The sequence below is a fragment of the Dromaius novaehollandiae genome, chromosome 17, assembly GCF_036370855.1.
Source record: "Dromaius novaehollandiae isolate bDroNov1 chromosome 17, bDroNov1.hap1, whole genome shotgun sequence".
Taxonomy (NCBI): Eukaryota; Metazoa; Chordata; class Aves; order Casuariiformes; family Dromaiidae; genus Dromaius; species Dromaius novaehollandiae.
The window spans coordinates 1,195,550-1,261,615 of NC_088114.1; the positions used below are offsets into that span (position 1 = coordinate 1,195,550).

Below are 66,066 nucleotides of genomic sequence, written 5' to 3' on the forward strand. Positions count from 1 at the left end.
GGATCACATTATAGCTGTCTAGAAGAAGCCAGATCTTCTGTACAAGGAAGCTACTGAAATGCAAAGAGGAAAAAAAGTGAGAATGAGGAAAAGGCTGGGAGCGGATTCCCAGCCAGTTTCTCGCACTCGTGGCAGAGAGCAGCCTGGAGCGAGCGGATGGACCAGAAGGGAGAGGCAGCAGATTTACACAGGGTCAGCGTAGCTGCCTTGTTTTCATTTGGAGGATCCAGTCTTCTGAGGTTTCGCGCCCTAGAAACCAACATGATAAGCAGGAGTAAAGCACTGAGAGGGACTGAAGAGGTGATTTTTTTTTTCTTTTACTTAATGTTGTTGTTTTTCTGGCTCTGGCTGGCTTTTCTCAGAGATAGCAAGCGGTGGGGACTAGAAAGCTCCAGGAGAGGTTTTCCTTTCCAAGCAGGCTGTAGCCTTTGCAACAGTCAGACTAGGGTATGAACTCATGGCAGGCAACCCACCAGGTCTTTGTGGTAAATCCTTGTTATATGCATGATGGACTCCGCTTGCTCCTCATTTGTCTGATATCCATAGGCTGCTGTAAGAGTCACTTCCACTGCACTGCCTTTTCCACCTCTTCCTAACTGCTGGTGACCGGCTCTGGACTCAGACTCCGGACCTGGGGTGCAGGGGAGGGAGTGAGCCGATGTCCATGTTCACAGCTGCACTGCTGCTGCCCAAGCCCCTCCGCTGCTTGGTGCATTTCTGGCAGCACAAACCAGGAAGAAGCACGGCTTTGCCTGCCCCAAAATGGGAAAATTACAGCGCAGGGTCCATATCCTTTAAGGGCAAAGGACACACTGTGTGTGAGTTACGGTTCTGGAGATTTCTCAGCATGGAGTAATTTTGTTTTTCTTAATTAGAGGCATCATGACTATAAAGTGAGAATTTGGGAAGAAAGTTCAAACATCGCTGCCCTTAGATGGTCTCTGCTGAGTAGCGTCTGGACGGTCCGTGTGAATCTACCACACTTCGCTGGTCCTGTTGACTTCTATGTGGCAGGGCCCTCCATATGGAAAAGGTTTGAGGTGTCTCATGTTTAATGAGAAACAGGAAAGATTAGGCTGTAGCACGGTATTTAATTATTAGGATATTTTTGCTCTGGCTGCATCCTTTGTCTCTCCATGCGGGAAGTGCCAAATTACATGTCACCTTGGAGGGCATATTTTCTGTAGTTTTCAGAGCTCCTACAATGGCAGCCTCATGAATATTTACTGAACTGCTCAGATATGCAGCAGTGGGAACAAATAAAAAAAAGCTCGTATTTGCATCTCCCACAGACACTAACAAACCATGTGGCTCTGGTAGGGAGAAGATGGGAGATTGCTGTTGCCTTTCCAGAGGGATAGAGAAAACAGCTTCTCGTATAATGAGATTGACTTTTAAATTGAAAGTGTTACTGGTTGTGCTGCAGTTCGTACTTCCATGCTGTGCATTTACTCCCTAGGCTCTAACATTAAGACATCTTATGTACAAGCTGGGAGGATTCAATTAGAGTTTCTGTTATTAATCAATCAATTAAGCCACAATCTTTGGTATATACATTTTCACTCTTAAAGAGGTGAGACGCTGGCAGCACGAGCTGAAGTTCTAGGGCCATCCTTTCGTTTAGGTGCGGACACAGGTATCGCCAACACCGCTCCAGGCACCAGCGTGACGCCAGGCCCGTCCGGAGCTCGTTAGGCGTTGAGCTGGGCGAGGAGAGCAGCAGATCCAGAAAGGGACAGCCGAGACCTGGCACACAGCTGCAGAAGTCACACCTAGCACCAGGAACCGCCAGTCTACAACTGGCATCGACTCATTCGTGAGACGTTCAACTGCGTTTGCTTTGGTGCCAAGCGGAAAATGCTCTGCCTGGGCAGTTGCACGAAGAGGGGACGAGAGCGGCAGCTCACCTCCCCAGGGGTTTTGGGCGGCTGCTCTGGCAGAGGGTCTCCTGCTCGTGGTGGAGAAGAGCCCGAAACCCTCCTCACCTGGAAACCCCCGCGTGCGTGTGAGCTGCGAGAGCCGAGAGGAAGGCGTGGGACGTGTTCCTAGAGGAACGCTTGGGACGTTCACTGATTAACCCATCCCACAGGGCTGCATCCAGCTTTCAGGAAGGACGTGGCTGGCCTGGAATGAGCATGAGAAATCGAGGACTCGCGCTGCCCTGACCCGACGGCCCCAAGTCTGTGCTGCCTGTGACAGCTGTGCACACACATCTCAGCAAAGCTCTCTGGAGAAAGCAGAACAGGAATGCATCCCTCAAACGAATTGTCCAGACACCCCAGGGTTTCATTTTTTTCCTTACAGAAACATTAAAGTGGTTGTGCACGATTTTTTCAAAGACCTCTCTTCTGTCGGTCCTTCTCCCCTGCTCCTCTTCCCTGCTTTCAGACCCCTCGCTACCCCTGCTTTGAGCTGGGTTAGGAACAGGTCGAGGCGATCTTACAAGCCCCGTGTTCGTTCTTGCTGTCCCAGATCTCCGGCAGGTCCCTCCGCACGAACAGGGGTTGAAGGCAACGCTGGTTCCCTGCATTGCACATGCAGACAGTAAGCGGTGACAAAAACTTGCCCTTGTTTTTTAGCACATTTCACAGGCCGTGTCAGAGGGAGACACGCACACGCATGAGACCAGCGCGAGCCAGAGTCATTTCTACTAACGAGTGCCCGGGACTTTGTGCAGAACCGCGCAGGCCTTGCTTGGCTTTCTTCCGAGCAGAGTTCCCGGCAGACGGCAGCGGGAGCAGGGCTGCACCCAGCGACACGCGGGCATGGGAGGGCCGAGCATGCAGGGCTGTCTTCAGATACGAGTGGACAAACGGAATTAACGTTTGATGGTGTGATAAGGCACCTGTTCTTCTCCGTCCGGGAGAATAATTCACTTCTTTACTGGTTCTAAGCATCTGCCCAGCAGCGGAAAATGTGTCAGAAAGGGAAGAGCAAGAGGAGAGAGAAGGCTCCATGCTGCTCGTGCCCCAGAGCTTGCGGGTGGCAGCGGGGGAAAGTGCCCTGCACAGGCAGGGACCGTCCCTTCGCCTGTCCAGACACTTCGCTGCCCTGGTATCGTCATCGCTCAGGGAAACCTCCTGGCCGTAACCAGCACCTCGTGTACAAATGCAGCATGTGGGATGGGGAAGGGCTTCCAAACCGGAGAGCATCTGCGAGAAGCTTGAGGCAGCACCACGGGAGCAGAGTTTGCAGGATGGGGCACCCTCAGCCCAGGACCTCACTGATTTAACTAAGGATTTTCAGAAACTCGCTGCATGATGTGGCTCAGGAACCACCACCCTGGAAGTGCTTATTTCTGCTTACACATAGTTTTCCATGTTTGTCTCAGCCAAGCTAATCCTTTTGTATTGCCACCCTTGTTCGCCTCTCTTCTTTCCAGTCCCTGAGGGATGGTTGGTGCTCCCTCTCTGCCCCCAGGCAAGCCAAAAGTCGTTCAGCACAACACGGGTATTTAGCAAATAGCTTTACGGGGATTCCGTCTCTCAGGCACGCAGAAAACAAGTGTCACTCTCTGCAGGCTGTTTTAATGGCGCTGAAAACCTGACGCTGTTTCTGTGGTTGGAGGAGGTGGGCAGCATTCGCCAGAAAGAAGTGCAAAACTGGCAGTTTGGGTCTGGGCAGGAACCCGCGATCTCAGGCGCTGCCAGACCGCTGCGATCCCTGGCGCAGCATCGTGCTCCGGGTCTGCGCTCGCGAAACGAGGACCATAACCCCGCCGTGCCCGGCCCGTCTGTTCAGATCCTGAGCTCTTCGGAGCCTGAAGCTGGTGCCTTATCAGCGCCAGGGCAGCGCCTGCCGCGCGCGGGCTCCTCGGCAAGACCTCGCGCGAGCTGTCCGCAGAAACGGCGGTGTGGCTGCTGGCGGGTTTGCGCTGCCCAGGGAGCACAGCCACAAAGAGGGCTTGAGAAGGAAATGATTATTTGCGTCCCGGTGCCTGGAATATTTAATTCAACCTGTAACCAGAACGTCTGTGAAGGCTTTAGAGAAAACGAACACTGTGGTTTTGAGCTGAAGTTTGAACACTTGCAGAGCAGTCAGTGTGTGAGTGCTGTCTGCAGGTAAGGAAAAAAATGAAAAGAGAGGATTAAATGGCAATGTTACCTTTACTCTTGTCAAATACCTAAGTAGAAACATTGGTTAATGCCCTTAAAAAAGGCCCATTACCACAGGGCAGAGAGTCAAAGAGCCTGGCTGCCCTAATACTCCGTTATCTCGTTCCCGGATAATGGAATGACCCCGCGCCTGCCCGGGCTGCGCGACGGTATAATAGCATGAGCCGCGCGAATAAAGAGGCTATTTTTGGAATCCAATTGAAGCAGGGCTGGAGCGCGTGTGACAGGGAAGGATTGAACAAGATGCAATGTTCCAGGGGAAGGGGAAAAAATTGAATTTTGGGGAAGGTGGCGCTGGCAGTGAACTGTGCGAGGAAAGCGGCCTCACGAGCGCGGAGCTGCCGGCAGCCGCACGGAGCCAGCAAGAGCCGAGACGGCGTGCGGGGCCGAGGGCAGCCGGTGCTCCGGCTTTTGCAAGCCTCCGTGGAGGCCCGGAGAAGGGGGGTCAGCGGCGGGTGAGCGGGGCCGCAGCAGGCGGGGGCCGAGGGGCTGCGGAGCCAGACCCGATCCTGGGGACGAAGGTGCAGACGCACCTGTGCCAGGGCCTGGGGCCGCGGTGGGACGAGCAGCAGGTCAAGCGATGGGCCGAACGACGGGCCAAGTGATGGGCTGAGCGATGGGCTGAGCAATGGGCCAAGCCACGGGCCAAGTGATGGGCCGAGCAATGGGCTGAGCAACAGGCTGAGTGATGGGCTGAGCAACGGGCCAAGCAGTGGGCTGAGCAGTGGGCCAGGTGATGGGCCGAGCAATAGGCCGAGTGACGGGCCAAGCAATAGGCCAAGTGACGGGCCAAGCAATAGGCCAAGTGATGGGCCAAGCAATAGGCCGAGTGACGGGCCAAGCAATAGGCCAAGTGACGGGCCAAGCAATAGGCCAAGTGATGGGCCAAGCGACAGGCCAAGCTGAGCAGCGGCGCGGGGAGCAGCGATACCGTGAAGCAGGCAGGGGTTTCAGGCCCTCGCCAGCTGCGAGGCAACCCTCACGGGAAGGAGAAATAAAGCGGGCAGGGGGAGAGGGGCGACCGGCCTGGGAGCAGCGCACAGCCGTTCTCATCCGGGCCGCCCGTGGCCGCGCGTCCCTCCGGGCTGGCGGCAGAGCAGCGGCTCCGCGGGACCAGCCATTAGCAGCCCCAGCGTATCCCTGACGTGGAGCAGCGTGAGCCGGCGGCTCGGAAAGGACCTCTGAAAACACTCGCTGTCAGAGCCGGCTCCTGGTCCTCAACGTGACAGCTAAAACTCTGCAGATTTCAGCCTGCACACTTTCAGCACATCTTTTTTCATGCTGTTTGAACACATATACAAAGTTAAAAACACAATATAATGCTAATTCTGGTGCCTGGTACAAAATACATGGGACCGCAATTCATCAAAGAGAGACAAGAAGCACAAGAGACTCCGCATAAACTTAGAGACTAAAATGAATATTAATTTACAAAGCAGCCTGAAGACAATGGGATCCAAGGAGATTGATATCACAAGCTCCCCTTATTCAATCAGATTAGGGTCTCATCTTCCCCAAGCACCAATTGCTAATCTCGATTTGAAAGACAAATCCTCCTGCAGAAGGGCTTTGCTTTTGTCCTGACCATCTGATGCAGCTACTTAAGATGTTACTACAATTTTTGGGGGTGAGGGGAGGAGGAAACCTTCTTCTATCGCAGTTAACCGTTTTGTCGCTGGAGCACCCTTAGGAAAGTGGTGGGTCTCTGCAAGCGGAGGGTCTCTGCGCTGCTCGCAGCAGCCGGCAGGGCTACAGCATCTGCTGCAGTAGTGCGAGGGCCGGGCTCGGCGGGGGCCAGGAGCTGCCGCCAGGCACCTGGAGCGGTGGGGACTGCTGCGGGTGGCACGGGGGCGGCCGGTCCTCGGGCAGGGCGTGAGCCAAGGAGCGACGGAGCAGGCTGAGCTCGGGGCTGCGGCTGCCACAAGCTCTGCATCGCCAGGCCTGCTTCCTGCCTGGCAGCTTTGTTGGCAGCTTGCAGGAAAAAAGTGAAATTCCCGAGAGCTCGACAACTCGAGGGAAGCCCGTAATGCAGAGACACCAGCCTACCTGTGCCCGTCTCCCGAGGAAGGAAGCAGAGGAGCACGGAGAGGGGACTGCTCCTCTCCCCTCGCATCTCCGGTGCTCCGTGACTGATGTGGAGGGAGAGGAAACGAAACCAGGAATCCTTTCTAGAGAAGCCAGGGTTGTTATCTGACACAGCAGACGGGTAAAAACAAAGTGTAACCCAGCTGGGGAAAAGAGAGCAAAAAGCCAGTTGAACTATTTTTCATTTATCTCCCGTGGGCTGTTCAGAGCTTTGCGAGAGGCCCTGCTGCCTCCCAGCAAAGGGGGCCTGGCTGGGTACCGTGCCGAGGCACCTGCTAACGGCGAGCTGCCGGAGCAGCTTGGTCGAGGTGTCACGTCTCCCAGCAGCGTGCACTTCCAGAGACGATCACATCTACCTCTCTCGGGCCACTATATCCATCAATACTTTTTTCTCCCCTTATTGCTTCTTACAGCCGCTTGTATACTCTTGTCTTAAGAAAAAACGTAAGCTGTCCAGGGCTTGCTCCGTGCTTGGGGACTGCCGGCCCCGCCGCAGCGGCAGCCCGTGACCGTTAGCAGGGCTGCTGGAATCGCTGCTGTCACCCGGCAATGCAGCGGCCGCTGACGAAACGTCTAGCAATCTTGTTGAAGTAGCAACTAATTTTCTCATGTCACTGTTTCTTCTGCCTCCTGTTAATCACGGATGAAAGTCTCTCGGTTCAGGACGTGCACCAGCGAGGCTGGCACGCGTCCGCTGACGACCGGAGGGCCAGAATTTGCTGCATCTCCCCTCAAAGCCGCGGCCGGGCCCCGGAGGCAGGCGCAGGGGCAGGGGCAGGGGCGCTCGCGGGAGCTGGGGGCAGAGGCCGGGATGCCTTCGGGAGCGGGGTTGCCACGTGCAGGAGGATATTGCATGGCGGCTGAGCCGGAGCGGCGGCTGCGAGGGCTGGACCCGTCCCGGGCGGCCCATGGGCTCTGCTGCCTGCTCATGGACGTGCGCCTAACTGAAAGATGAGGAAAACTTGAAAAGAGACTGTAATTACCAGTGGGGTTTAAATGCAGTTTGTGTTTTACTACTTAAAACTAATTTAATCGAAAAAGCAAAATTGCCTCAATTTGTATTAAGATGCATTATTAAAAACGCTTTGTAGTTAAACTCGCAAGCCACGGTCGTGGTCTTGCCGACGTTAGGATGAAGCAGAAGGTAGCCCTGACTTGCACACCGGTGAGGTCTACCAGCAAGGCTCCCGCGAGCCCCCTTCGCTCTCCTGAGACGTCTGAGAACGCAGGGTGCTGCGACAAAACTTGCAGGTTGCGAATGGTATCTGATAAAAAGTGCAATTTTTAAGATGCTAATTTATCTGTGCCTGTCTAGTAATTATGTATTTTATTTGTGTAGCACGTGCGGTACAGTAAATGTTACAGATTCAAAGCAATGTTATTTCTACTTTATATGTCAAGTGTTTCTGACACATACACGCATTTCAAGTAGAATTAATTTTTTTTCTATTTGATGCAAATGGCTCTGTATTCCACCGTGGCTGAGTAAACTGTGTACTCTCTCCCTGTCAGCGATCTCCTTGGAAATAGATGTCAGCCAATCAGTCTGGTAAAAAAAAAAAGCCACAACACGCCCAACAAAAACCCGGCAACCAAACAAACCAGCCTCTCCAATTTCCGCAGAGCCGCTGGGTGCGCAGACAAAGAGCAGGGCTGCGCGGCGCTGGGGCCGGGGCCGGCGCGGGCAGGGGCAGGCGCGGGTGCCGGGGAGGGAGCTCCTGCCCTCGCCGCCCGCCCACTCGCCCCGCGTTGCCTCCCGCGCGAGGCTCCCGCTGCTCGGGAAGAAAGAAAAGAACTTCTGGGCTGGAAACTTTGGGGATTTTCAACAATAAAACATGTTTTCTGTTGCGGTGGAGACTCTCGATTAAAAAATATGAACTTGATTTCATTAAAGCTTTATTTTTTGGTAAAAAAGGGCAACAAACAATATTCCTTCCCTCCAAAGGCAAAACACCATTGCAATTAGTCTGTGCATGACAGCTCTGCAACATTGCAACCGGAGCAAAATTATAGTGCTCTGGACACCCAAATCTCACCCCGGGGTCTCTCGGGAGCGGCCACGTGCCCAGCCCGGCGAGGTCCCACGGCGCGGTGCAGCACGGCATGGTGCAGCACAGCACGGTGCAGCACGATGCAGCACGGCCCTGTGCAGAGGAGCGGTGCAGAGGAGCGGTGCAGCCCCAGCGCAGTCAGGCTGTGCACGGAGCAGAGGCATCTCAGCACCTGTAGCCCAAGGCGCGCGAAGCCCCTCTGCACACGAAGCCCCTCTGCAGGGGCGGTGGAGGTGGCAGAGCTGGGTTTCCCACACTCACTGCTGGAAATGGCCCCTTCTCTCCGCGCTCGCCTGGGAGCGTTACAGGGCGCAATTAAAATGCACGGCTTACTTTGCCATGGAAATGCTCTGAAAGGGCACAGGGAAAAAAATTAATATCCAAGTGATCTGATTTCAGGAGGGTTTAAATAGCCTCCTCACTGTGATTCCCCTTTCAAGCTGATCAGAATCACGTCCTTTGCTATTAAGGCGATTTTTATCAGGTCTCGCTGTACTCTCCTTTTAAAGTGCTCATTTGCGCTAGGCTGGGGAGGGAGTGCTCACGCTACATGCTTTGCTTTCTATTGTTGTTCTTATTTTACTACACAGGGGAGAAGTAATCTTTTTTTTCTCCCCTTGGCCTAGAGCTATTGTACATATGCAAATGTGGCAATGGCAGCCAGCTATTTATAGCTCGAGTTCTTGCTACACTTATCACAACCACTGCAGACTTTTAAAAGCAGAACCCACACACACAGTATTTTTTCCCCAGGATATAAATTTCCCATCCCAATGCAGCCTGGCCCGTCGCATGCAACATTGATTGTCTGTTATATTACATTTATTAAGGAGTGATAACTTGTAATAATTGGATGTTAAATTAAAGAACTCTTTCCTAGTTATTGCCGTCTCAATTATAATTGTCATTTGCTGGCAGTTATGATGATATATGAGGGTTGTATTTTACTCAGCCGACCATGACCCGGTGAGTAATATTCCCTCAGCTATAGGGGCACTGATGCGCTCGCTGGCTCTTAATGCAGTAGCTCGGTAGCTGATTGGAATATTAAGTTTCCGAGCGAGCGCGAGACGCAGAAATCCACATGGATATACATTACCGCACAGCTGAGAGGCCCCTCCGGCTATTTCTTTTTCTCCTCACTGGTACATGTCCAACTCGTTTCAGCTTTGTTTTATGGTTATAGGAATCAGGTTTATATGGTGAGTTATAAAGTAATAAAACATGGGGAAAAGGGTGTTTGTGGTTTCATTTAAGAATAACCAGCTATAATTAACCTTTGTACCAAAATGTCAATATATGTGCGGGCACTCGGAGAGCAGCGGCAGCCGCTCGCTTCGGGTCCGGTCGCCGCGAGGTTTCTGGCTGCTTTTGTGTTTGCAAAGCGGGGGCGGGAGGCCGAGCCGGGGCGAGGATGAGGACGAGGGCGAGGATGAGGACGAGGGCGAGGATGAGGACGAGGGCTGCGAGGGCTGCTCGGGTGCCGGACCCGGCTCCGCGCGGTTTGCACGCCGGGGGCAGGTCCCGTCCCGCCGCCTGCCCGCAGCGCTGCCCGCCCTTCCCGTGGCGCTGGGATGCTGCAGCGCGACGCGATGCAACAACGGCGTTTCGCACGAACAGGGAGAGGCTGGAGCAGTCGTCAGGCATCCGAAGCCGTGGTGCATATTAATGGGCAAATGACATGTCTGAGCAAGGAAAAAATGTCTCCCCTGCAAATTACATTTTTAAAAGTTGATTCAAACTAAACGCCGTGCCATAAATCTGTTAATTTTGGCAAGCGTCTGGAATGAGCAGGGGCGACTCAAGACTTTCTTCAAGCAGCTTTTCAGAAACTGCCCACCCAGCGCAAGGCGAGACGCGGGGCAGGAGCAGGCAGGCAGGCAGCGAGCGCTCCCGGGCGCCGTCGGCCGCCCCTTCGTTCCTGCCGTCGGCTTTTGGAAATGGGCCCTTTCTGCAAGGTAACGGGGGAAAAAATCACAGAAATTCAATGCAGAAAAATAGGAAAAAAAGTCTTCATTTTCAAACGAAACCACTTCAGAAAACCATGGTCATGGGTCATCTAACCCCTCTGCTCGCTGTCCCCGCGACCCTCCCCTTGCGACGGGGCATTGTGGTGCCACCAGACTTGCAGGTGGTGTCAAAGGCAGGACACCGGCTTCCTCCACGTTTTCCCAAGCTGGTTTAATGGCTGATAACCGGAGGGATGAAGAATTTGTTTGGAAACAGAAAAGCAACCCCCCAAATCTAAAAAAACATGTGACTTCTGCTACAACCTTGTAAATAGGCCCATATGCGATAAGCAAATGATCTAAGATCCATCTATTTGCATGCATTTGCTCGGGCTGGATGGCAGCCAGCCGGCGAGCTGCAGCGCGGGCGCCGCGGGGACGCGGGGACGCCGGCGCACAAAGGAGCGGTGGCCGCGGCAGCGGTGCCCCAGCCCCGAGACCCTCCGGCCCGGGAGCCCGCGGCCGGCCCGGGGTGCAGCACGCCGGCTGCAGCAGGGAGGGAGGGGACGGGCTTCGGCTTGCTCCGTAATTTATCGCCCGTCGCTCTAGGTTACATCTGAAATCAGAAGCAGAACCCTTTGTTTGCTTATGAACAGCCCAAAATCACGGTTTTGGGAGGCGTCCTGCTATCCTGGGTGCTCAGGGCTGGTGACACTGTCAGCCCATCTTACCCTGTTCCTAAAATCTTCCGTGCTGCTTGGCGGGTTTAAGCCGTGAAAGCCGCCGGCGGGCGGAGGTGCGCGGAGGTGTGCGTGCAGCCGTGTGCCTCCGAGGCGGCTTCCCGAAACCGCGCCAGGCTTTCCGCAACACGGGACATTTTGTTCGTGATAAAATCAACAACCAGAGGTGCTCGCTCCCCGCCTGGCTCAGGACTTGCCTGTGGTGCCCCGGGCCAGAGCAGCCACGCGAGGCCCCAGAGGAAATACGGGAGTTCCGGGAAAGTGCCGAAAGCAAGGCTCGCACCTCACCGGATCTCCGCTCGACCCAAAAGTGTGCAGCGGGCAGGAGGGGAGGGAGAGAGGCCGCACGTGCGCTGCAGCCGCAGGCACCGGCTGCTCCGGGGAGCCCTGCACCCGGCTTGCTGAGCCTCTCGCGTTTGCCACGGGTTTTCCCGACAAGGTGCTCCACGAGTTGGATGTTCCCGCGTCCCTCCAAGCCCAGCTATGAGCTGTGCTTCTTTTATTGCAACATACTAATAGATTAACTTATTTACAATAATGAAGTTCCTATTTATGCTGGATGGATGCGGCTGCTTTTGTTAACCGTTTATCGCCTGGGGAGCTCTTCTCGGCGTGCTCCACACGGTTATTTCCAGCTCCGCCGCTGGGGGCCCGCGCGGCGGTGGAAGGACTGCTCCGCGCAGAGGTGACCTCCCGCGGTTAGACGGCGTGGCGTGTTTGAGGGTAAACGCGAGCTGGCGGGTAGGTTGCGAGCGTCGCCTGACCCCCATCCTTTCACGCTGCGAGAACCGCCCGGAAGGGCTTTGACATACAGTGCTTATAATCCCCATCAGAAGGAAGGGAAAGAATAACGGGGCCATCTCAGCAAAGAGGAGGCAGCCACTCGCCTCCCCGCTACAGTGGCCTTCAGCTCTTCTCCGAGCTGAGCATTGTAATCAGTAAAGAAACAGGTTGTAATTAAGTTAGGAGAGGAGAAGGCAGGAGCAAAGCCACGGCAGAGCGGGATCGCTGTGGCTGCGGCCCGACGGAAAGGCGCAGGCCGAGGCAGCGCGGCGGGGACGGCTCCGAGGGCTTCCCCGTGCCCCGGGTCCGCCCGTTCGGCGGGAGGAACCAGCCGGGGCTCGGTGGCAGCGGACGCGGCACCGGGACGGGCACCGGCCCAGGAGACAGCGCGTGCCCCTTGCAGCGCGCCCGGTTTGGGCAGCGCCGCTCCGGCACCAGCTCCCTGCGGAAAGCTGCGGCGTCCGGCTCGCGGGAACGGGGCGCGAGCAGGAGCTCTGCCCCACCGCCGGGGGAGCCGGGGAGGTCTCACCCCCATCACCGGTGCGGCCCGCTCCCTGATTTTGGGCCGAGGGAAGGCTCTTGGGGAAGGAACCATCCCCGGCACCGTTCCTGGAGGAAGCAGCGGCCTGTGGCTATTCCCCAGGACACGGGGCGGGGGGGCAGGTGCTTTTACCAGGAGAAAACAGCGTGCAGGCTTATAAAAACCATCGTTGGCATTCGCATCCCTTCCGACCCTCCCTGACGGCCACCCGGCTTTCCTGGAAGCCCGAAGCTATCCGTGGTCTGCTCCGCTGCGCCGGTGCACCTGCGGCCGGGGAACCGCCTCATCCCGGTTTCCGGAGGCCCTGGCACAGCGATGGCAGCTGCTGCATCAGCACCGCTTCCCCCGTGCCACGCACTCCTTCCCGAATGTGCCGCCGACGCCCGGGCTGCCCACGGACTCCCAGCGAAAGGCCTCGGTGACGGGGCGAGGGTGAGGCAGCTGGAGACGAGCTTTGGCCAATTCACCCCGTTTTACGGTTGCGCTAAGGTGTGTTTTGCAGAGCGAGACCCCTCATCGAGCCCCAGCACCCTGCCACCCCTCTGCCCTTTGCAGGAGCTCTCCGAGCGGAAACGAGCTCCGGGGGGGAGGTCCGAGCCTCCCCCCGGGGAGGGCCGAGGGGAAGGGGTGGTGGCAACGCGGAGGGTGCTGCTGGCTCCGATGCAGCAGTGCAGCGGAGACGCTCCGGCCGTGCAGATTTATTTCCTGGCTTTTCGCCAGCCTAGGGATGAAAATACTCTAGAGGGTGAAAGGCTCATAGTCAAGAGCTCTTCACCTCTTCCCTGGAAGGACCTCTCATCCTCATTCATTCAGGGTTTTATTACCACTCCACCGCCTGAGAACAGCTACTTGTAAAGGCAGAGCTTGGAAAAATAAGATGCCCAGGTGCCAAAATGTTTACACCTGTCAATTTTAGATTGAAAGCGTGTGAGGAAGTCAGTACCGGACTCTTCCTCCTTCTTCTGGTCTGATTCATGGCCACGGCTCCGACGGAGGCTCTTCCCTCGAGGGCGGCTGCGGAAGCGCGGCGTTCGCCGGGGCTGAGCCTCCAGCTCCCTGGGCAGGAGACCAGGACCGCTGGCGCGGCCGGGCGCCCGGTCGCAGCTCTCGCCTGCCTGCAGCCAGACCCGCGCGGAGCCGGTGCCGCGCGGCTGCGGGGACGGGGCGGAGGAATCGCTCCGCGCCTGGAGATACCGGTCTCGCTTGGAGCGGCACTGATGGGCCGAGCTCGGGGGACATCCCACCCCCGGGTGAAGGACACCTTCCCCGAGGGCCGGTCCCACCTGCTCTGCAGCAGCGCCCGGGGACCTTTCCTCCTCCGTGCTGGGGGCAGAGCCCGTGCCTTGCCATCCGCTCCCTCCCTCCCTGTTGCTGCCTTAAAGCCGGATCCCACCAAGTTATTGTTATTTTGCATTGCAAGCGGCGATGGCAACGCAGAGCACTGCGGGTGACGGCAGGGAGATCCCCCGGGGACGGTCATGCCGATCATGGGGAGATCCCCCGGGGACGGTCATGCCGATCATGGGGAGATCTCCCGGGGGCGGTCACACTGACCATGGGGAGATCTCCCAGGGATGGTCACGCTGATCATGGGGAGATCCCCCGGGGACGGTCACGCCGATCATGGGGAGATCTCCCAGGGATGGTCACGCCGATCATGGGGAGATCTCCTGGGGACGGTCACGCCGATCATGGGGAGATCTCCCGGGGACGGTCACACTGATCATGGGGAGATCTCCCGGGGGCGGTCACGCTGATCATGGGGAGATTTCCTGGGGACGGTCACGCCGACCGCACTTTTCCCCCGGCCGGGGAACATCGGCATGGAACCGCGAAAGGAGCAGCGGGAGCCTCCGACACCGGCAGCACCTCTGCGGGAGCCGGGACGCCCCGGTGACGGGCAGCTTCGGGACACCCTGGCGGCACTTTGCTCCTAAAACCGGGACCGCCCGGGCGGCCGAGGCGGGCGATGCCGGCGGGGCTGGGGGGGCCGGGCCGGGAGGGGCCCCGCGGGGCGGGAAGGAAGCGGCGTCTGCCACCCGGGCCGGCTCCCGCACGCCGCGCCGCGCATCCCGCTCGGCAGCCTGGCAGCACCGAAACAGGCAGCTAGAAAGTAAACAGTGTCTGAAACCTATTCTCATTAGGCTAATTTACGAATAAATTACCATATTCAATGGCCTTATTTTTACTGCTCGTTAACAGGCCCATGATAGGATGATAATTATGGGATTTTAAGTGGCTAATGGCAGCTGGGGCGTCAAAAGCAGTTTTTACGAATCTGTTTATGGCAGAGAAGGTGACAGGAGGGTGGGACACCGAGATGTTGGAATCGCATGTCGGGGAAAAAAAAGCTTTAATTGTTGAGTATTTATTAGAGAGGAGGGAAGACTGTAATTTAAAAATGAAACTCTGAAAAACAAAAAGGAAATTAATTAGGCTGCTCGTGCTCTGGTGGCTAGCGTTTAAGGAGGACCTCGCCGGATCGCACGTGGCCTCGAAAAGGCCCCGGGGCCGCCCGTCGGCGGGCGTCCGTCCGTCTGTCTGTCCATCCATCCCGGCGGTGCTGCCGAGGACCCGCGGGAGCGGCGATGCCCCCGCGCCGCGCTGCATCGGTGCCCGTACCCGTGCCAGCGCCGTGCCCCCGGCCCAGCGTAACCAGCATTTTCCGCAGGCGTCGCGTGGCCGCTCGTCGTCTCCCATCTCCAGCGCTGCCTCCCGCTCTCTCGGTTTAGTATGCAGCGCGCGGAAAACAAACACGCACCAGACTGACAGTGGGAATAAATATCGCGGAGATGTTGATTAGCATTTGATCCCAGCTGGGCCTCGGGAAGCTGCAGCACTGGAATGCCTTGGCAGTTTTTTAATGCTGAATAATTTGATTAGATCAGTGGCTGCGCCTGCTGCTCGCGGCGAGATAAAGCCTCTCCGCGCCGCGGCGGGAGGTGCAGCCCCTCCCCGCGCCCCTGCTCCGGGCCCGGGGGCATCGGGGCATCGCCGCCGCCGGCCGCAGCCGCGGGCTCGCCGAGGCCGGTCCCCGCACCGGGCGCTGCCCACCCGCGCACGGCACCGGCACCCGCGGGGACCCGCCCTGCCGCCGGCTGACACGGGGGGACCCAGGGCTCCGCTTTCAAAAGCACAGTAATAAAACAAACTGCATCTTGTTTTGTTCTTTCGAGACAGGGGAAGCAGGAGGACGTAGGGAGGGGAAACCGCAATGATCTAAGATCTCAGCAATCCTGATTCCAGAAATTTTCTTCTTCCTCCCTTAAGGAAAAAGAATATTGGGGCAGAGTCCTGCGGCATCCACAACAGCTTTGTCTTTAATCTGGTTTAAATAGCACTGTAGGCACCGCCTGTCCGACTGGGGAACGACCAGTCCAGCAAGCGGCCGGGAAGAGCGCGGTGAGGGGCGCGGAGCTGCCCGCTCTGCTGCAGGGCTTTGCGGTGACTCTGCTGGGGGCTATTTTCAAATCGTATTTTAAGTATTTTCTTATCAGCAGAATATCATTTAAAAACGACCAAGCTTTACCTGCATCACTGGAGTTGCATTTTTCTCCTTACGTCAAAAAAGGGAAAAATCATGAATTACAAAAGACCCTGTTTTCTTTCTGAAAAGGATTATTTAATCTAAAAAATCAAAACCATATATTTTCACCCATTGACCTAATCCAAGATAAACAAACAGTCGGAGACTGCTGATGTTTGCTTGCACTCATTAACATGCAGCAGAGGGTGGGAGGGTGATGCTATCTGACAACCACAGTTTCAAACTTTCCCTTTAGTTCAGCTGCTGCGGTTCCAAAACGCAGCAAACGCAGCGGCAAAGACAGCAGCAGGCAAGGCGGCGGCGCGGCTGGGCGTCACCAGCGCGTTGACAAAACCTGGTGTCACCGTCCTTTTCCACCGACAGCTGTTGCACCCGTGCGAGATGCCCGAGAGCCTCCGCCGAGCGCCCGCTTGGTGAGGACGTCCTCCCGGGCGGGAGAGCTCCCTGGCACCTCTGGAGGGTCCTGCCTCGTCAGGGAGGTTTTACGGGCTTTTCAAGAAGTTGACAAGAGGAGCCCACTTACGGAAGCAGTCTGTAAGGTGGAAGAGAGCAGCACGGCGTTAACGTATCCAGCAGAGGTTCAAACCGCTGCATTCAGCAGCAGCCAGCGCCGTGCAGCTGCTGCTCTGGACAAGGCGCAGGTTTCGGTGGCATTGCTTGTGCGACGGCCGTGCTGCTGGCCACCACCTTCTCCGGCTGCCACCACGGTCTTCCTCCGTATGTCCACGAACAGCAGCTAGTGCTGAAACATCACAAGATTTTGAGAAAGTCGGGGTTAAGATCATTCTTGAGGTCACTGAGATTTAAACCTGAGCAAATCAGAAGTCCAACGAAGTGGCATCTGAGGAGGGTTTCCAGGGAATGGCACATGGCAGGAGCTCACGTAGAGCTGGACGGGAGTCCCCGGGCTCGGAGCGGAGCCGGCGCGGGCGGCAAGCTCCAGCCACAAGCCTTTGGCCTCCTGGCAGCCCCGCGGCTGCCTTCGCGTCCGGGCGAGGTGGCAGCCCTGAGCAACGCGGCACCAGGCGCTTTTCTTGGGTTCGTCATTCCCTCCGGCAGATAAAACCCAGACCCCGCTGAAGCAAATGGGGGCTGAGCCACAGACCTCGAGGAGACCAAGAGAAACCACATCAAAAAAGACAGTTTGGTGTGTGCGGAGCATTAGGCACAACCTCAGCCGGTGAAAGAACATACTGAGAACCTAGAAAGAGCTGTAGGGCTCAGCCTTGGGTCTGGCCTCCGAGAGCGACCGACGGCAACACCCCGGGAAGAGCATAAAAACAGAGCAAGCAAACAACGACGTTTCTTCACATACTCTATTAACCTCTGCTGATTTATGCATCAAGGGCTTTCAGAGCCAGAAATAATGTCTATGCATGTACACATGATGGGTTTTTCTGCCATTAATTTGTCCAGTCACTTCTTGAACCCATGTAAAATTTAGCTTCCACAGTATCTGTGGCAAAGAGATCTATCATTTAACCACGTGTGTGAGAACAGCCCCCTTTTCTGCTTGTGCTGAACCTACAACCTGCCAGTTCCCTTTCACACTGCCCGTTCCTACTGCACGAGAAACAGCGAGACCTCGTTCACTGTCCCAATTCCGTAGGTTTCTGCTGCATCCCTCCTCAGCAGTCTGGTCTGGTCTGAAAAGCCTTAATCCGGGGAGTCACTGCTTTCATCCTGCTTCATCCTTGTGGGCCAGCTCTGCACTCTTCCTATTTCTGCTGCCCTTTTGGGACAGGATGGGGCAGAATAAATGCAGCACTCGGGGCACGGCTGCTACGCAGAGGCCAAGAGCAGCACAACGTTTGTTCTTTGGTCTCCAGTTCTCTCCTAGTAATCCCCAACATTTGGGTTGCTTTTAGGCTGCTGGGGGACGCTGAGCTGCTGTACTCGTGGTTTATTCCTTGCAGTGCTCAGATCTGGCTCCTGAGCGGTGCTCACCAGCCCAGAGCCCCCGCGCGCCGGAACGGGATGCCCAGTTCTGCGCCCCAAGCAGTTGCACGACTTCACATTTCTCCACCCCGAATCTCGCCTGCCCCGCCTGCCCCTCGCTGCAGCCAGGTATTTCTGCAGCCTTTGCAGCTGCCTGTCTTCAGCAAGCTCGACAGCTTCGCGTCAGCAGCGGGCTTTGCCGTCTCGCCCCTTTTCTGGCTCATTTGCTGTCCCCTCTTCCAGCACGGGCTGCAGCGTGGCTCCCATGGGTCTCCCCTCCGAAAACGGCGTCTGTGCTGCTTCCCGCGCTCCAGCCCCGCTGAGGCCCTGCTGCGCCGGGCCGGCTCGTCGCCACGGACGGGGGTTTGCGCCCCGTCCCGCGGGAGGGTGCTGCGAACGCCGACCCGTGCAGGGCACCCCATCTTCTGCGTTTGCCTCTCCGATTATCACGTACGTTTTGCAAAAGGTGCTTTATGTGAAATTAAGAACAAGGTTTGTTTCTTCAAACTTTTGCAATTTTAACATCTGCTTGTTTTGGTAAATTTGACAGGGACTCTCTTTTGTCTCTTTTATTTTATTTTATTTTTTTTTACAGAAATTCTATGAAAAGTGTTTTAAAAAGTGCTAACTGACAAGCCTACACAGGCTGCCTCCACTCAGGGAGCACTCTGCACAGTTGTTAACTTGTTAGACAGGAGCTAGATTACAATCATAAATAAATGATTTGCTGTCTCCTTACATTCAGACATGTAGCTTTTAAAGTGTAGCTGTCATCCCTGAATCAGATTTAGTCAAATGCTGTGTAACTGCAAAATTATCCTATCCTTACCTTTTTTTATTCTCCATATAATGGACAGTTAAATTGGATTTTCAAATTTGAAGTGCATATGTTTTTCAAATCCCCACAGGGTTGCCATTTTTTCATTTCTAAAGCAACTCACTAATGTTTATCATTACCACACAGAAATATTACAATTCTTAAGGGGCACCTTATAAAATCAGTACAGGAGAAATATGCTTTATCGTCTCAAAATGAAACCAATTTCTCAGCTGATTTGCAATTTATTTACATGTTAGCATTTGATTTTCTGCTGATTTATAGCCCCACATGCCTGTGTCTTAGCTGCTTTCTAAATAAACACAATCAGGTTGGGAAAGCTAATACCAAATTACAGAGCTTTGTTCTAGACTTACTCTATTAATAAGTTAAATCTTTTACCAATAGTGCACAGTCCCCCTTAGCACCGTGCTTGGAGGAGTCATGCGTGGTGTTTTATAAGGCTCCAGCTCCAGTTTGCTATAAATACTCGGCAGATATGGAGATTCTAAGGGGAAAAATGAGATCTCAGAAAAACCACAAGCAAAACATGTGGTATCACAATTACTCGTTTTTTTAAGGCTATAAACTTTGAGATTTAGCCACGCCTCATGAAAGCTGGTGCCGTGGACATTTTATTTTATACGGCCGTTTAAGGCATCCTTTTGACCAAAACTTTGCAGCAGACACGTTGTACCTGGGAGATGCCAGGCTCTGGGCGCTGCGGACGCGCGCAGCCGCACAGGTAGACCTGCTGGACGGCCAGCACTGACGACTGCTTCGGAATAAGGTTTTTAACAGCAGGTAAATTATTCATCGCCATGTAAAATAATACTCTCAACCTTAACTAACACGGAAGTAAAAATAACCGCTGGCAAAGATCTCACACTTCCAAGGTTCAGTTCATTAATAAACAATACGGAAGCGGCTCCGCACAGCGCGGGCTGCAGGTCCGGGCTGCCTCCCGCTGCGGGACTGGGAGCGGAGGGAGGTGACAGCTCTGCGCCTTGGCCTTGGGGGGGGAAGTGCACCTTCTTCAGTGTGAGATGCACGTGCAAATTCCATGCATAATTAATGCAATAGCATTAATGCAACAGCATTAATGACCCAGCAGCATTGCAAACCCACTGCTGAACGCGGCATTCGGCGGGGCGACGGAGGTCGTCCGGCACCTCCCTGCCGATGGCGCGTCCCGCGGGCCCGGGGGAGCGGAGGCAGTGCCTGCGCGCGCTGCGGCTGCCGCGGCAAGAACGTGCACTTTGCACGTGCAGGATGCAGCGTATCTTGGGTTCGCTGCCAGGCTCCGAATGCTGCATCCTCGCAATCAGCATCCAAAGCGGCAAGGAGTGCATGAACCGAGGGCTGGCGGCGGAAGAGCCGGCGTTTCTGCCCCCAGCCCTCCCAGGGCTCGCACTGCCGGCAGCTCGCCCGGCCGCGGGAACCGCAGCGACACGGCAGCAAGGCCCCGTCGCGCCCGTGCGCATTACCGACCGCTTCACGGTGGTTTTTTGTTTTTCCTGTTGACATTGATCATAATTGTTAGGCCATCGATTGACACGCAGGCTCCTTGACAGAATAACAAGGAATGCTCCGTGCCAAATTATTCCGCGTCTGCCTGCTAAATCGCACATCCTCCGCGCTCAAACCGCAGCCGCATCCAGCGGGGGAAAACAAAGGTCCCGCAATTCAGCGCCGGGACGCGAGCGCGGAGCGGAAGCGGCAGAACACAAGGTTGCCGGCGCGCACGGCCTGTCAGTGACGCGGGGATGTGGCAGCAATAACGACGCGGTCAGCAGAGCCGGTCCCGCCGTCTGTGCAACGCTGCAGCGCGGGAGCGTGGGGGGAGAGCTGAATTACAGCAAACGGGAAGGTCGCAGCAACCAAAACCGACCGAAAGCCGGGCAGGAATGTCTCCTGCTCCTGGAATACGGATTTGGGAGCTTGGGGTCTGTTCTGCAACACTGAAGAAAAAATGACACCTGCTTTTGCCCTGGTGCGAGCTCGGCAGAGCTGCTGTGGGGCCGGGGCCGGATCCCTGCCTGGTGTAAACCGGTGCGGCAGCACTCGCTCGGGGGACAAGCACTGATTTTTGGTGGGTTGGGCCCAGTTCAGCCGCGGTGGCTGAGAAACGCTTTCCTAGCCCTGTCCGAGGAGCTGGCCTCACGTGGAGCCGCCTAGAAGCATCGGCGAGAGCCCATTCCTCCTCCCCAGGAGGGATTGCTCTGCTGAAAAATCACAGCTCTTCCTCCTGATTTCTTATGAATATTCATCCGTACCAGGGAGCTCATTCAGCAAGGGAGGCTGAAGAACCTGTGGGTGCTTATGCAAAAATGCAGGCACTTGACACCAAAGCTGCTGAAATCTCTCCAATTTTCTCCTTTTACTACATACACAAGCTTTGCGGGATAAAGTGCATTTGCAGCCAGTCACACAGCGGGGCCTGGAACAAAGCACAGTGCGCAGGGTGGAGGCAGAAAATGGCCTCCTAGCCCATAGCGTGGGGCTGTTCACGAAACACACTGCTTACAAAGACAAAACCCGTTCTGTGGATCTGTGCTGCAATAAGGGTTGAACAGGGGACTGTCCGTAGCGCCTTCCATTGCGCAGGCACAGGCGTTTGTGCAAAGCTGTGCCACGATCACGGAGGGGCGTGGGGAGCTGAGGGAAGCGTGGCAAAGTCAGAGAGCGGGTTGAGCAAGGCGCAGTCAGAGACTAGAAATTGCTTATAGAAACCTAAACACGAGAATTCTCTGCTTTGGATGCGTTTTTATAGCATGAAGCTATATTTGGAGTGTCATTATCCCCTTGGCTGCTATGCAGAAGCAGGGAAAAGCAATATTTTGGGGAAAAAAAGAGAAGGGAATTGTGATTTAAATACCCACCAGAGAAAGTGGCTTCAAAGGAGGCAGCCCGCCTCTCTTGGCTGTTGGGAAGCCGAGCAGGAGTCGCTGGCAGGGCGCTCTGGTCGTGCCCCATTCAGCGTTTTCTTGCTTTCCCTCCCCCTGCTTTGGCTTGCCGCAGGAACGCCGTGCCCGGCGGGGACTCGCCTGCCGGCACCCGGATGCCCCGCGCTGCTCCCGGCCTCGTGCTGCTGCTCGCGGGGGCGGCTTTTTGCAAAATTTGCTTTTAAAAAAAATCAGGGCAGAGAATGAGGGAGGTGGGTCTTCAACGATACAAACGTCACCGGCTTCTGAAATGAGCTAAACTTATTAATAGCGCTTCTAAACACTGTGTTCACTGCAGGTGATCCCTGCGGTAGCTTTCTGCACGAGAAGGTGGAAATTTGCTATGGAAACTTGACATTTTCCAACGCTTCCTGGGCCAAACACCAAAGGACACGCTGGCCTCTTCAGCCTGGTGGATCCTTCGGCTTCCCTGCGATCCGGCGCTCCCCGGCTCCGGGGGGGCCGCGAAGAGCCGCCGAGCCCCGGAGCCCACGCCGGGCAGGGGCAGGGGCAGGGGCACGGTCCCCGCGCCGCGGCTGCGGAGGGGCTTAGCAGACCACGGCAGAAGTGCTCTGTTCTCACCGATCCGCAAACTGCTCAATTAGTTAATAGTTTACTCCAGATAAACCTGATCCGAGCTCTCCCGCTTGCCGCTTGAGCCGCCTCCGCGCCGCCGCCGGCCCCGGGAGAGCGCGGGAAGGGAGCGGGACGCGCCGGGGGAGCCGCGTCGTGCTCCCGCGCTCCCTCGCTACCGGCACCCCGGACTCGCTCGGCGGTGAACCTGGCGTATCTAAAGCGCACTGACTTCAGCTGTGTTCTGTAGAAAGGGAGGGGAAAACCCAAATATTTTCCCTGGGATAAGTCCCTGCGTTGGAGCCGCTTCCCTCCCATGCTGTTGCACACGGGCTGATATTTAAGGCAGGGACTTATTGTATGAACCACCGCCTGTGGGATAAAAAAAATAAAAAAATTATATAGTCTCCATGGAAATGGAGGCCATATCTTTTGAAAACTGTATCAGAGCTCTCTATCCTCTCCCCTTTATCATTGTATTTTAACCTACCAGCTGCATATTTAAGAGCAGAGCTTGCAAGATGATCTTACCCTTTTTTATTATTTTCCCTCATGTGTTAAGGGAGGGAATACTGACAGGGACAAGTGACAGCTCGCTAATTATTCCCTTACTGCCACTGCTGTTCTTGTTTTGGACGTGTTGCTCATTTTCCTCTGCTCTTCGCACTGAATAATGCATGGGTCCCTATCAGTATTCATGCAGTACCGCCGGGAACTGCCAGCCTAACTAGCTGATAACTGATTCAGTTTGTAACCGGTGCCTTTGGGAGTTGCAAGGAAAAGTAGCCAAGAACAAATTTAACACTTCTTTCTCATTGCTTCAGAACATCAAGGAGAGGTACAGGAGGACTGCGCGTGAAATGCTTTTGTTGCCCGAAGCTGCTGGAAGCGCTCGGGCGAAGCCGGCACGGTGCAGCGGGCGAGGCCGGGGCTGCCCGGCGGGCGCGCGGAGAGGGCGAGGGCCCCGCCGTGCCGTCCGGAGGCAGCCGCTGCAGCAGATGCCCTCCCCGGGCCCCGCGGGCAGGTGCCAAGAAAAGCCGCCCGGAGCCATCTGTACCGGCGCCAGGAGCGGTGCCAGCCCGGGCGTGCGATGCCGCGTGCTCGCACGGAGCCGGGAGCGGGACGGGCACGGCTGCCGCGGTGCCATCGGAGAGGCCGGTGCCGCGGCCGGGTCCCTCCCGGCAAGGTCCCCACGTCCCCAGGCGAGCTTTCGGAGAGCACACAGCTAATGCGGATGGGTGAAGGCGGTTTTCCTCCCTTCCTCCGGCAGCTGCAACGGTGCAGGAGGAAAGGGAGGGCGGCGCGTGGGCGTTTCCACGCGTGCAGCGTTGGCGGCAGGCGCATGGCCGCTCCGGGCAGCGCTCCGGTGCTCCCGGCAGCCCGGCGGGGTCCAGCCCCGCGCTGCTGGACGCTGCTCCGCGGGACGCCGGCACCGAAAGACGCCAGGCACCGAGCGGGCGGCTGCACGGCCGCGCTGGAGCTTTGCATCGGACGCGCGTCAGGCGGTGCAGCTCCCGCAGCCTGCGCGGCGTGGCCAGAACCACAGCGCTCGCAGTTTCCTTCCCCTCGGGGCGTGTGTGCGTGTGTGTGCACACATCTGTGTGCGTGTTGATTAAACTAATACCTTGGAGGAGGAGGAGCACTGGGTTCGGGGTTGCAAAGTTTTCAGATGCGTCTTTGGAAAGGAGCAGAAAGCAGGCAGGGAGATGACCTTGCAAGCATCTGTCCTACCCCATACGATGGACAGAGGTTCAAGCGGGAAAATTTAAAAGGTCTTTCCTTGGGGTTTGGGCTAAGAATTATTTCACTAGTTTGATCAAAATGAACTCTGCTGAAAAAGTTAAAAATGCTTCTGCCAATTAAATATCATCTAGCTGAATGATGGACAATAAATGGAGTTTGTTTCACAAGCAACTGTGTTCTTGAAATGCAGCCAGACTTATAAGAGCAACTGCATGAAGATTTAACAGAGAAGAGGGTCCATGGAGCCACTGGGCGATGTGACCTCCCCAGTTCCAGCTGAACTGGTATTTGCATGTTCCCCTCCGTCAGTGGAGGCAGCTGAGCGCCGGGAGCCACCAGCGATGGTTTAACAGGCTGCCCGGCCGCGGCAGGAGATCAGGAGCGTCGTGGGAGATGGAGCTAGGCCAGGCTTAGTTACTGAGCTCAGATAGTTCTTGGCTCAGCCAACGCTGGTCTCCATTTAATCCATTCTTCTCCACTTTTTGCATTTCAGGCTTCTCTGCACATTTTTGCAAGGATGCTGGTACCATAGGGGAGACGAGGGTTTTCGATGTGGCCTGCTACGTGCCCTGCCCCGACAACCGTCAGCCTTTCCAGAAACGGGCAAACAAGGTATTCGCTGACAGTGAACAGCCCGGGGGGGTGGGGGGAGCCCTCCGTCCCCCGCTGAGACCTGCAGAAGAAGTTCACAGCAGTTTGTGTTTAGAGTCTGCTAAAACCCAAAGCTAATTGGACAAAACTAGCGACATCTTCAGAAGGTAGGAAGAGTTGAATAACGTTGATCTCTTTATCATACTGTCTATAATTACAGCAAAAAATAGGATGTCAATGAGAAAATGAACTATGGAGCTGAAAATCCCTTGGCAACGCCTGCGTTCGTGTTCCTTGCCCCCAGTGCTCCGGCGGAGCTTGGCTTCGGCTGCAGCGCACGCTGCAAGCTCGGCAGCACCGCTCGTGCTCCCGCTGCGGCGAGCGGCTCCCCCGGCCCCGGCGAGCCTTGGAAAGATGCTCAGCAGTGTCTGCGGCGTCCCTGGGGACCCCCTTGGAAGGCAAGAAGAAAAGCCTCGAGATACTGTATGTCAGTCTATCTCTCGCTGTAATTATCTTTATTGATTGGCGAGTCATTTACATTTCCATATCTCTGAGTTTCTTGTAAGCACCACTGTTCAGATGTGTTCGTGGATCAGATTTCAAGAGATTTCATCCTAGGGAAAAACGCCTTGCCCCATATGAGCTGTACGCAAACCCCAGCAGAGGTGGTGGTGGGCCTCCGGGGCGAGAAACACCACCAGGAACTGCATTATCAGCGGAAGGAGGGAAAACCCGACGTGGCCGTGTCAGCAAAGGCATCTCTCACAGCATCCCCAACTCACGGCAGTGCCCTGCGCAGATTTTCTCCATTTAGCAGAGGCCAGTATTTACTCAGAATAAAAAAAATGGAAAAGCGTAAGGACACGGAGCCACCAGACCAGGAATTCTTCCTTCCCGCAGGCTTGCAGTGGGTCCTGAGGGGACGTTTCCTACTGTAAACAGACATATAGAAATATCTGCTTGACTCAGCTTTGGAAACAGCTGAGAATGGTTCCTCGGAGGGTGCTCTCCCCGAAATGTCTGCTTCCTTCGCTGACAGAAGTTTGGCTCGCTTTCCTCCGGGTTACCCCTCGTGCCGCAGCGCTGCTTGTCTTCTGCTACCGGTTTTTAGCGGATTACAGCCCGGTTTGGCTGCCCGGGTGTCGCAGGGGACGCCGGGGCCCTGGCTCTTCCGGGGAAACCGCCAGGCTGGCTCCGGGGAGGAGCAGCGGGTGCTTCGTGACGCGGGGGGGGAAGCCGGCGAGCAGCTCCCGGGGCTGCTCTTCGCCCCTCTCCGGGGGGACCCGCCGCGGAGCGAGCCGGGGGGCGGACACACTGCTTATTCCCATTTTCCGTTAAATGGACCCAGGCCTGGCGCGGGGAAGAGCGTGTTCCCCAGCGTTTCCCAGCTCTCGCCCCCCCAGGACCTGCAGCCACGGACAGGATAAAGCTGCTGCTTCCCCCGGCTGTTTAACTGGTGCAAGGAGAAGAGAAGAAGCTCGAGCTCGAGCCCTGCCCTGTCCCGCGCTGCACGGGAACGCGCCGGCACCCGGCCTCGGACCAGCCCTGCCCCGGTTCTGCTGAAACAGCTTCAGATTCCTCCTGGAGATGAGCGCTGTTCCCCCCCTTCCCATCAGCCCCTTACTTTGCAGCCTGTTCGGTCTCAGAGAATTAGTTGCAGAGTCTGTGCTCTAAAATGCATGTTTTTCACATTAAAGAGCTGCACAAACATTCTATTCCCATTTGCGGCCCTTTTGCAAACAGCAGAGAATCCACTCTTTCCTCCAGAAGATTTGTGTCCGGGGGATCTCCCAGGCTAACATAAAGCTGCCCATACTTTCAAGAGGCCTCTCCAGGAAGCTCTTATTTCTTGGATTCCTTCCCAAAACGAGCAGTATCACTTATAGGAAGCAGAGAACAAGAGTGATATGAAGCATCGGAAAAATTTTCCAGTTTCAGCAGAGGCATAAATGTCATCTGTCTATAGAAATATCAATTATATTTCCTGTACAACAACCGGTGAGAGAACAGTTGGCAAACACGAGCAGGTAAATAGTCAGACATAACACACCACGCGGGCTGGGCCCTCGGAATTGAATTTCCCCTTTATTAAAGTGCCCCCGAGCGCTGCACCCTCTGACATGCCCAGATAAAAAGCCCATAATAATCAACGGAGCGCAATGAAATGCATCAGGGATTCCCTTCCTTCTCTGCTTCCCAGCTAAATAAAAATATCGCCAATATGGTCCCTCCAGGAGTTCAGCTTCTCGGGGTGGAACGTGAACGTCGCTTGCTGACGGGCCGTTTCGGCTATGTCCCGCGTCGCTCAACCCCCCCCGAGCAGCGTCGCGCCCCGGTCCCGAGCGCACCGCGATGCTGCGCCCGGCGAGAGCGGCACCGGGACGAGCCGACCGCGGGCAGCGAGCCAGCTCCGCACCGGCATGCGATTCAGAGGGACGGGGTGCCGCCGTGATGCCACTGCGCTTAGTGGGCAGCAGATGTTGTCACCTATCTGGTAGCCCCTAGCTGCAGTCCCGTAGGATGAGTGCTTCCAGGTAAACTTGGAGCAACAGGAGCGTTTAGATGTGTTCCTCCCGTCAGGGTTGCAGAACTCTGCAGGCGCATTTCGCCCGAGCTGCAACGAGCCCCGTCCTCCTTCCACCCAGCCGGTGACCCCGGGTGCAGCGCGGCAGCTCTCGAGTGCTGCAGGCCTCCGCGCGGGACGACAGCCCCCGAGACCCACGGCCTTTTCACTGGTGGGACCAGTTGCCGGCAAGGTCAGCACCCTTCTCTGCTTCACGGCGGGGACCAGATGGAGGCACCAAGCTTGGCTCGCCTAGCGTCACCCCAAGAGCCAGCGGCAGAGCTTTCCAGACTTGAGCCCTCCCACTGCTGTGAGCCAGAGTCCCAGGCCAGGCGATGCGCACTGGGGTTGTGAAATAGAAAGCAGTGCTAGAAACCTGGCTAGCAGGGGCCAGAAAGCTGCATTGCTTCTGGGGGAAAGGGAATGCAGTGGCAGAGGCGGCTGCAGCCGGGCAGCGGGAGGTCCCGGCGGTGCTACCGAACGTGCCGGGACGCTTGCGCGGGCGCAGCGCTCTCCTGCGCTCCCAGTCTTAGCAGCTGATCTGCTTGGGGAGGAAGAGCGGGGCAGAGCGGCGGGGGCAAAGCTATGGCAGGAGGCTGCAAACAGTGAGAGCTCGGGAACAACCCCCCAAAACGGGCTCCCCCCAAGCTGCAAAGACTGCAGCTCTCTTATCGCTTTGTAGAGACTGCCAAAATCCTTCCGGTTTAGGGAAAGTTCAGACAAATGTTATTTCTTCCTATTTTTCAGATGAGGAGATGTCTCGGAGCCTCAGCCGAGTCGGGGGGTGACGGGAAGGTGTCGCGGCCCCGGGGGACGAGGGGGTCTGCGGGAACCGGCTGGCCCAGGTCCCCCCAGCTGTGCAGCCCAGCTGCAGACCCCGCTTCCCCGCGAAGCCCGCGCACTTCACCTCGTCGGAGCTTCCTCCGCTCCTTTTTACTGTTCTGTTCTTTCTAGGGCATAAGAGAGTCGATCTGACTCAGTGTTATTATTAATCCCATATGTAGCTTATGAGGGGAGGAAAAAGCAGTAATTAAGTGCAGTCATAAGTTAAAAGAATTGAACGTGTTTCTTGCTTGCCTAATATCTGGCAAGCACCTTGTGTTTACTCAGTCATCTGCCTCTCCGATTTGGCTGAATCGAGAGTTTTTCAAAACCAACGTGAGCGCACGCGCACTGCCCGGGGGCTCCCGGGGGTCGGGCCCCCCCGCCGTCGCCGCGTCCCGGGCGTCGGGGCTCCCGCAGAGGCACCCGTGCATCCTCGCCGCCCCCAGCGCCGCGGGGTTTCTCGTGCAAGAGCCCCAGAAAATAGGTTTCAGGTTCAAATCCGAGAAGAGATGAAGCTCCCCAGGAAAAGAGAAGCTAACAGGAAAGACCGAGAACTTGACAGAGGCTGCGGGGAAAAGGCAGCTGAGCGGGGACGCCGGGGCGGGCTGAAGCTCGGGGAGCAGGAGGTGGGGATCCGTCGCTGATAGCCATCACTAACGGAAAACCAGAGGGCAGGCTTTTATGCTGCAGAATGGAAAAAATCAAGCTAAATACTAGGAAAAGGTTATATAGGCCTAAACCAGGAGAAAAAACGGCCAGCGAAGCAAGTTGTGAAGGAAGAGGAGGCCGGCGCTGGCAGGGGACGTCAGGAGGATGCTCGCCGCTGCAGAGAGGTGGGTGCAGGGGACAGTGGCCCGAGCAGGGACACGGGGGACCCCAGCACCCCTCGCCCTGCTGCTGGCGGGCACCAGCCCTGGCCGCGGGTGCAGCCCCTGCCCCACGTTCCTGCTGGCGATGGGCAGGGAGCCCGGGCGGGTGAAGTGCATTTAAGGGGAGGGCCGGGGTGGCCCTGGCGGGGGGCTGGGCTTGCTGCCTGGGGAGGAGCCTGCAGCTGAGCTGGGTTTGGGCTGGGCTGTCTCTGGTGCAGGTCTCCTGTCCTAGGGGCTCTCTCTGATGAAGGTCCCTTCTTCTAGGGGCTGCTGGCGTGCTGGGGGAGGTGGGCAGCTTTCTCCTGGGGCTGTTTTCCCGCAGCCGTCCTGTGCGAGCTCTCTGGAAGCGTGCCTCTAGGCTGAGAGTGAGGCAAGCCTTCACAGAGAGCAAGAGTTAATAGCAAGGTAGAAAGGGAGGAGCAAGGAGGAGAACGTAGGTGTTCACCGGGTGTTAATGCACTGAGCCTCCGAGGGGTTCCTAGACCAGGCCCCGTCTCGCGGAAGGGGGATGAGTTACGAGCTCTCCTGGGGCTGCTCCTCTCCCTGGGGCCCCGTTGCCCTGGCCAGGGTCGCGGGCTGCGCCGAGCTCCTCGGCCGGGAGCGCGGGGGAGGCTCGGAGGGCGCTGGGAAGCTCCGTCGGGTGGCCCAGGAGCCGGGCTTGTCCTGCCGGGGCGTGAGAGCAGGGGGCAGGAAGACTTTCATCTTCTGCTAACGTCGTAGCTATTAAAAGAGCCGCCCCTGAAATGCAGCGTTGCAGCTTAGCATCCCGCGAAGCGGCGGGGCAGCAGCTGGGCTCGCGAGGGCCGGGGCGACACCGCGCCTGGCGCTGGGCTCTGCTGCGGCCCCGGCAGCACCGCGCTCCCCCCAGCCCTCCTTCTCTCCTGTTTTTCCCTCCGTCCAGAGGATCATTTTTCAGACAGCCCCAGCGCTTTGCCCTGCAGTCAGACTATTTAGTCTGGTTTTGGTGACCCTGTCTGACTGTTCAAGAATAAGCTCTCAGGTTTCTCTTTTCTCTGCAATCACCACACTTTTTTTTTTTTTTTAAACAAATACATACCTTTGAGCCGGAGCCTTTCAGAAGGGCTTAAGGTGGTCCCATTCTTCCTCCTCGGCGCTGGGAGAAGTGCTCGGAATAGCGGGGATTTGCATTCCTCCGCGATTGTGCCGTGGAGAGCGGGGTTACCTTCCCTTGTTAGTGATGTTAGAGTGGTCATTCAGAGCCACCGAAAACCTAAAAAAATTAGGAGTGCATGCATGCTAATGCACGGGCAGCACTTATCTCCGAACACTGGAGCTAAGAGACGGCTGCTTTTCTTTAGAGAAGTGAAGATACAGGTTTTGGTCTGACTAATATGCGCTGAAAAAGCCCATTGTGCTTTAAATGTTAATTCCGAAAGCTTCTAAAAATCCCCATAAGCTGCTTCCTTTGTGCGGCTCAGCCATTGTCCGTGGCCCCCAGCAAGGGCTCACGCCGCGTCGGCACCGCGCGCCGTGCCGAGTCAGCAGAACGGCTCCGCTCGGGATGGATGGCTGTGGCTGCTCACCAGTTAATGCTGTTTTAATTACTATACACAAGTCGAAGTAGCTAATAGCTCATGATAGGCTTTACATCTTAGACATCATTACTCCAGCTTCTCAAATGCAATAGCCACTAAATGCACGGAATGACTGTTTTTAAAAAATTGGGTTTCATAAAGAGCTAAAGGCATAGAATATTTTTCTTCATAAATAACAAGCAAAGAATTTATTTAAGAAATAAAATACAAGGGACCGTGTCATAAAATTCCCGAGGCCTCACGCTCCAACGGGTGAAAGTGCTGACCGCGAGGCGCCGGCGGAGGGAGGGAGGCCTGCAGCAATGGGGAGAGGAGCCGAGCAGCGCGGGGCCGGGCCGGGCTGCGCCGACGGGGCCGGGTTCATCCCAGCCGCACGCGGCCCCCGGGTTTATTCGGCCTGCCGCAACGCGCAATAATCGCCGGATGAGGGTCGTTCGGGCACTGCGTGCTAATGAAGCCTGCATTAATTAGCCGCTGTGGATTGATTTTCGTGATGTGTCTGTCTGGGCCTCTCAAATGGATCTGGAGGAATTTGGTGCTTGACCTTGGCTGCGGCGCAGGGAGCTGGGGAGGCTCCTCGCTCGGCCGGTGTCCTGGAAGAGCCCCTGCTCCGGCGGTGCATCCCACCCCGGGGCCTTTCCCAGCCTGGTGCATCCTGCTCCACTCCAGGGCCTCTCCCAGCCTGGTGCATCCCGCTCCGGAGCCTTTCCCAGCCTGGTGCATCCCGCTCTGGGGCCTCTCCCAACCCAGTGCATCCCGCTCTGGGGCCTTTCCCGGTCTGGTGCATCCCGCTCTGCTCCAGGGCCTCTCCCAGCCCAGTGCATCCCGCTCCAGGGCCTCTCCCAACCCGGTGCATCCCGCTCTGGGGCCTTTCCCGGTCTGGTGCATCCCACTCTGCTCCGGGGCCTCTCCCAACCCAGTGCATCCCGCTCCGGGGCCTTTCCCAGCTCTTCGGGGCTCTGCTCTCTCCTGCTGCTTCTCCCAGCGGTGCTGAGGTTGGGGGGGGACGGGACGTTTTTCTTTCCGTGATCCTTGCTGTTGCGCGGGGAAAACAGAGCGACTTTCCAGCTCTGAGAAATGAGGCGCTGGGGGGAAGAGAGCCCGAAAGCACACTAGAAACCTGGAGCGCTTTTTGCAGAGGACATTAGTGGAAAAAATAAAATAGCAGCAAATTGATTTTAGAGCGAATTCGGAAGTGTTTCTGTGAAACGCGGTCGCCTCCTGCCCCCTCCCACCCCGGCACCTAGAAAGCTCTTGGAGTGGAACAGCCTGCAGCTAGTACAATAAACACCTCCGCCGCAACCTGCCTCTCATTTGCATATTAGCAGCCTTAATTTTGATGAAATATGCAAATGTATGCAAAATGAAATTCATCTCATAATGACACAAGGCGATTAAACAATTTTTATGCTTAAATATTCTGTTTAATGAAATCAAACAGACCCATGCGTGTGACAAATTTGCCTCAGCATGGAGAAATTAGTGGATATCAAAAAACTAACACAGAATCCCAAACACGGAGCGTACTGTGCTGGGCATTGAAATCGCCTCTTCAGCGTGAAAATAATCAGTGTTTTTGATAACCAAATGAACTGGAAATTATATTACAGAGAACTGCTAAAATAAGTTAGTGGCAAGGTACTCCGTTCCCTACTCTCCAAAGAAATCCCGTTCTCTGGCCATCTTTTATTTATATTCCAGATGTTAGATTGAGTAAACACGCTTGCAGATTCTTTTCAGATATTTATTTATTTTAAGCGGAAAGCTGGCGATACGGCCTTATCCCCCGGCAAACGCAGCATCCCTCCTGGACGCGGCGCGGTGGCCCGGCTGCCGCGCCCGGACGCGTTCGCGTGGTGGGATGCAGGGGCAGGAAGCGGAGCGCCCGGACACGCGGCCCCCGCGCCCCAGCGCGCTCCGTAAGGCTTGCAGCGCTGCCGCCAGCGGTTTCCTTTGCGTTTGCCGTGCCCCGATGCTGCGCTGGAAGGCCGCGGGGCCCCTCGGTCCTAACGCGGAGCCTGCTCCCGTGATGGCTTGTCCAGGCATCGTTGCACTCCGCCGCCGGCTCGGATGGGATAAAACTGAGGCAATTTCATTTTAGTCCCATGCATGTTTCTGTTTTATTTTTCCGTGGACTATTTTTATTACAAGTAAGCACTGAAAGGAAGTTGCTGGTGGTGAGTTTCCCATTTTCCAATTGACTTTGTTTTCCTTAATAAATATGTAAATTCCCCACTGATCTTCCAGACCTACAGGTGGAGAAGATCTGCTGGGTCACCTGGCGAGACTCAGCCCAGGATACATTTCCCAAGGCTTGGTCTAGGTTTTTGACTTTGCTTTGTTTTCCACTCGACATCATGCAAAATGAAAATTTCTTGGGTATTTCATGCGTCTTTCTGCCAGGAAAAGAGAAAATCAGAAATACTCGGTTTGCGCTCAGGTTCAGTCCTCTGTACCTCCTGCTGAACATCTGCACAGCTGGTGACACCACCCGCCCCAGCCACTGCCCAGGTGAGCTGCGTGCCGGTAACGAGCCTGTTAACGTGGTGTCCAGGGGCTCTTGCTCTTCCCCAGCACCTTCTCTCTAGCCCTTTCTAGCCCAGGATGATGCTCCGCGTCCAGCTTCGGCCGGCTCCCCGACGGGACCTCCCTTGGCGCCCGCGTTGGGGCTGCGCGCGGCTGGTACGTGCCCGGAGCAGCACCGGCACGCGAACGGAGCCTGGTCCTGCCTCCGAGCAGCAGCAGCTCCTGTCGCGAAGGTCCGAAGCGATCCCTGGGACCTGCGGGATGGGGCGGGACGGCGGGGCCGCGTTCCCTGGGCTCGGCCGTGAGCCCGTCGTGGGGCTCTGCCCCCTCGGTCCTGGGCTGCCCGCGCGCCCCGTTCCCGCGGCCGACGTCCCGGCCTCCGCTCGGCCTCTGCTCCCGGTTAAATCATCTCCAACACCGCAAGTTACTGCCTGAAAAGTCCTTAAATTATCTGAGAAAGTTTATGAACTTTCACAGCGTAAAATGAATGTGACATTTCCTCACTATAATAAATGTTCATCAGAAATGACTTGATACAAACAACCTTGTGCTACAAAGCCACCGGGCCATGAAAACCCTTTGACAAAACAATCTCCTTTAAAAGTGGCTTTGCTGGAATTAGGGCTGATTACGATCGCGTGGCTTAATATTTTGTCCTTTCTGTGTTCCTTCTATTTTGACAATCCACTGGATGGTTGTAGCATTTCATCCTGGAAGAGTATTCCCGCGCGGTGGGGTATTCACTGGCCCAGCGGGGCTGCTGTGCCGCGTCCTCTCTGCCGCGCTTCTTGATTAGTCCTACAGAGCGTATGCAAGAAAGGATGTATCCAGAAGGATGCTCTTTATCCAGAGACCTTTTTTTGCAGAAAAATGCACCCCTTTTTTCCCAAGGCACAGGCCCACGGCGCGGGACGTGCCGAGCCGCGAGCGGGTGCTCCGGGCCGCGGCAGCACTGTGGTTGCAGCACCCGGAGCCAGGAGCATCCCGGCCCATCCGCGCGCCTGCCCGCGCCGGGGGATTTTCCTTCGGGGACCGGACAAGCAACGCCTAAGTAAATAGGCAAAGTGGAGGCAATTCCAAGCTCATATCACGTTACAGTAATCAGAGGATAAAATTGTTTTTCTCTGTGACCTTGTTACAACCATGTGAAGTCTGTGGAGAAAACTGCGTGTCCAAATCCATCCTGCCTCCGCAAGCTTTGCCGCTGCGCTCGGACGGAGCGGGAGGGAAGGGGCGGCCGGGCCGGGATGCGGGGCGGCCGGCGGGACCCGCTCGCCTCGGCACGGCACGAGGGCAGGGTGGGACCCGGCAGCGCCCCGTAATTGATTTGCTTTTGATAATGTGAGCTGGAGTTTATTGTAAAAACTGCCGGCACGATTGGAGGGCTGCCTGTTATTATCAGTCTAAATAAATATGGGTTAGCAACAAATTCGAAACATCTGCTGGGGACGGAGCTGTCTCTCTGTCCGGACTTTCCCAGTAAAGCGGCTGTATCAGCGAGACGGCGTGCGAGCCCCGAGCGCGGAGGAATGCGCTCGGGAGGCAGGATGTCCAGGACCGCAGCCGCTGCTGAATTTGTCTGACCGGCTGTGCCGAAATTCTCATGTTTTTTGGATTTCTAGTGCTTCCTGGAAATGCTGCGGCCGAGCAGGGGCCGGCACGGCCCACCGCAAACGCTTTCCCAGCACGAAGATGCCGGGATGGTGGATGTGTGCGGAGACGGGGGGTCCCGCCGGAGCCCTCCTCGCGTGGGAACCGGGCGGTGCTGCCTGCCGCGCCCCAGCGGGGACGGGGCTCGGACGTGTGCGGGGCTGAAAACCCTCAGAGCCACCCGAATGTTAAAAAACAAATCATATTGCAGTGTCTCAGTTTTAAAATTGCCCCCAGACTCTCTGCACAAAGGCTGCTCCTACCGAAGGGTTGAAATCGGAGGGAAAAGCTGCCCAAGGGAGCAGCAGAGCGCCCGCGTTAGGCATCCCAGCCCGGCGCAGGATGAGATGTGCCGTGCTGTGCCGTGCCGTGCCGCAGCCTGGGAACGCCGGTCAGCGCAGCGCCCCAGCTCCCCGGCGCATCCGCTGCTTGCTGGGCGCGAGCGAGCCCGGGAGTTTTGCTTTGGTGCGTTTTAGCCTCGCTGCAGCTCGGAGCGGGGCCCCGGGGCTGCCGATGCAACGAGCAGTTTTGTTGTTCGGGGACGCGCGGGGCGGTTGGTGCTGGGTGAGTAACGGCGGCACCGCGGGAGGCGGCGCGCGGCAGCGGCCCCGGGACCCTGCTGCAGACCCCGGGCCGCACGTGCCCTCCCGCACCAGGAATTCGGGAAAGCCGCCCCGGCCGTTCTTATCGCTCCCCCCCGGCGTCTGAAACAGGCCAGCGCTGTCGGCTGCTCCTCGGCGTGGATCCTCCTCCATCCGTGCTCGGCTCTTGCCGTTCACGAGCACAATCCTATCTCCTCGCTGCTGGACAGCGGCCAAACGCAATCGGTTCTCTGAAAGACTAGCTAAATATGTTCGGCAAAAGAATTTAATTAGCCTCCTTCTCTTCCACCCGAAGCTTTAAGAAAAAGGAGGGGAAAAAAGGAAGAGAAACACGCTCCGTGTCTTCCCGGCCCATCTCCTCGGCTCGCTGGCAGCCCTGCTGCTCTGCGCGGGACGTCCACGCGCCGCCGGCCGGAGAGCCGTGCCCCGCGGGCAGCGCCCGTCCTGCCCGTGCCGAGGAGCTCGGTGAGCGTCGCGGTGGGAAGCAGCGTGGTCCCTCCTCCGCCTGCGGAAAGGAGTCCATTTACGGGAGTTTAAAGGGTCGTTTGGTTGGGATTTTTGTCTGTCGCCTGAACTCCTGCGAGAGATGAATCATCGCTGCGTGCGTCTGCTGCGCGCGGCTTTCGCTGGAGCCCGGGAACGCGAGGGAGCACGCGGCCGGCGCGCATCCCTTGCAGCGGAGCGGTGCTCCCAGCGAGCGCCGCACATCCCCGCCGCGCGTCCCCACCCCGCCGGGACCCCCGCAGGGTGCTGCGGAGCAGGAGAGGGGCTGTCGCAGGGAGGCTGCGGGGAAACGTGCACGTACAGCTCGTGCCCTAGTGCCGCGACTCCGAGAAATGCAAGGCTTCCTTGGAGGAAAGGCCCCTTGGAGGAGCTGCAGATGGTGCTGGCCTCTTCTCTTGCCTAAAGATGCTGAATGGAGACTCTGCAGCAGCTGACACTGAAATCTGTTTTTTTCAGCTACGGAGATGTCTAGACTGGGATAAACTGCATTGTTTCCACTGTCTTACCGGAAAACTTACTGGAAAAATCCCTCTCTCTGTATCAGCAAGAGCTGATAAGAACATGAGTCTCTTGGTCACCAGCAGTTATTTTTATGGTGGGGCCTAAGTGCCCTGTTGGGGATGAAGTTCACCCCATGGGAGGACTGGGGTGGTCATGGATGGCCCCATGACGTGGGTGGCTCCACAGCATGGATGGCCCCATTGCACGGACGGCCGCATTGCACGGATGGTCCCAAGGTGCGGATGACCCCGTTGCATGGATGGCCTTGTTGCATGGATGACCCCGTTGCATGGACGGCCTTATTGCATGGATGACCTTGTTGCATGGATGACCCCGTTGCATGGATGGCCTTGTTGCATGCATGGCCCCATTGCACGGACAGCCCCATTGCACGGACGGCCTCATTGCACGGATGGCCCCGCACAGCACTTGCCTGCGCCCCGTCCTGTCTCCGGAGCGGGCACCCTCGGCTCTGCCGGCGGGGCTGGCCAGGGTGGCTGCTGTCAGGCTAACGAGTTGGGAACCAATTTGTTATGAAATTTATGAAATGTTATGCAACTGTGAGGAACCAAAAGACAGACTCTCTTAAAATGATATCCTTGTTAATAATCTCCTTCATCCATCACCGCTGCTCAAGGATCCTCTCGCTTTTATGCAGAACATAAATTGCGGGGTCGGGGGGAGGGGGTCCGCAGGCGATGGGGATTGCAAGCAGCTGGTTGACCACAAACGGCAACTCCGGCACCAGCAGCTGACGCGCACGAGAGCGGCGACCGCCCTCCGCGAGCGCCTGCGCCGGGGCTGCAAAGGTCTCTCGTAGACTGAACTGCACGTCAATAAGGTTGCAAAAGGGCAACCGCGTGGGTTTCCAGGAAAGCCACCCCCGGCCCCAGCGGGGACGACACCATCTCTTGGCGTTCAAACCTTTCTCAAACGCAGCCACGGCACGTCATTTTAGTTGCGAGGATGCAGAAAGCGTGTGTTTTTACCTAATTCACTCCATGTGCACGTGCACACGCGGGGCTGACGGTGCCAGGACCCTCTGCGCGGGAGGAGCCTGGCCGGGAGCACCGGCCTCTCCTGCCGAGCCGGGGTCGGGGAGGTGGCTCGAACCAGCCCGGCGACGTCCGAGGCGCCAGGACGGGGCTGCCAAGCGCCCGCCCGGCCAGGCCTGGCGTTCGGAGCGGCCGCTCGGCGTTTTCCGAGCCCTCCCTCGGTTCCCGGGTACTACCCAGAATCACTCATCGCTTCTGCAAACCTTGGCCATCGCTTTCGTTTCAAAGCATCTGCGCAACGCGGCCAAAGCTAATGCTGATGTTGGCTTTCGCGTGAAGCTAAGGGTTAAGGGGAAGGGATCAAACCACAGAATATATAGTGAATGCAGCTTTTCTTGTTCCTGCTACATTGTGATATATTTAAACTTTCATTTAGCATAAATACTGTAGGTCAAACACCAGACAGATTCACCAATTATATTTTCCCCTATTAGATGAAATATGTTTCTAATTTGGCTATAGTTTTGTTTTATTAGACCTGTGGCAGCAAGGGTGACCCTGCTTCAAAATAACCTTTTCAGATCATTTAGCCCTAGACTTTTGCAAATAGAGTTTGATAAAGCAAAAATGTGCCAGTCTATTTTTTAAGTGAGGGTTATGTGAACCCAGTTCCTCCCCCCAGTCGAGCAGGGGCCCCGCCGGAGCTGCCGCGTCCTCGAACAGCGTTGTGTTACACGCGGCCGAGCGGGCAGCGAGGCTCCAACGCGCATACCTCACAGCGAAAATATGGTTTATTTTTCATAGAGGATTTGGGCCAGAGAATTTTTGTCTCTTTAAAACGTAATAAAAGATAATATTAGCATTTCTTGGGTTTAAATGCTTTCGAGTCTGACAGCCTTTGCGTATCGGTTGGAAGCGCTGTGCAGTGATTCACCGGCCCCGGTTACTGATCCCCGTGTTTGTCCTGAAAGTCAGAAAAAACCCGCCCGGCCGAGCCAGTGAGCAGGCAGCCACCGGCTATCTTTCAGGATCAGCTTTTGCTTTTTGTGTGTGGTGAAAGCCAGATAGATTAGTTATTTTTGCTTTATGCAATTCCTTTTTTCTCTTGGCTTATCTGATCCGCTTACTTTACCAAGGGCTTTATTTCCTCCGGGCTCCGGCGCTCAGAGCTTCTCGCTCAGCCCGCGTCAGATACCATCAGCGCGGACGGTATCGCTCGCGCTTACAACCCCGCGGAGAAGCCTCGCGGCGGGGCAGCATCCGCCCACGTCCGTCTGTCCGGAGGGGCCGGACAGTGCCCCGGCCCCGCGGCCGAGCGCGGCGCATTCCCCGCCGGAGCGCGCTTCGCCTTAAATAGAAGTTTCCTAGCGATCCTCCGCAGCTCTTGGCTGCAAGCGCATAAATAAATTCCTCCTCTCCCGGCCCCTTCAGCCGCGTTTCCCTCGCCCAGACGCGGAGGGTCGGGCTCAGCCCCGGGACGGGACTCTCCGGCGGGGCGACGCGGTGCCGGGCGGCCGTTCGGCGTGTGCACGCGGCCGATCCGCAGCCGATGCAGCAGCTTCCCCGCGGTGAACTACTGCAGTTCGTAGTACTGATAACAGCAGAACTTGCAATTTTGAAATTACCACCATTTGGAAACCAGAGTGTGTTTCAAGCAGAAAACAGTGTTTGAAGAAATATTTTGAATTGAGAAAGTCATGTTTTAAAGTTGTCTGGAATTTGAGGTTCTTAACAAATCCGCCCCCGTTTTTGGTGCACCGCCTGGTGAGCCCGGTATGAGGAGCATCGCTGGAAGCAAAACAGAATTCCTGTAACGGTATTCTCGGAATCGGCATATTCCTGCAAAATGTTTCCATGTCGGCAGCATCGCCGTTTCCAATGGAAATGCTCCGTCAGAAAATATCCTACCAGCGCTATTTCAAGCCCCAAACCCCAGAGCTATAGCGTTTCAGACACAGTTCAAAGCTATTTTTGTGAAGTCTTTAAAACCTTTTAAGTCTTTATTGAGAGAAAATCCCTCTCCGTGCTGTCGCCGGGTTTGATGGGCTTCACTTCTCGCGAGCCGGAGGACCTGCCGAGGCGCAGCGTGCCGGGGCCGGCGCTCGGGGGGGACCTGGGCCCCGCACCGAGCCGGGCTGCACCGAGCCGGGCTGCACCGAGCTGGGCTGCACCGAGCCGGGCTGCACCGAGCCGGGCTGCACCAACCGGGGCTGCACCGAGCCGGGCTGCACCAAACGGGGCTGCACCAACCGGGGCTGCACCAAACAGGGCTGCACCAAACAGGGCTGCACCAACCGGGGCTGCACCAACCGGGGCTGCACCGCAGCAGCCCCAGCCCCGGCGCTGCGTGAGCCCCCAGCCCCAGCAATCCCTGCCGCCGATGCAGGAGACCTCCCGGGCCCCGGCCGAGCTGCCGCAGCAGCGGGAGAAGGTGCAACTTGATGCTAAGCAAAACAGAAGCCCAGCCAAGCGGCGCGGCGGGGCAGCCGGGGCTGGAAGGAGCAGAATTTCCACCCGCGCAGCCCGGCGGGGCCCGGCCGGTCCCGGCAGCGCGGCCGAGGGCCACCCCGCTCCGGCGGGTCGTTGGGCCGAGCCCCTGCAGCGGTGCCTCCCGACCCCGCCGGGCCGCGCGGCTGGGGTTTCTCGGGAACCGCTGGCCTCGGAGCAGCGCGGCTGTTTCCAAACGAGAAAAAGGCACGTGCATGTAGAAACAGCCCTGTGGTCTGCGTGCTTGGAGTTACAGCAGCCATAAATTTTATTTGCAATACTATTAAAATATATTCTATTTATAATGTGCGCTCGCTGTTCCAGGGACCGACTGAAGATATCAGAGGCAAAAAAAGAAGTAATTTCTTTTATTCAGAGAAATGGGGAGGAGAAATTTGATGTTCCACAACAATTCGAAATTTGCGAGCGCTGCGCGTCTGCCGGCTGCCTCGGCCTCTCCACTGAGCAGAGCTCTTCAAGCAGCTTTTACACAAAAACGTTTCCTATAGAAGTGATACTTCACATATGAGATAGGATGTTTATCTTTTCTGAATACCATCCCCGAACATGCTGATATCTCTCTCCAGATAGGGATGGATTATGTGGAAATAAAACAATAAAATTGGGCTCCTTTCATTCCTTTATTTACTTATTTACAAATGCATCAGAGAGCAAACATTTGTATAATTGAAAAACATATCGGCGGTGGCTGGAGCCGCACCGGCGTGCTGCGTGTCGCGGCTGCCGGCCGTCGGGAGCCCCATGGGCCCGGGGAGGGAATCGCGGGGCTGCCGCGGGACTTTGGGGTCGCGGCGGTGAGCAGAGCTTCCCGGGTGATCCCGCCGGCTGGGAGCAGGCGACACGAGGGCTTCTTTTGGTTTTCCTCTTTCGAGCCCCCTGCCGTGCTCCTCACCGAGGAGGGTGGACGTGCGGATTAGTGGCATCAATGAAATGCTGTTAGAGATAGAGTCTAGTTTAATTTTCCAGGAATGACAGTATGTGGCTTTTTTCTAATACTTGGAAATTTGTCCCAGCCAGGTGTACTGCATTTTTCATCTCTATTACCATGTTCTGCTTTGTGATTTTTAACACTGAGTTTTAAATACACTCAAAAAACCCCTTCAGCATTTCCAAAGTAATTTTTTATGGTATATTGCCCCAAAAAGGGATTATTTAGAGTAAAATTAGCATAAATAACCAGGCTTAGTGTTTCCCTTTCGCTGCCTGGGCTGTGGATGCTTTGCCGGCGCAACGTGACGTTCCCGGCACCGCGCGGTGATCCAGACCGGGAGCCGGGAATGGGACCCAGGTTCATCGATTCCTAGCCCAGAGCACTGGTACGTGCACCCCGCTGCCTCGTAACGCGAGACGTCTGTGTTAAGTGACTCGATAAAGGCCAGAAGAGAGGGATTTTCAGCTGCGGCTGCCGAGGGAAGGGGCGGCCGGTGCCGGGTGCCGAGCCCGGGGCTGGCGCGGGGCAGGGGGAGTCCCGGGGCTTCAGGTGCGGGAGCAGGAGGAGCGTTTCCAGCCCCAAAGCGGTTAACGTGAAGCCGGATCCAGCAATATTCCTGGGGCGATAAAAGCAACGCCTAACTACAGACTTTATTATGCATACGGTATGTCTGAGACATTTATTGGCAGATTAACTACTGCATGTGCAAAGGGCAAGCAAGGTTTGTCTGCGGGAAACCGAAGTAGGGGCTGCTGCTCCGCTGGCTCCGCGGCATCCGCACGCCGGCACGAGGGCGGGAGCGCGGCCCCGGCACCGCTGCTGTCCCGGGCACGGACGTCGCGGCGGGGAGAGACGGTGCCGAGGGCACGCGGCAAAGCCCCCGGCCTCCCGCCGCCGCAGCCCGGGGCCGAACGAGGCCCCACGTCCCTCCGCGGGAGAGGACCGAGGCCCCGGTCCCCGCTGCGGGCTGGCAGGGGAGGGGACGGTGCTCTCGCGGGCGTCCCCGGGGTCTGAGGAGGCTCCTGCTGCCCGAGGATCGCTGAGGAGGCTTTTTCGGCAATGGAAAAGTTATTTTTCTGAATGGACATTTATGTTTTTCCCATTAATTGGAAGAAATTCCAAGGCCGAGGAAAATCTTAGAGTGAGATCACTTTGCAAAACTTTGAAAAATTCTCGCTGAGAAGGGCCTGTGAAACCCAGCCTTCCCCAGCTCGCGCCCTCCCGGGGGGGAGCAGCCGCGGAGCTCCCCGCCGTCCCCCCGGCCGCCGAGCGGGGCGAGGGGCACCGCGGACGCAGATGCCACCGGCGCGCCGGAGCAGCACCCTGCTCCCGGGATGCAGCGGCCCGAGTCCCTGCCAGGGCGAGGACAACCAAACCGCAGCAGCGGAGCAGCGTGCTGGTGCGGGCGCTTGCGCCTCTAAACCGGGAGCGATCCCGGGGCTCGCGCTGCCGGCAGCCGCAGCAGCAGCAGCTCCCGACGCCGGCCCGGCTTGCACCCGTCAGCGAGCCACGCGCATAATTGCTTGCAGAAATGGGACCTTCGTTTGCTTTTACTTCTGCCCGGCCTGCCCAGTCCCCCAATATCTCCCTGCTCCTTCAGGCGACCGCTGCTCCAACACAAATACAGATTTTTCTGGAAATGTGATTTGTTTCCCCTAATTTTGATCTCTTTTTGCATTCTTCAGTTTAAGAAGCAGAACCCGTGAAGAGCTTGGCTGACATGAGTATTTGTGGAAAGGTTTCCTTTTTTCCCCTTTTTCATATTTTTCTCAAAAACACCTACCTAAATCCAAATAAGATTAAGAGAAAAACCTCTAAAATGGGTTACATGACTTTGGTAACTAGATCCTTCGCAATGAGGAAGGGAGCACAATATTCTTATGTAATAAGTCCTGCTTTATAAATGCTTTAATTCTTAAATTATATTGTTTTAATAAACAAGACTCTAGACATGCCCAAGGGCACTGTTATTCTCATAAGAGTTTTCCAAGAAGGCTTGTGTTCTTGGATTATTATTCCGTGACTTCCAAACTCACTGAGCGGAGCTGTTTTTTTATACTCAGATTGCAGTGAAAACAACAACTTTCAAATAATTTGTCGAGTAGATCAGGAATCAAAATGGAAACTATTTTTGCAGGATGAGAAGTGGCGAAAGCCTCTCGCTTTGTGCAATTAGATGTGAGCTCTGGGGCCTGGCGCGCGCCTGTTAAAAACAGCGTTTTTGGAGCGCTGGGCTAGGAAGGGGCGCGGAGGATGGCTGGAGCCGCCGGGACGGGGTGGTCCGGGCTCCGGCGGGATGCAGGACGCGGGATGCGGGGTCCCTGGGGCTGGTGCTCCTCCGCCCCGCAGCGATGCGCCCGCCGCGGCCGGGGGATGCGGGAGCCGCCGGGACGGGGTGGTCCGGGCTCCGGCATGCTCCTCCCGGCCGCCGCCACGGCCTCGGCCTCCTGCGGGAACGGCTCTCCCGGCGCGTGCATCCGCCTGTGCCGGCCGTTCCTTCGGAACCGGATGCAAATGAGGGGAAATCTCACCCGCTTGTGCCTGTGTCGAGTATCTTCTGCCTTATTTCCCTGAATTATTAGCTCTCTTTTATTGGCTTTGGCTTGCAGGAGGATGACTTATTTCATCCATCAAATCAGAATCTTTTTAACACTAATACTGAATTTATAGAAGTGGTTAAACGAAGTGTTGACAATATGGACAATGTGTTTCTGATTAACGCCGCAATTTAAAGTGAAACTGCCAACTGCCTGGAGTTGCTAAAGCGGCGCAGCGCTTTTCCAGACCCGGCGGGCCGGGAGCTCGGCAGCGCGGCGCGGGCGGACGTCGGGCCCCAGCACGGCGCGATCAGCAGGGAAACCTTTCCGCAGGGAAAGGGGAACGGGGGACCCCGTCCCGGCTCTCCCCGCCGGTCCCGCTTCGTGCCCGGCCGCGGGGCTTGCAGTGCCCGTCGCGCGGGGAAGGGGCTCGGCAGCAGTGCCGGCTTTGGGGGGGGGGAAAAGAGATCAAATAGGCTAGGTTTTTTTGGTATGTGGCCCAAAGAAAGAGGGAATTGCACAAATGGATCGATAATAGGAATAAAAGGGAGAGGGAGGGAGGGGGGTGCAAGAGGAGCCCCCGCCGCCCCCGCAGCATCCGACTGGCTGACGTTGGAGGTCCCGCTGCCACCCGCCCGGCGAGCATCCCCGGGACTGGGGCGCTGGGTCCTCCCGCCCTCTGCTCGCCAGTCGCCTGCAGCTGCAATACTGAACCGCCGAAATTCGACAGCTACTGAAATCTCCAGCGTTTAGGGCTGGGAAAACCTCGTGGATTCGGAGGTTTTGCAGGCTGGTTTGGCTTCGCCGGGGTCAGAACTGCAGTCCGAGTTCAGGAGTCTTCCCGCAGCTTTCAATCCACTGGGGTTTGTTCCTCTCTCAAGGGTGATTCAGTTTTGGAAGAAACCCCCCGAGTCTCTTCCCCACGCGCGGCGCAGGCCGAGAAGAGCACGCGGGGTGCCCGGGGGGCGCGAGGACACGCACCGGCGGTCGCCGCACACCGCGACACTGCGAAACCTTGCTGCGCGGGAATGCACCCAAAATCGGTGCTGACCGGGCCGCGCGGGCGCCCGTCCCCCGCTGCTGCTGGGCAGGGGGGTCCGGCCGGCGCCGTGCCCCGGGACGAAGCCCCTGGTTTCCAGGCTGCGTATGCACTCGAGATAAAATAAAGGCACTTTTAAACCCTCACTCAGAACTTGAACGAGAGCCAAACTGAACGTTTTCTAAGCTCCTTTTTCCTCGCCACCCCCCCCCCCAACCAAATCTTTGCAGTCCCTCCCCAGAATGCTTCAACCCCTGTCTGGCCTTGTTTAAGAGTCAGCTTCAATAGTACCTTTGTTAAAGGAGAAATCTCATTAAACGTGAGGTAAGAGGAAATGAAAAAGTGTAAAATATCCAGATTTATTAGCTGTTGTCTTTTGAGCACTGGAAAATCGGGAGCTGGGGGCAAGGGGCGAGCGGTACCGAAGCCGCGAGCCGCTAAGCCTTACCCTGCTCCGCGCTGCCTTGCTGGCACCGGCTGCCCATCGCACCGCTCTTCCAAAAGCAAAAATCCCGAGTTTTGTGCTTCTGAGATAAAAAAGCGGACAGATGCCCATGCCTCGGACGACCAGCTCTCGGTCGCATCACCCCACGCGCGTGCGGGCCGGGATGTTTGTTAGCTGAACTCTGAGATTCCCCTCAGCTCAGAGGCAAAGGCGTTCCAGGATAGACGCTGCCTGCTTTTTCTCCTGCTTTGGAGGTAAAAGGGCAGCCAAAAGCGCCGAACCCCAGCGCTGCGTTTGCTCTCGGTGCTGGCGAGGGAGCAGCCCCAGCCCTCCGCTCTCGGGGCTCCCGGGAAGAAGAAAAGGTGCCAGGCGATTTCTAGCTAAGGAAAAAGCCAGGTTAGAGAAAACGCAGGGGTTTACGAGCCAGCGAGGCGCGGGCTGCCCGGTCTGCCGGCACCGCGATCCCAGCGCCCCGGTCTGCTCCGCGCCCGGCGCTCCTGCCGCGGCTCCCGGCACGCGGTGCGGGTGCAGACGGCCCTGCCGTGCACTGCCGCCGTGCTGCCGTGCCGCTCCCGGTCCCTGAACGCGCGCGGTGCCGGGGGCGATGGGACGGTCTGCGCCGGCCGCGCGGGGTGCCGGGGGCTGCCCCAGCCCGGACCCCAGCCCCGGCGCTCCGGGATCAGTGTCTCTCCGAAGCGGCATCCCTGCGGGACGCGGGAGCGGAGGCCCCGCACGGCTGGGCAGCGGGAGAGCTCGTCCGGCCGGGGATGGGCAGCGTTAAGAGGACTGGGAGGACGGGCTGGGCAGCACGCAGGGTTGGTGGCATCTCCATCGGTACTGGTGGCTTCTCAGCAGCCTCAGCAGCCACGTCCCTTCGGCAACGTGCGTCTACCTTCGCCGGGGCGAGCAAGCTACCGGGGCGGTCCCGCCGCCGTCCGACCCGCTGTCCGCAGCCTCGCTGCGCCGGGGCGGAGCGAGCGCGGGGAGATTTTGCTGCCCGCTCAGTTTGGAGCCGGGCGATGCTGCGAGCGCGCGGGGGCACCGGCGGCTGCAGCGCATCGCCGAGGGTCGCACCAGCCAGACCGCGTCCTGGCGAAGCACCGCAAGCCGGGGCGCGGGGTCCCCGGGCTCCGCTTTGCGCTGCAGCCTGCCAGGGCTCGGCCGCGCCGCGGGAGCAGGCACGGAGCGGAGCCGGCTCTCACCGGGGCAGCGGCGGGCGCGGGGCGCGGGGTGCCGGCAGCTCCTCCCGCCAGCCGCTCCGCACGTAACCCTAATTGTCTGCAGCAACCTGCTATTACCGCGCCGTGAGCGTGATAGACACAAATAGGACGCACTAATCCACTGCTCTTTGGTTTAAGAGTCATTACAAAGTGCTTAATTAAGTAAGCCTCACTTAATCACAAAATGTTTGCATGCTAAACGAGTTCTTGTGAAGCACGACACTTGACATATTCTGTACAAAAATAATTACAAGCGGGAGGCCTGGTACATTGAGCCTCTGAACGTTTCATTTCAGGCCTTGCCCATTCATCACCGGCGGGAATTAAAAGCCTTTCAGCGCGGAGCAGCGCCGCGCTCCCGCATTCCTGCCGGCTGAGTCACCGCGCGGCCTTGCAAGCGGCCGTCACCGCTGCGGCAGGGCTGCCCCGCCGGCACGTGTGCCGGGCCGCGGCGACGGCGCGGAGGCTCGCGGGGACGGGCTGCGCCGAGCAGCCCCGGCTGCTTCTGCTGAACGGGCCGAGCTGCTGCTGCGGGTTTGTCTTCCGTCTCCACCACGAAATGCATCTTCGGTGCTGCTATATCGGGGAAAACAGACCGTGCAGATGAACGAGGAGGGCGCGCGTGGCTAATGCCCTCGTGCAGCGTCACGCCGGGGCTGTGCTGCGCCGGCTCCATCGCGCCCCGGCGTGTCGCGTCGTGGTGCAAAGACAACCCGCCTCCGAACCGTGTTAAAGGGATTCGGGCTTCGACGTCCGACCTCGCGTCTTCCCGCAATCCCGCAGCCCGGCGCCGCGTGAGCCGCCCCCGACCCCCAGCGCCTTGCAGGACTGGTCCGATTCACCAGAGTTTTCTTTTGGAGGAAAATTGGAAAGAAATTCGACAGCGCTGTAGCATCTTGTGTGACATTTTTGTATGAAATCATTTCAATTTTTAATTCTGAAACAGCTTGTATTGCAATAATTTCATTCTTTATCATATTACATTTTGTGTTTTGCATTATAGCCTTGTTTTCATATTAGCTTTACATGATAAATTATTTTGCTAGAAGTCAAAATTGAAGTAAAATCCATGCAACTTCCTCAAAACCGAAATGCTTTATTGAAGCTAAAGCTTTTTTTTCAGCCTATTCCTTCACAGACCATTCAAAAGTGCTCAGTGTCTCTCCTGCTTCCCAAAAACCACAGATTTCAAAACCCAAAAGCCTTTGTGAAGCCGATCTGCCCACGGAGCGGCTTTGATTTCCAGCTCCCGTGGACGGTTTCTGCTCTGCCTTCTCCAATGCACGAGCGGGTTTGCGGGGGAACGCCGTGAGCTGAGCGGGGCTGCTGCCTTCCCGGGGCTCCCGGTGCGGGGCCGGAGCGTCTCCGGGCAGCGGCGCCCCGTCTAACCTGAGAAACCCTCGCTCTTGGATGCGGACGCTGACAAGGAACCAGGAAACACATCTGGTAAAAATTATCTAGAAACATTTCCAAACTTGGTCATCGTTGCTCTCGCACAAGCGCAGTTTGCCAAGCACCGGGCCAAGGCGTGTCGGGGCCACTGCCCGGCCCTGGCCGTCGAGCCGCTGTGCACGGGGCTGTGCACGGGGCTGCACGTCGGGCTGTGCACGGGGCCGTGCACGGGGCTGCAGGGGATGCGGCAGTGCCGGCTTGCAGGAGCCCCTCGCTCCACCCGGCACGCGGCGCTTCCCGGGGGCTCGGCTCCACGTGGGACCCGGCCCAGCGCCCGGGCAGCGCGCGGAAAGGGCCGGACAGCTGCTGCCGGGGGAACGGAAATTATCTGTAAACTCGGTTTCCAATTTGACTAGTGGTTTTGGCCCTCGAAAGGAGAAACAATCGTTTTTTCTCCGAAGCCTCAGAACATATCGTATTGCCGTTTTCAAAATGAAAATTTTCATTTCAAAGTGGTGTTTATCAGTTATTTGTGTTTTCAGAGGGAAGGCTCTGGAAAAGGGGTTCAACGACTCACAAGGGAACAAAATATTTCATCTCAGTGTCAACGAAATGTTCCGGCTTGCCCCAAAGCAGCTTTTTAATTGTCTGCTGCCCTAAAATTCCAGGCGCTGATTGCTGGGTTGATTTTCAGCCACCAAAGCAGAAGCAAATCCGTGATTTGTCTGGCTTGTGCTAGGGCCGCCGGGTGCCGCTGGGAAGAGGAGCGGGGACAGCTAATGCCCGTCTCGGAGACCCCTGCGCCCCGAGCGAGCGGCTCGGCGCGGCCCTGGCAGGGGAACAGAGGCCGCGCGGCTTGGCCAGGGACGCCGCGCGCTTTGCAAATAGCATGCATTGCGAATGTGTTTATTTTGTGCTCCGAGAACAGCTGTTGATATTTTGACACTTGCCAACTCCGCAGTATCTTCAGGGAGTCTCCTTTCCTCCCATTTCTGAGATTCCCCCTTCGTTTTTTTTTTTTTTCCAGGCGATCTTTCCTTTTTGTGTTCCTTTTGTTCGCGGCCGGTTTGCACAAACGGGCTGGGAGCGGGAGGGAGCCTGGCGCGCGGGAACCGCTCCCGGCTCGCAGGCGGGATGAGCCCCTCCCGGAGCAGCTAAACCTCCGCTCTCCCGCACCGGCTTTGCAGTATTCTTTTATTTCCGTAAGCCCCGCACACGCTCGCGTGCCCTCGGCGTGCACAGCCAGGACTAAGCCGCCCCGAGGGTGGGTGCGTCTGTGTCTCCGCATGGGGCAGGAGAGGCCGTGCACAGAGCTCGGGCGGGGAGGCACGGGAGCCCTAGCGCGTGCCCAGGCGGGATGCCGTGCGGGATGCTGTGCGGGATGCTGTGTGGGATGCTGTGTGGGATGCCCGTGCGGGATGCCCATGCGGGATGCTGTGCGGGATGCTGTGCAGGATGCTGTGTGGGATGCCCATGCGGGATGCCGTGTGGGATGCTGTGTGGGATGCTGTGTGGGATGCCCGTGCCGGCGCGGAGCGGCTGGCGGAAGGGCTCGCACTCGCCGCGCGGGGAAGGCATCTCTCAGTAAGTGGCTCCCTGTAGCTCGTTTGACTCGAGGCCCAAACCTAGCGTCTCGGTGGGCCAGTTACATTAAGCAGGCCCAAGTGGTAGGAGATTTAGAGCATCAAAATGAAGTGCTTTATCGCTCCGTGCTGTGTTCTTGGCTGCTTTCGTTGGCCTCACTTCACAGGCTTTCTCGCCTGCGAGCAGAGGCCTCTCGGCAGGCCCATTACAAATTCCACTTGTTGACGGTTGCCTTGTTGCAGGATTTAATGGTAGAATAATATTTACACAGTAAACTCCTCTGGAGGTGTTATAAACACCATAAAAAGGATTTTAGAAGCTTAATGAGCGTTAGTGAAGTCGAGACAGGATAATGTGGCAACTGTGCGCTGTAATCTGATTTGGCACCTTCTGCACAGCAGGAGTTAGTGGGTGGAAGAGCTTTTTAGGTTTTTTTTGTTTTTAGTGTGTAATATTATTTGTTTAGCATGGTGCTAAAGACGGGATCCCGCGCGAGCCCTGAGCAGCCCGGGAGAGGGACAGGAGCGCGGCCGCGCCGGGCGGAGGGATGCGGGCGCTGCCGCCGCGTGTGACAGCCGCGCTGCGGTCGCTCCTTGTCAGACGTGGAAGGTGTCGGCAACTGCGCCAGCTGAACGCTTGGCAGCACAGCCCCAAACTCGCTGATACCGGCGACACCAGTGATTTCCACCCCGATCCTGCTTTCGCCCGCGGCGGCCGATGCGATGCGATGCGATGCGATGCGATGCGATGCGATGCGATGCGATGCGATGCGATGCGGGGAGGCGGCGGGTGCCGCACGGGGAGGCCGGACCGGGATCCACCACGTTCCCGGGCGGGACGGCAGCAGCTCCGCGGCGGGATTCCTCCGGTCTCGGCTGCCAACGGAGACGCTCTGGGATACCAGCTCTGGCACGTCGCACAGGGCCCATCCATCCCTCGCGCCCCTCTGCAGGCACCGCCCGGCCCCTGCGTGTCTCCCCAGCCCGGGAAGCCCCTTTTTTAAATTTAATTTTATTTTACTTCTTTTTTTTTTTAAGGGGAGGGAAAACCCTGATCACCAAGAACGACTTTCACCTGCGGAAGTGCCAACGCGGCAGGCCTGACCTCGCCGGCGCCAGGTGCCTGCGGTTCCTGTGCTAGGTCCCTGCTCCGCACCGCGCTGCGGGGCCGGCCCCGGGGAGAGGCTGCCGTCGCTCCCCCTTGGTCCTCGGGCCCTCGCCGCAGCCAGGTATTTCCCTGTGTCGTTTTGATGTTATATTCATGTGTCTCTTTTATCCCAGCTGAAAGTGCTCTGCTCTCTTCCTCTCTGCTCTCCTTCTTCTCCACTCCTGCATGCACATATGTATATATATATACGCACACATATGCACACATGCATACATATATCTGGACTATTCTGGGCTCTTCTTGCAACCAGCCCAGTGTGTTTGGTTATTCATGCACAGATATTTTGGGGCTCTGTTTGGGAGAGGAGGAGAGAGTGCAGATTTCTCTACATATGGGTTTCTGCATTTTTCCGGGGGTAGCGGATGCTTTTTCCAAGGAAGAACGAGACTGACTCGTGCACCTTGGTAATGCTGAGCTGTTCTTCTGAGACCAGTGATAACTTTTGCTATAGGAAAGGCCATTTTTGGGGAAGGAAAAATGTTTGGAATGGGAATATTTGAATTTCAGTAAAATGCTGCTTACCACAATGTGTCTTTTTAAAAAATATTTTCATTTTTATGGTTTCAGAATTTAGGTTCTTTTCCATTTGGCATAAATGCAAAATAAAAATATAAATACATTCAAAATGCAATACAAAAAAATTAACTCTATTTCATGCATGCTTTTGAAAATCTGTGTTTTAACCAAAAAAACAAAGCTGCACTGCAGCATTTGGGCCATGGAGCGAGTGGCTGCTTCCCGCACAGCTCTTCTCCCTCCGCCCCGGCTCCGGCTCGGTCCTGCTCGACGAGGTTCTGCTCCGCGGCGCCGGGTCCTCGACTCGTTTGTTGTGGGGTGAAACCAGTCCCTTCCCACACCTAAGCTTTGCTCGGTTTTGTGAACTTTGAGGACTTTGATTTTGACGTGCTGAGAACCGCCCTCAGCCTCCCCAGCTTCGGAGGGGCACGAGGAGCCGTGAATCTCGCGGCTGCCTTGCCAGCAGCAAAAAGCTACCTTTTGTAAATAAGCCAATATTTTCTTTCTTTCAAGGGGAAGCTGACAAAGATCAATACCAGCCTGCAAAAGACATTGCCCTCTTAAGAATTAGCCCTTTGCAGAATCATTAATCCAGGAAGCTGTTACAGGGTGACAAGAGCGTGGAGGCTCTGCCAGGGCTTGGAGGGATCGCAGGAGCATCGCCTTATGCACAGAAAAACAAACCCAAACGAAATCAAGGAACAGAGCTGCCATCCTACCTGCTCGCTCTGCCAGAGGAGCTGACTTTAATTAAGAAAGGCTGGTTGTGCTCCTGACAAGTGCCATTAAAGAAACCTCGGGTTTTGCTGCCCTTTCACTTCAGCAGGTGCGTGCGGAGCTGGAGCAGCTGAGCGAAGCCGCGTTGCAGCTCGTGCCGTGCTCTGCAGCCCGGTTGGGCAACGCGGAGCGCGCTCCCGATGCAGGCTGGCTGCGGGGGCTGCTGCCCCTCTTGCTGATAGGGACAGAGTGATACAAAATCATTCTGCTGGATAAAACAAGGCTGTCATTTTCATGTTTGACTGCTCTTCCCTATTGCCATCTCTTCCACGTGTCCCGGCCCTTCCCTCTGTTCCGGCCAGCGCAGCGGAGGCCGGAACGGGACGAAACACCAGGGACGAGCTTGAACCTGCCACGGAGCCCGCAGCGCGGAGTCAGAGAGACCCTGACACTGCGATTTATTGGACTAACTAATCTCCCGGAGGAAAAGATAGATGCCCCATCCCCTGAAATATTTAACGGCTTAATTCTGCACAAAGCACTTATGTATACGCTGTGACGATCGGGCGCTCGGGAACAAATGACGAGCACAGTGCGAGAACCTGCACGGAAAAGATTAAAGGGAAATGGCTGAAGGACGAAAAATATTAACAAGTGGGCGTCTTCTCTGCCCGTGTCTCGTTGACTTGGCTTCGCTTAGCCTTGACTTCGGCTGCGAGAGTCCGGGGTTGGCAGATGCTCACTCCTGCAGGGAGGAAACCGCAGAGTCGGAGCACCGCTGCCCTTGCGGGGGAAGACGTCGGGGCGCAGGGAAACGAAGAAATCCCAGCGCTGGGGTGAAGGAGACGGGATTTTTCAGGAGGACCACGGCTGCAGCCCTTGAAGGACTCGCCCGCAGCAGAAGGCACCAGGCAGCGCTTTGCAGCCTGTTGCAGCGCTGGACGAGCCCACGGGCTGCGGACGCCGGTGCTCGCGGGCCGGTGCGGCTCGGGCAGCTCAGGGTTTCTGTTTCGAGCGGCATCGAGGGCGCACGGCCCGAGCGCTGCCGTCCCCGCGACCACAGCTCCCAGCGGTGCTTCCGCGCTCGGCGAGCTCCCGGCAGGAGCGGGCAGCGCGTGCCGGAGTAACCGCGTGCTCCCGGGCTCTGCAGCTGGCTCTGGGAAGCAGCTCAGCGGGGCCTGAGCTCAGTAAAACGTTTAAGCTCACGGCTCTGTTCAAGCTCGGGAAGAGCAGGCCTGGGTCTAGGCGCGTGTTCGCTGCGCGGCAGGGATGAGCCGCTCGCCCGAGGCCGCGGTGTCGGGGGACGCAGGACACGGAGCAGCCAGACGCTCGGGGGGTGATTAACCCGTCCGAACTCAGCGGGACGATTCACACGCTCGGGACGAAGCACCGGCAGGTCGTGATCTGGCGTGGCGGGATCAGGGCTCGCTGAACGTGGCCCCCGTGAAGAGGTGGTAATTTAAAATGTCTAACCCCAGGAAGCCTCCGCACCCGCCGAGGTGGTGCCCGGCCAGACCCTGCCCCGCGAGCCTGCAAGCGGCACGTGCACGTGGCGAGCAGCGGGCTTAACGTGAGCGAGATAACACATATGAGACTATTTAACTAAGAAGAAAAAAATCGCAGCACAAATTGCCGAAAGCTGAAACGGCGACACGTCTAGTTAGCAGCTAGAAATGGAAAAATAATTTCCAACACGGCGTTTGTCACAACACTGAGGGGTCACCTGCCAGGCGAGGGGAGGCGAGGAGAAACCGTTCCCAGGTGTAATTACGGTTTCCGCCAAGTTTCCCCGCGCTCTGTGGCTGCGGGAGGCTGGTGACGGGCACCCGGCGCCTCGGCAGCGGCGAGAGCAGCGCAACAGAGCTGCGATTTACAGCGTGGCAACCGCCACTCAGAAATTACTTGGAAGTTATTACTAATCGGTGCAGATTCGGCCCAGCCCCTTTGGCTGATAAACGCGGCAGGAACGGTTATCGGTGATCTCGCGTGCTCCCGGCCTCGACCCTGCCGGTCCCGCGTGAGCCCGGCGCTGGCGGCCCCGGGTCGAGCCATCCCGCGTGGCAGAGGCACACGGGCTCCGCGGCTCATCCCAGCAACCTGCTTCCTCTGCTGCCCGAAATCTCTCCTGTTTCTGGCCTGGATGGGCTGAGCTTTGGCTTCCAGGTGTTGGATTTTGCTTTGGGTCTGCCCTGGTGAAGACCCTCCGCTGCCGGAAGGCTCCCTTAGGAGGTAGCGATGAAGAGGGAGAAGCTGCCTGATCACCTTTTCCTTAATAAACTGGATTATTGAAAATGCTCTAGAGCCGGTACTAGGAGGCACAGGGCAGTCTGAGCTGTGAGTCACTGCTCCATCCAGAAAACTGGGGTGCAAAACCTCGCCGTGGTCCTCGTGTCCCCGCAGACCTGGAGGGGGAGGCAGGACGTTTTTCAAGGGCCGCACGGGAGGTTTTTGGGCTCTGCACCCCAGAGACACCGCAGCCTGACTTGGGGTGAGGGGGTTTCTTTCTGGTGTTATTTTTCCAGCGTGTTCCATTCCCTCCATTGCATATCGCCGCGCTGAGACCAGCACAGGCTAGAAGAGGCAAATTTTTGACAAAAAAGCTCCTCTCAGCTCTCTGTAATTCCATTTTCTGCCAGCACGGAAATGCGCAGCTCTTTCACGTCAGGCAGCTGCTTGTGTTCGGGAGAATTAAAAAAAAATCGCACTTTTTTTCATTTGTGCTGATTTGCATATTAATAGTTTGCATATTAAACAACTACTTCAGAGGGTGGGCGGGCTAATGAATGCAGCAGTCTCCTCTATTTTAACTCAATTTGCCTCATCCATATTCCAATGACTTTGGGGATTGGTATTCAGTTTTCATTGAAATTATCCAAGCCAGACCTAATTTGTGCTGCCCTTCCATTAATCCAATTAATTAGCACCATTGATGTGTACTGCCTTTGTAATGCAGCTTTGTTCAGCACTGCTGCCGCTAATGACAGCCTAGTATCAGAGCAAATAATGAGCAAACCAAAGGAGCGTTTGACCCTTGATGTACCCTCACACAATGCAGCAGTTTTTAGTCTGGAGGCCCTAATTTAGGTTCGATAGCCCAAATTATAGACAATAATTCAATATTCTTTGTGGGGAGCTGAGCAAGTGTCACCCTGCCATTTGTTTAGCTTATCATTTTTTCCTGCCTCTTTATTTATGTATTTTTTTTCCCTTTTCATTATTTTCCAACCTGGCCTCCCTGCTCCACCTCCAGCATTGATTCCTGACCTTGTTTCCACTGAGAGGTCTGAAGATCTCTGCGCTCTGAAGGAATTCATTAACCTTTCCCCCTGCCCAGAACTAGAGAGAAAATCTTTATATTTTTAAGTAAAGCAAATAAACACGGTTGGTGATTATTGGAGTCCCCTCTGCTGCTCCTGAAGAGCTCATTTGCTAGCTTAGGAACCACTTTCGGGCTTGTATCTTTTGTGTAATTTTTGACGGCTCTTTGAAATCATTGTTTGAGCACCTACTAATTTTAGCAGGAGCCAGGATTCCCCTCAGGTGCGTTCTGTGCTCTGTTCCCACATTTTTCGGGTATAAAGCAGGCTCCTCTTTGCTTTGCTTTGCTTTGCTGCAGCGGGGAGGCCCCCGCCCCGGTCCCAGCCTCTCCCCTTCCTCCAGGGTGGTTAAAGGGCAGCTTAGACCCCCTGCAAGCGGGAGCCTCGTCCTTGTGCCCTGCCCTGCTGCCCGGGTGCCCAGGGTCCCTTCCCTGTGCCAGCAGCTCCCTCGGGCAGAAGCAGCGTCCTCGAGGCTGCAAAACCGCGCCGGGGCTGGGCTACGTCCCCAGAGCGCGGTCGGGTCCGGAGGCGGTCGGGTCCGGGGCCGGGGAGCCGCGCTCCGCTTCCCGCAGCACGCGGATTCAGCGCCCTGCACCGTGGGGAAGCGGCAAGGAGCTGGGCAGACCCGTCCAGACGTTCAGAAAGCAGCTGCTTTGATTTAAACGCGATGTCATTTTAATCACTCAGCCCCTTGCAGACGAGAGTGGGAGAAGCTGTTAAAGGAAGCATTTAGCTATGGTTATCCACAGGTAGGTCACTAAATTCATTAAGTTAATTAATTACACGTGGAACATTCACTGTGTCCACAAGTGTTTGAACCATGAGGAGGAAGGTGTTAGAGCTGGGAGGAGGACAGAAAGTCAGTTTTGCAGAGGGATGGTGAGATTTTGATACTTGGCTTCCTTTTCGTTGGAGCAAACCTGAATGTTTGGAAATGCTTTGCTCGGGTGAAGGTAGCAAAAACCTGTTCCAAGAGGACTGATACATAATTTGGCAAAAATACTGTTTTGGTAAAATAAAACAGTTCATTTTTAGGTTTTAAAATATTATAAAGAGTAATTAAAAATAATAAAAGTTGTTCCAAGAGTAGAAGTTGAACACCGTTGGACCACTCCTTCATCACTGCCTGTTTCTCACCAAAACTTTGTTTGGGGAAATTCGGCATGGTTTTGTGAAGTGTCCATATTGTTTGTGCAAGACCTGTGTTTTCCAGAGGCCTGTCCAGCTCCTGCCGCTCCGCAGGGCTGACGTGCTGCCGGGGACGTTCCCTCCTGCTTCAGCCCGAGTCAAAGAACAAAGGGACCAAGTGGTCACCGGGGGCCTTTGGAAGGATCGCCACACCGCCGTGACGCAGCCCGGAGCACCTCTGCCGGGTCCGGCCACGCTGCGCCTGTGCCTTGCCGTGCTGCCCAACGGAGAGCCGAAGCAAGCATCTCCTCCTGCGGCTCTCCGTGCTGTTTCCAGTCACTTCTCCTCGGCGTTATAAATCATGCTATTTGAATAGAAGCTTATACAGTTAGTTGCCTGAAAGATTTTACTGATTAACCTTAAAATATGCTATAAATCTTATTCTCTTACTTGCTCATGGAGCATTGAGAAAGCAAACAGATTCCTCTACCGTTCCCATCTCACGCGCACGGCCGCGGAGGCTCCGTCGATGCCGGGACGAAGGGCTGCCAGGAGCTCCCGGGGCAGCAGGGCTCCGTGGCGGCGGTTTGCAGGTACCGGTCTGCTCCCGGCGACGGTCTGGAACTAGCACCGCAGTAAGAAGGTGGGTTTTACGCTGTCCTGGCCTCTGGTTGACATATATGAGTTGATGGTGCGTCAGATGGCTCAGGTCTTCAGCTGCCCTTCTGGAGGTGGTCGAGGATGTCAGCTGGCGAGCAGGTAATTCCAGTCTCCTTGCCTGAGCTTTGCCTAGGTTCAAAATAATGTTTTTTTTCACCTTCACCTTTTTCACTTTTCACCATTTTTCACCTTGTTCTTCTCACCTTCCTGAAAAACGCATTAAAACCGTAGTCGCTGAGGTGCGGTGTGTCCGGCCAGGCAGTTGCAGAGGAGCTGCTACGTTCTTCCCCAGATGTGCCCATGCTGCAAGTGTAGATGAACCAACCTCTCCATACAGCAATCCGCACGGCATTTGTGAGCCAGGCGTTTAGAAACACTGACTACGCGCTCATTGGGCCTGTGATCTTCTTATGCTGGAGTTCAAGGAGATGCACAGATATTAAATACTGCAGCCAGTTTCTTGACTGGACAGCACAACAAGCAGCTCCTGTTAAATTATATTTTCTACGTGTACATGTAGGGTTTTCTGGAAATGCTTTGTGTTGATGCTGCTCTGCTTCTGATGAAATCTGAGGGATAGTTATACCAATGTGATGTTTCAGTACCTCTCCCTTCATGCTTTGCTATGTGTCAGAGCCTTGCAAATTCCTTAGTGGCGTACCTGAGTTTCTGAGCCTTATGAACTAGCAAGTTCCTGCAAAATAAGTGTAAGTAGTAAGAAAAATGTATCACAAATACGTATTACTCATCATGCTACTGCTTTATGCTGCTCTGTGATATACTAATAGAGACCATGTGGTTTTAAAAATATATTAAAAGCATTTCTCCTTTCAGTGCTACCTGTGCTCTACCAAAAAGCAAGGGGGAGGCAGTCAGTTTTCTAGCTGAGTACCTGTTGTGTAGACCACAGCTTCCAGCTCTGCCAGGCTGCACGGTCTTTTTAAACTTTCCATAATCCCTCCTTATGACCTTTGGTGGCAAGAAAACCAACTGAAATAGCCAAAGCAAAGTAATATTTAACAAAAACTTCCTTGTCTACTACTGAGCCGAGGGCCTACGTACCAACCTGCAAGATGTTGTTGTCTGTCTGGCACTGATGAGGTAAGATCCCATTTAGTGGCATCACTCAGAACTTGTCATATTATGGTATGTCACAACATGTCAGCGTCTGACAGGCTGGATACCTGCTATTAACTTACAGACTAGTAGCAAATACAAAATACAGGTGATGAATAACGGCAGAGCCAAGAGCAGAGCGAATGCCCTTTCTGGGGCGGTCAGGGTATTGCTACTGCAAGCCCAGCTTTGCAGAGAAGCCCTCGGCTTCAATACACTCAGCTTTCACCAAAAAAAAAGAAAGTAGGAAGAGGGTAGGATTTTAGAAAATGCATGAGTGACCTAGGACCGCATGTCTCGTGGAATACATGTGTATGCTAGTATCTGCTTTTCATGATGCTTCACGATGTAAAAAGCACCTACCTAATGCAGAGACCACTGTCTCCACGTAAAGTTCCTGAGATACGAACGCAGAATCCTCCAACGTTCTTACAAAAACGTTGGCTATCATTACTTGAACTTATTGAACTAACAAGTTTTTTTTTTTTTTCCAAAGGCACAAGCCAAACCTAAAAAATACCCCCTAACATGCCGTAGCCAAATATAAGACTCCTAGGCAAAGATCAAAAAGCTCAAAAGCTATGTTGTATACTGGTGAGAAAGCAGGAGAGATCAAGGGCTCATAGGGACTTTGTGCAGTGAGACCACTCAGACGGCCGCGCTAAAGACAAGGGAAACCTCCAAAGTGGATCCAGACAGTCTTCTTTGGGAAAAATTCCTTCCTGACAGCAGAGCACCAGTTTAATCTTGATACAGCATCTGGGCACCGGTGTTCTCAGTGCTGCTAGAAGAAACAGCACCTGCAGTCAACATCCCTTCTGTAGCTGTGGCTGATATCTGATGCTTCGGAGAAAGGTGGAAAAACAACACAACGCTGGAAGCCAAGCCATGCACCAGGCGGGCGGGGAATTCCTTCCTGCTCCTACATCTGGCCTGCGGAAATCCCTGAAGCATGAGTTTAATTAATTGGCTGCCTGTAAGTACGGTACAACAAACAGTAGATCAAGTCTCCTTTTGCCCCTGTTGGTGATATAATTCAAGCCTCAAATCATGGGTTTAATTACGGGATCACCCTGTCTTGTCATACAGTTCCTCCCATGAATTTAGCAAGCTCTGTCTGGAAGCACGCTGCACTTCTTGCCTCCGCGGCCTTGCCTGGGGGGACTCGCAGAGTTGCCCTGGACCGAACCAGGGAGAGTCCTGCTGCAGCGGGTGATGTGCACAGGCCGTCGCACCCGAAGCGGGGCACGCAGGAGCCCTCCTGGGTCCCCCCGCGGCAGCTGCCGGCTGCGCTCGCCAGCGTCCCGTGAGCTGCTGCTCGCCGGGCTCACTCGAGTGCGGCGACGGGTGATGCCCCGGGTCGCTCATCACGCTGATACCCCAAAGTGCCGCGGTATCATCCAACGCCCCTCCAGGTGAGGGGTGGTGGGATTCGCGGGACTGGGGTCTCGCTCTCTTCTTGGGCTGGTGCCTGGAGAACCCATGTCGCTGTGAAGCTGCAGCTCTCCTGCTCCTGCTCCCTCTTCCCCAGGATGGGGACCCTCTTGGGGGAATTTTGGGACCCTCTTGCTCGTTCTTGCCGGATGCCCCAGGAGCGCTGGCTGCCCTTGCTCTGCTCCTCCCATTTCGTGGGGGTGGAGGGATGCTCCCAGCCTTGCCGTAGGGGAGAGGGGAGATGCGCATCCTCCCCCCTTGCCTATTGCTGGCGAGGATAGACGTGTGCAGGAAGCCCTTCCCCAATTTTGGGAGCAGGGGCAGCAGCACAGTGGGGCCGGGTAGAGCAGAGGCGAGCCAAACCCTGGCTCTGCCCATAGCCAGAGCAGAGCACGCGAGCTGCTGCCGAAATATCGGCACCCGACCCCGGCGGTGCTGGTTGCTGCGGCACCGCGACAGCCACGTCCTCCAGCAAGGCTCGCTGCTGGCGACGATCCTCCTTCCCTTCCTGCCCCGGGAAGAGCCGGCTGCCCGGCGCCGTGCCGCAGCCGATCACAACCATGCGGCTGGAACGGGGACGTCCCAACAACAGCCCCTCGCAGCCCCGCTGGCCCCAAGCCCCGAGCCAAAGTGCCGGCGCTGCCTGCGGCACCGAGCGAACCTTTCGTCTTCCATGAGGTTCTTCACACAATAACAAATACAAAACGGGCTGACTTTTATTTATTTTATTATTAAGCTGATGAGGTTATTTAGTCTGTTTTATGCCCCATTAAACTGTGTTTAAAATCTTGCAGAGAGCGGGAACTCCGCGAAACGGGCGTGCTCTGCGCTTATCGGCAACGCGGCGCGTTGGTCCTGGAGCGCCCGAGCCGCACGGCCGCTGTTTATTCCCTGGATGTTCTCCCCTTTCCGAGGCTGCTGTGCCTGAGAGAGATGAATGCTCTGTCTGTTATTGTTACCTCTTCTCGCTTTTTTTTTTCCATGCTCTCATCACTAGTTTGAGTGCTTCTTATTTTCCTTCCCTCTGAAAGAAGCCATAAAATTCCCCAGACCGTGTGTGGTATGGTGTGCACTTACAAATTACCATTGAAAAATGAATTGCCTTGACAAAATCTAATGTTTTGTGACACAGCACAAATATGCATTTCATTCTTGAAGAGAAGGAAAAGGAGCTCATTGGAAATATTAAATTAAGCAGTGTAACAGCTGAGAATAATTTGGTTTTCTGCTCTGTTGCTTGTGATTTGGTACGGAGTTTGAGGTGGCAGGCCAGTTCCTGTTTAGAGTATAAAGCACACAGATGCCTCAGATTTTATTCCTTGCGCTGGAGCAGCTTGTTTTCTCTGGTGTTGGAGGCTGGGTTCAGTTCAAAACTATGTTTTCTGGGTAAGGTCCCAGAGGCAGGGAGCTGAGGTGCAGAACATTGCGGCCAGTGTGTGGAAGTGTTTACTATCATGCTGAAGTGGGTCACAGGAGACCAATGCGCAGTTTGAATTTGTTGCTGGTTCTCTGGTGGTTTAGGATAAAAATCCATCCCTATTAAGAACAAAGCAGAAAAGGACTGGGTTTGGGAATTCCTGCTAACAGCTCTGAATCCCCGCTGCAGAGCGGCATAAATAAAGCCTTTATTCTCTTCAATCATCCAGCTTTAATTACCTGTGGAGTTCGGTGCAGTGAGTCATCCCCCAAAGAAGGGCCTGGGTGGCTTCTTGCAGAGCGGCTCAGACGTGAAACTTCCTGGGATGTCACTTAACCTTCTTGCAGGGCTGGTTTGTCTCAGCAGCCCGCAGCCCGTCCCATCCAGCAGCCGGGCCCGGTCAGCCCGGTCCGTGCGCGCTGTGCTCAGCCCAGCCAGCGCCTCCCAGCCTCCGCCGCTGCCTCTGCCCTTTTCCATGCTGTTCCCTGGCTTCCCCGGCATGTGCGTCAGCCTCCTCCCAGCCCTCCTTCAAGTTGCTCCAAGACTTCGCTCTCGCTGGCTTCCCTCCCGCTGCGAGCAGCCTCCCGCGTTCCCCAGCCCGTGGACTCTCCTCCCAGGGAGCGGAGGCAGCGTCACCTGCGGCCACCTCCCTGCAGAGCTCGCGGCAACGGTGCGACCCAGCGCTGCACCCCTTCCCTTCCCTTCCCTTCCCTCCCGCCCGTCGCACTGATGCTCTGACCTGAGCAGCCCATGGTGGGACCCACATGACCCAACGGGTCTGCAGGGCCACTGGTCTCCAGTGCTGGACCGGAGGAGTCCACTGGAACGAGGACTGGTCTGCGCGTCCGTGCACGTGCCGATAAGGGCCCGTCCCCGGTTTGTGGATGTCGATGGGGGAAGCGCGTCGGCGATGCTCTGACAGCCTCAGCCGCAGGGCGATCGATAGCCGGACAGACGATGAGCTGGTGACACATGATGTCCTCTTCCTCGGCCAGCGCAGCCTGGGAGGTGGGGGATCTGCCGGATTTGTGTCAAGGCAGCGCTTACGTGGGGATTTGCAATGCCAGTCGTGTCCCTGCTGCATCCTCTGCCAGCCCTCCTGCCCGCCTGCGAGTCCCCGTCCCCCGGGCGGGACAGCAGCCAGCGCCTCCCGAAGCCACCGGGGAGCCGCGCGAGGACGGCCAGCAGCCCTCCCAGATCTCCTCTTCTCGGGAACCTAAGCTAAAAATGTACATTCGTGGAATCATTCTTGACTAAATTATTCACCCCATTTGCTACTGTATTTGTCATTGCTAGTGGTTTATTTCATTATTGGTAGTTAGTTATTTGTGTTCGTGTCCAGAAAGCCCAGCCCGGACCAGAACTCCGTAGCGCGAAGCACCGTAAAAACACTGGGGAAGCGAGAGCTCCTGTCTCGAACGGGCTGTACGACTGTGACAAGGGCATAGCGAGCGGTGTTAAGCCATATTAATACATGAGAGAGAAGCCAAAGAAAAGAGTGATAAAGTTGCACAATCTAGCAATACACAGACTTCAAGTCTAATTTCTTTCCTTTTTCTCCTTTTCTTTTTTTCCTGGTAGTAATGTATGCTGTAGAACTGCTTGTTCCTCCGTTTTCCTAAATTTTGCAATTGGAGTAAAAGTCAGCTATGGAAATCAATATGGTTTCAGCCACCGCAGTCTGTAAATACACGTCCGTCCTGTCTTGCTGAGGTGCCTGTAGCACAACCATTTCCAGGATTGGAAATGCTTCCACGATTCCAGTTATTTGCTATTTATATTTCCCTGAAGCTGGTCGGAATTTTTCAGATAAAGCAGTATATGCTTCCAGTGGAAGCAGAATATTTTCCAGGAAAAATGCCAGTTAGAAAAACACATGTTTTGTAAGAAGTTCTGAAACACAATTTCTGATTTTAATCACTATCCAGCCATTTCAGTTCAGTGTGTGTGTGTTTGTTTGTCTGAGGGCGTTGCTGGCAAATCCCAAACAGCAAAACAGTTGTAGTGCTTTCCTGACCGCCGCCGCAGCCTCTCCCGACAGCACTGAAACGTGGGGCAGCAGCGAACGTTGCCCCAGCGCAGGAACCGGTGCCAGTTCCCACCAGCGCACAAGGATCGCACGGAGCCGCAGCCGCAGCCGCAGCGGAGGAACAAACCGTCCTCGGCTGTCCGCAGGCACCTTTCGTTCCCGGGTCGCGTGCGATGCCTGTCGGCCTATCGCGCCTTAAGGAAGCCCTTAGCGTTGCCTCGTCAGAAGGGGAGCAGCGCTTACGGGGAGGGAGGGATACCTCTGAGGCTGAACTCTGGAACATAATATAAAAGTCAAAATGAAAAATTTTGGAGTTTCTTACTCTGCGAGGATTTCTCAGATTTCCGTCCAGTTTGGACTGAAACCAGATAGAAAATCTTGCAGTTTCCCACAGGGTGGGAATTCTACTTTTCAGATCACTTTGTTATATTCCCTCGTGTCCTTTGAGTGCGTTATGCAGAGAACTAACTTTCAGAAACCTCATACCAGAAGAAAAAGACTTGTGAAGGTCTCCTTGGTTGTAAACCGGCTGTGTCCACGCTATGCCTCCCCCCCTTCCAGGTCCCCTTTGCTCGGCTTCATGCCTGGGAGGGAATTCTGCGCAGACCCGGGGGGGCGAGGGGAGGTGTCAGAGATACAGGCACAGGACAGATCACGAAATAAAGGTAGTAAACTTATGATAGATCGCGGTAGTAAACCTTGCAGTTATAGCTCACAATTTATGATGGTTTCATCCTGTTGATAAGGGAGTGTTTGTGTTTGTAAATACTCAGATGTGTTGCTGGAGCCGTTGCTGTGGTGCCCGAGACTTTGGAGCTGTAGCGTGTGTTAGCCGGGAAGCTGCTCCCACCCGATCTGGGAAGGGGCCGGTTGGGTGAGACTGGGGGGAGCGGAGGAGTCCTGCAGCAGGCGAGGAGCAGCGAGGGGCACTTGCAAAGCTGGACCCAGCAGTAAGCAGCCCGTTGCAGGTGTGAACACGGCTGTGGAGCCAAGGCGTGATCCCCCACATCTTTCTGTGGCTCGCCAGCTGAACTCCAGCCGGTGGGCAAAGCTCGCCTTCTCTCCATCTCCCCTCTGGATCCCAAAGCATCCCCCAGCCTCTCGTACCGGTGAGCAACAGGGCAAGGCACCAGGGTCCACAACAACTCTAATCCCTGAGGAGATGTTATTTAATGATGGAAAGAGCCCATAACTGCAGGAGAACACCAAGCGCATGGTGCTTTGATACACAAATCCTAGGAATTAATGCAGGGTCCCCAACACGGGAGATGCAGAACCCCTCTGGGGGTATCACAACTCTTGGTCTCTAAATTTAGGTTTTGGAAGCGGACATCTGCTAAGGAAATGGCAGGCAAGGAAGCTGACTGAACACAGATAGAGACACACGTTCAGCTTGGTTTAAAGCAGACTGTCACACCTTTTTCATTTGCCTCTGATTCCAGTTACCTTTTGCATCCGGGGCTGCTCGTGACAGTAAATGATGCTCTATACAGGAGCACCGAAGCCCCGACTATACCCGTCTATAGCTACCCAGGGGCAGCCCCAGCTAGCGCTCACCAGGCTGCTGCCGGGGAGGAAGACAAGGGGGAAGCAAGGCAAGGTGCTCTGGGAGCCCTTTAGAGCCTGGTGCTCTTGAGCTACTTGCACCTCTGCCCTGAGGAAAGTGGAGGCTTGTAACTAAGCATTAGCAGGGCGAGGATGACTGGTCTGCAAACGTGAGGCATGAGCAGCTTTTCTCTGGTCTTCACTGCACAGAGCTGTGCTTTTCCCATTAAACCTGGAAATATATGGAGCTGGGAGGAAGGGCCCTGCACAAATGTCAGCACAAGTGGAAACAAGAAGGGCAGCTCTTCAGCTGGGAGGCTTTTGCGTGCGGAGAGCACAGCCCTGGGCTCCTGCACCACAGCTGAGCTGTGACGATGTGCAGAGGGCGCATCCCGCCAGGCAGCCAGCGATGGCTGGGGGTGGGAGGGGAGGGAGGAGAATGGGCCTCCATCGGTGGGTCCCGCTCATCCTCACGTCTGGCTGCACGCGTCAGACGCCGGTGCTTCTTCCCATGCTGGAAAGCCCATGCCATGGGAGCAGGTCTGCTCTACCCCGGCGAGATGGCAGCCGGGAGCTCGGCAGCTCTGCTGTGGGGACCAGCCTGGTCTGGAGGCTGAGTTTGATCTGCTAGCTTCGCTCCTCTCCAGCAGAAGCCAAGCACAACCTGAGGCTAAAGCCAAAGAATCTTTGGCACAAGGATGTGGGTAGAAAACCCACAGGAGTGTCAAAGCCATGGACCGTCTCCAAAGTGAGAGCAGTGTTTGACGGGGGAGAATATGCTTTGGAAAATTTACTTGATCCTTGTTTGGAAGCAGCACTGAGAGGCACACTGAACCCTTTGCAGACACACACATGCTGCCTTGAGGATATCTGTATAAAGAAAAGCACTGGAAACATGTTGTCATCCGCCTCCTCCCTCTCATTCCTGGCAATCTAGTAAATATCCAAAGAGCTACTTAGATTAGAGCCTAGGAAAACAGCCACCCCAGCTTTGGCACCGACAGCAGAGGAACCTCAAGCGCTCGGTCCTGCTTTGGAAGTCGGGTGGGCATAATGAGACCTGATCTTCTGCCTTATCACCGAGGAGCACAGCAGCATCACACATCCCTCTTGTTTGCTGAAGAATGACTGGGCAACGAAAGGGTGCCACAGGCAAGCTCAGGTCTTATCTGCATCATTCAACACTTGCCAAGAGTGCTGGTTTCTTCTTTCTCATAGTCAACACTGAAAGCCAAGGACTAGACATGGCACAGCTAGTGTTGTTTTAGCATCCCTCTTTCTTAAAAAAAAATAATTAAAAAAAAAAAGAAAGAAAAGCTGGACAACTTCCCAGATTGTACATCTGTCTGTATAATTTACACCACAAGGATAAGGAAGTGAGGAGGGCTGTAAACTCTTTCCATCTGTGCAATGTGTGTGATGATTTTTCCATTCCTTACTTGCCTCTCACTGAAAAATCCGGGGCTGGCTCAGGGTTTGCCAGCCAGCAGGCAGCACCTAAGTGCCAGAGGCGTCTGTGCCGCGGGTGGTCTGTCTGGAAGACCTGTGTTTCCCTCACCTCTTTCTCTTGCAAGTGAGTCTTTTAGTGGCTCCTTCCTCGCCCTGTCCACTGGGAGCTCTCAGCCACCTGCGAGGAATTGTAGTCGGTTGAGAATTTTACTTCAAAACTATTTTGACTGAAAAAGGGTTTTTTGGCAGTAGGACTCATTTCCAGGACAGACACTAACTTTCCTTTGAAAAAATGCAACTTTTGGTAGAGCAGCCCTCTCCTGAGCCCCATGACACGGAGGGAGATTGGCAGGGGGTGCAGAGGGGCCGGGGGCAAAGGCAGCTCTCCCTGCCTGCCCCGCTGCCAGGAACGTCCCCGTCCCCATCCCCGTCCCCGTCCCCGTCCTGCCGAGTGGCAGGCCAGGGCTGCCCTTGGGGCAGTGCCGTCTCCCCTCCCGGCCTCTGCGAAGCCTCGGAGGGAGCAGGGAGGGCACTGATCTGCATGTGAAATGGAGACAACAGAGTTCACTCTTCCTGAGGCTTCTGGCTGGTACTGTTGGGCGTATAAAATGAGTGGCGGCACGCGTTATCCTTAGGCTTGCATCCGTGGGTCCCTTCTCCAAAGGCCCTAGGGTCTCCAGAGGATCAAAGCTCACATCTCACCGCAGCTCCTTCCCCGGCCGCTCCGAAACGGGCCTCTCCCAAGCTGTGCAGCGCGTCGCAGGCAGGGCCCGGGGCTCGGGGAGCTGCGGTGTTCCTGCTGCGATGGGGCTCCTTCTTTGTCTCTTAAATGGGTCATTATTAGAAAGACTTCTTGGTTCACTGAGGATGGGAAAGTATTTAGTACGCGGTTAATTGACGTGATTT

General features: G+C 56.0%; 2 long non-coding RNA genes across 3 annotated transcripts; one reads left to right on the forward strand and one right to left on the reverse strand.

Annotated features, from left to right (window-relative positions):
• The first annotated feature begins 27,731 nt into the window (after positions 1-27,731).
• Positions 27,732-58,541, forward strand: LOC135330188 (uncharacterized). 2 transcript variants are annotated; one of them, XR_010392003.1, is made up of 3 exons: positions 27,732-28,639; positions 49,703-49,893; positions 50,862-58,541. It is a non-coding gene; the product is annotated as an uncharacterized LOC135330188 (long non-coding RNA). The 2 variants fall into 2 exon arrangements; XR_010392004.1 differs by lacking the exon at positions 27,732-28,639 and adding an exon at positions 46,864-47,135.
• An 889-nt stretch (positions 58,542-59,430) lies between these two features.
• On the reverse strand, positions 59,431-60,746 carry LOC135330189 (uncharacterized). The gene is made up of 2 exons (XR_010392005.1): positions 60,377-60,746; positions 59,431-60,256 (listed from the first exon to the last, which is right to left on the reverse strand). It is a non-coding gene; the product is annotated as an uncharacterized LOC135330189 (long non-coding RNA).
• Positions 60,747-66,066: the final 5,320 nt, after the last annotated feature.